The 72089-nt window shown below is 34.5% G+C and overlaps 3 protein-coding genes and 1 pseudogene across 3 annotated transcripts; 1 reads left to right on the forward strand and 3 right to left on the reverse strand.

Moving 5' to 3' along the window:
- Positions 1–6580: 6580 nt before the first annotated feature.
- On the reverse strand, positions 6581–7608 carry LOC124829621 (uncharacterized). The gene has a single exon (XM_047303167.2). It carries the CDS (start codon positions 7497–7499, stop codon positions 6912–6914), a length of 588 nt encoding a protein of 195 aa, XP_047159123.1. The 5' UTR covers positions 7500–7608; the 3' UTR covers positions 6581–6911.
- Positions 7609–32180: 24572 nt separating this feature from the next.
- On the forward strand, positions 32181–39461 carry LOC124843932 (DEAD-box ATP-dependent RNA helicase 36-like). The gene is made up of 8 exons (XM_088092906.1): positions 32181–32361; positions 32444–32936; positions 33394–33716; positions 37027–37230; positions 37317–37398; positions 38380–38478; positions 38648–38815; positions 38912–39461. Exons 1-8 carry the CDS (start codon positions 32231–32233, stop codon positions 39095–39097), a joined length of 1686 nt encoding a protein of 561 aa, XP_087949032.1. The 5' UTR covers positions 32181–32230; the 3' UTR covers positions 39098–39461.
- Positions 39462–50165: 10704 nt separating this feature from the next.
- On the reverse strand, positions 50166–50909 carry LOC124843930 (uncharacterized; annotated as a pseudogene).
- An 18388-nt stretch (positions 50910–69297) lies between these two features.
- On the reverse strand, positions 69298–70630 carry LOC148196596 (uncharacterized). Its single transcript, XM_088092911.1, has 2 exons — positions 69550–70630; positions 69298–69449 (listed from the first exon to the last, which is right to left on the reverse strand). Exons 1-2 carry the CDS (start codon positions 70409–70411, stop codon positions 69298–69300), a joined length of 1014 nt encoding a protein of 337 aa, XP_087949037.1. The 5' UTR covers positions 70412–70630.
- Positions 70631–72089: the final 1459 nt, after the last annotated feature.

Consider the following 72089-nt stretch of genomic DNA (forward strand, 5'->3'; position numbering starts at 1 on the left):
GGAGTTATTTGGGTAAGTTAGCAAAAAGTCATGTCTCTATCCTTCATGCTTCTTGGGATGACGTCCTAGAGGTCGACAAGAACCTCTTATGGCAAGATATTCAGGTATGTTTACTTAAAAGAATTTTGATATACTTATTTCTTTCATCTTTTCTTATCCATAACATGTTTTTTGTTTTAAACAGCAACATTATGATATTCCAAACACAATACAAATTAGAAAGAAAGTGTTTTCAAGACAAGGCTGACACGACTATATGTCTTTGGAGACAGACAACATGAAAATCCATGTCAGCAATATACCTTCACAGAGGAGGAGTGGATACAGTTTCGTGCATCTAGAGAGTCTGAGGAATGGAAGGTATGTTTCTTAACATCTACAAAGTCTTTCATTGAGTTCTTATGATTTTACACTTATTTATATACATGGTTTCACAGGGTAAAAGGTTAGCCGCCCAAGAAAGACAAAGGCTAAACGATGCACCACACTTGTTATCACGAGGTGGTTATGCAAAACTAGAAAAGAAAATTAGAAAGTCTAGAGTGGATGCCTTGGGACTTGAGCCGCCGGACCTAGCACCTGCACCTGCTAGGTACGAGCTGTGGAAGGCTGCTCAGACTAAATCTGATGGGAACATGACATCTTCCTCAGCTGCCTTGATCTCACAAAGAATTGTAAGTTCAAATTTTAAACATTGTTTGATTGTGTATCTATCATTGCATGTCTTCTAAGTAACTTGGTCTTTTTATGTGCAGGATGAGTTGGTTGAGTAGCAGACTCAGGGAACATTTGTTGGCCAAGGTAGGGACGACATTCTAACAACGACCATTGGAAAGCCCGAGCACTCAGGACGTGTACATGGAGTTCCTGGGGTGATTGGTCTTCGTGACTACTTTGGCCCTACATAGAAAACCACTCAATCAATGAGTCAGGAGGCACTGAGGCAGATGGATCTTCAGTGGGAGGAAAGACTCAACCAAAGCATGAGATCAATGGAGCAATGATTCATGGAGCAGCTAGAAGAACAAAAAGAAATACAAAGAGCGCTTGAAGAGAAGCTGCATTCCATGATGTAGGCAACATGGGGCCCGCTGAAACTCCCACACCACCTCGTGTCAGAACTAGATGATCATGCTCTACTGTAGAACCTACTCTGTATAGCGATCAATATGAGCTGTTGGTTGATGGGGATCCCCCACCCATTGTGGCTGTCGGACGACTGCTTGAGGGAGGGCAGACTATTCATGGTGTTCCCATATTACCCCACCACGTGCTGTGACGATTGACGAGATTCGGGATCCCCAGGCTTAGGTGCCTGTACCCACTCTAGAAATTAATTTTCTGGGGGAGGCCATAGGATCATTTATAGCCTGGCCTAAAGCATTGATCATGTCACACATCGCTACTCCATAGGTATAATGTCTTTGTTATTAGTATTTTTATGTTAAGTTTAAAAATATTTGTTGATAACTCTTTCATGAAATTCTTATCTTCAGTTCACACATCCTCAGAAGCAGCTGATTCATGATACAGTCATACATGAAGATGATGACATGGCTGAAGCGGAGGATGATCCTCTATCAAAGCTAATGACAAGATTACCCAAGTTGAAGAGAACACCATTAGAACTATACTGGGATTTGAGAGTATTTGGTCTTCCCCCCCATGTTCCAGTATATATCACATTGCCTGATGCATTAGAGGTGATTGGGGGAGACAGGATGTTGAATATTTCCATCATTCAACTATGGTGCATGTAAGATAGTTAATTTTGTCTTCCATATTACTTTTATTTAGATTCCTAGTTTCTAACAACTTAACTTTGTTGTTTTAGGTACATGGACACAATCGTTGTAGACCAAGGTCGGTCTTCCATGTACGGATTTGTTGAATCCAGACCATTCAACCTTTTGGTAACACACTTGAAAATAGACAACATTATTTGCAAACATGGATGGATGAGTCAAAAAGAGACGTATACCTTGTGCCATACATTGATGGGTAGGTGTTGTTATATGTAAAAGTTCATTATTAAAGTTTCCTTAATTAGTTAAATAACTATTTGTCCTTCGTGATAGGTCGCACTGGCAGCTGATGGTCATCATTCCCAAACAATGTAAAATTATATGGTTTTGTTCGTTGCACAGGAAGATGAAAAATAACTTGAGAACCATGCTTCAAGGGTAAGTGTTTCTCCAAAAATGACTTTAAATTTGATGTTCACCTTAAACTTTTATGATAAATATAGTTATATTAATTTTACTTTGTGTTTTCAATCTATACAGAGTTTTTTGGTAAATCTCGAAGTCAACTAGTTCAAATTTTGTATCCAAAGGTTGTAAGTCATTTATAGTTCTAATTCATTTTCTATGTTATTGAATTATCTAAATTCTTGACTATTTAGTTTGTCATTTTAGTGTAACCAGCAGCTAGATTCATGGGAATGTGGCTTCTATGTCATGTGTTGGATTAAGACCATCATTCGAGCTGTCATTACAGATGATTGGAATGAGGTAATGATGCATACCTTGAATACATTACAAATCATATTCATCTTTAAACATATATGAAACCATAATGAATCTTTCTTCAATTTTGCAGCACTTCAAGAGTACGTCTCCTATACCAAAGGACACAATTAGGCAGATAAGGCAGGAGTGGACAGCTTATCTTCTGCAAAGATGGAGCTAGGAACACTTTTATTTGTTGTTGAACATTGCTTAGGTTTAGTTTAAGTTTATATCTTGATAGTTTTGGTATTGGATTGTTTTTTTATATTAAGTAGAACTTTCTTTATATGAAACGCATATATATATATATATATATATATATATATATATATTATACTATATTGTTCTGGATAATTTTCTGCTTTTCAGGTGTAGTTTTATTGTAAAAATAAATTAATTTTTAAAAAAACCACCAGTAGACGTCAGTTAGTGCACTGACGGACGTCTATAGACGTTTGGCAATGCACAAACCGACGTCCAACCCTAAACCCTAAACAAACTGTTTCAGGGCCTATGTACGTAGGTTATAGCCCCTTGGACGTCTATATAGACGTCTGAGGTATACCCCCGACGTTTGAATAACGTCACCCACAAAGACGTCGGGTACAGGTCGGACGTTAAAAGGCCAAAAGAACAAACGTCTAAAGCCCTTTCTACACTAGTGTATATTTCTTTAACTCATATTTTTGTGAGTAAAAATTTTCTGCATAGGAAGGTTCAATCCTACGTTCAACCTTGACAGGTTCCACTTTTCATTATAAATTATAAATTATAATATATTTGTTTAACTCATATTTTTGTGAGTAAAAATATTTTGCACAATTCAGTCCTACGTTCAACCTTGACAAGTTTCACTTTTCATTATAATTTATAAATTATAATATATTTGTTTAAACTCATATTTTTGTGATTAAAAATATCTTGCACAAAAAGGTTCACTCCTACGTTCAACCTTGACAAGTTCCATTTTCATTATAATTTATAAATTATAATATATTTGTTTAACTCATATTTTTGTGAGTAAAAATATTCTGCACAGGAAGGTTCAATCCTACGTTCAACCTTGACAGGTTCCACTTTTCATTATAATTTATAAATTATAATATATTTGTTCAACTCATATTTTTGTGAGTAAAAATATTCTGTAGAAAGTTCAGTCAATCGTTCAACCTTGACAGGTTCCACTTTTCATTATAATTTATAAATTATAATATATTTGTTCAACTCATACTTTTGTGTGTAAAAATATCTCGCACAGGTAGGGTCGAACCTACGACCTTCTGCTTAATCATGTTGTAGTAGACACAACTTTTTCAGTATACTATAATCAAGCACTTCTCAAAGCTCAGGTGAGCACTAGCGTTCAACCAAAGTCCGAATGATAACAGGACTCTATATACAAACCACTTGGCCAATTTTGAGCAACCGGTCGGCAAGGAACGTTTTTCAATTTCTGCTGAACCCTTCATAGGTAACCAAGTCCAAACCGAGGAGATATTAATGTTTTTACGATCACCTTCTTATCTATTTTGCAGGACAGTAAAGCACCTACAACTCGTTGCACATCCTAATATGGATTTCAAACAAAGCGACCTCACTTGTTTGGTCATTCGGTCTTATATTGTGTATATTTTTTCTGACCATTTCAAAATCGAGTTGTTATTTTTCTTTCAATAATACATATGATAGGATTCGACGAACAAACCACTCGGCCAAATACAACACGCTGCTCAGCAATCCCGGGCGGCCATGCAAAGACGTTCAACAACGGTCTTCTAGTGACCAGCTCATTAGCAATCCTGGGCGGCCAAGTGATCAGCTCACTTGTGTCTTCTAGTGGTCTACTCACTAGCGATCCCGAGCGGCCATGCGAAGACGTTCAACTATGGTTTTATAGTGACCAGTTCACTAGTAATCATGGGCGGCCAAGTGATCAGCTCACTTGTGTCTTCTAGTGATCTACTCACTAGCAATCCCGGGCGACCATGTGAAGACATTCATCTAGGGTCTTCTAGTGATCAGCTCATTAGAAACTCTGGATCGGCCAGATGACAAGCTCACCAACAATTCCCGAGCAGCCATGTGACAAGCTTACTAGCGTCCGAACGCCCATTGACGAACTCAAGACACCATGATTAGCCTTCTTTCACGCCTTTTCAGAGCCTAGGCATTTTCAAACCCTTCGCAACTCATTTCAGTCGCTTGGGCTTTAGGGGCTTATTGTACTATACATGATCTGCCGACAAGAGACTGAACAGAGACGATCGATCAAAGACGTGAGAACAGTAGATTGGCCATCTGGACAAAAGTACCAGTCAACCTGGGTATATTTATACTGCATTAATGGACATTCAATGGACTGGACAATTGCAAAGCCTATAAATGCATGTAAAGACATCTTAATCTATTATAATAAAATATAAACATTTTTATAAAACAAATACATATATAAATTCTGAGGTCAAAAACTATAGTTATTAATCATAATTCTGAATACATATCTTTCTACTTAAAAATGTATTTATTTAAGTATCACAATTCGCAACTTAACACGCTTGATTTCTATTATAAGATAATTAATAACATAAGTAACAATTTCTAATTCAACATTTGCTCTACTATAAATCTCATAATTCGATTTACATGCCACATGTAACTTACAACATATCCAGATAATAAATCTTTATGTCTTAATAAGCTCTTCATTTTAAGAACTTGATAACCTGAAATTACGGTTTGTCCAAGAATATAAATCTCAAATTTTGTGAAGTACAAAAAAAATAATATTATTTGTTTAAATATTGAGTTTAAAACCCATTTAGGACAGTAAATATTAATGACAGTACTACTATCTCCCTACTGTTTTTTATAAATAACTCATTTGCCCTATCACTAAAACGAGAGACATAAACATTAAGAAAAATTAAGAAAACGTTGTTTTTAATTTAGTAAATAATAACTAAATAAAATGAGAATAGAATAGTTAAAAGTATTATTGGTGAGGCAGGAAAACGAAGAAATTGATTGATTGTTAGTCACTGTAGTTAGTTAGTTGGCAGAAACTGGTTCTTTTGATTATTATGTATTTAATGTGAAGCAACGAGGAAAAAAGTTAAAAAAAATGTAAGAGAGAATTGGAAAGGACGAAGAAGAAAGAGTGGGAAAAGGTGGAGACACAGGAAAGATGGGGGCGCAGAAACATCACGTGAAGACAACATCAACTCCGACAGCCACATAGTCAACACGGAATGCCCACGTGGGACCCACAGCCAGACACGCCCACTTCTGATTCGCTCTTCCTTTTCACGCAGCGTTTCTGCCGTCGGTGCCGCCTGCGCTGCAATTAACATTTATTTAATCATTACGCAAATTTAATAACACCAATGTATTATCACTTCTCGCTACCAAAATAAGAAACAATCAACGACTCTCTTCAATCTCTAGTCTGTGGGACCACTCCACCAGCCGTTCGATTCCACACGCCATTGAGATCCGCGCCGCAACGGGATAGGATAAGCCGGTTTCCGAATCACGAGAACACCCTCTGATCCATTTAGATCAAGTACCCACGCTACTCATCATCACCCCTGAAAAAAACTCCTTTTCTTAATTTCCCTGCGGCTTATAAAATCCAATAGGATTTACCAGTTACACGGATTGTATTAGAATAAAATAATTTAGAATCCACCATATCTTTGAAATACTATCTGGATTAATCATAATTCAATTGCTATGTAATCACGTAAACCTAATAACTTAAGTCTTGCTAATCAGATTTCGTTAACACGATTGCAACTGAATGGGACCCTGCTGACACCACAGAGCAATACCAAGACTTTTAATTTAACATTATTTTAGGTAGAGTTAACCGAAACGCCTGCACAGGTAAATGTCCAAAAAAACCACAACGACAAAAGCCTAATCAATAGCGCAACAATGCCGGCGACATGTCTGTGATGTCAGATCTCAACCAACGAAATCCAACAACTAGGTTCAATCGGAGAATGCGAATAAATCACCACCCACAAATGGATAAGGTAACCATAATAATGCCGGTTCTGGATAGAAAATTCTCAACACAAATAAAATGAGAATATTATATATGTGAATTTGTGAGAAAATGCAGAAACAACCATGAGATACTATGGATAAGTTCTCAGTTGCAAAAAAGCAAAAGCGCGTTTGCTATGGGTCTTCGTCATAACATATTTACATAAACGTGCTGGTTATCTTCGCGCACAATAGTCAACAAATCCGAGCATGATGATGTCAGCTACTACTCACTTTGCTCATTCTGTCCATTCAAAATGGGTAATACTTCACACATGCCTTGAAAAAAAAAAAAAAGAAGGTGCGAAAAATTGCCAGAAAACCAGATCTGTTCGTCAGGAGATTCTTCAATCACGCAACCTCTGGGAGAGGAGCCACGTTGAGATCAAGATCCAGGAGCCCGCGTCGCTCGGAATTTGAGTCACTGCGGCGGAAATCGGTCGCCGGACGTCCGAAGCCACAGGTGTCCCTGCGCCCGACGGCGATAACTGTGTCCGCACGCGCGAAAGCATCGAAGAAAAGGACTGGGCGTGCGGCAGGGAGGACCGAGGCGGTGAGAGGTGTGAGCGTAAGGTCTAGCAGAGGAGGCGGTGGCGGCGGGGAGGAAGAGTCCAGGGTGCTGCTCTGGCTAGGGCTACGCGCGCTGTTGTTGTTGCTACTGCTATGGTTGTTTACGAGAAGTTCGGAAGGTGTGGGGAAATTGGTCTTTGCCTTGGCGCCTCGGAAATCGCGAGCGGCGGCGTCGTAGGCTCTTGCGGCTTCTTCGGCTGTGTCGAAGGTGCCGAGCCAGACGCGGGTTTTCTTGCCAGGGTCGCGGATCTCGGCGGCGTAACGGCCCCATGGGCGTTTCCTGACGCCCCTGTAGCGGATCTCTTTGTTGGCCTGCGCTGGGCTTGGGCCGGGTCCGGCGAGTGCGGTGGTTCTATCCCTTGGAGCCATTTGCTTGCAATTCAAATATACCAGGTTTTTTTTCCTCAACGGGGAACACAAACAGAGAGAAAAGTGAGAGGAGTAAGGATGCGATTGAGACAATGTCTGAGTGAAAGAAAGGGAGTTGGAGTGGTTTTATAGCCCGAGATGGAGAGAGAGAAAGCACACCGTGTGCGTGCGTCTTTAATGCTACGCTCCACTCACGCGCGTCCTCACCACTCCACTTCCCTTTCCCCACACCTCTTCACGCTTCTCGCCACTCCCTTCCTGCCACCTCACTGTACACTTTTTATTTTCTCTCTTTTTATTTCCCCATTCATTTATTTCATTTTAAATTTAACAAAATACACATCTTTTTTCCCGAAATGAAAAGAAAATCTGCCACAAATACTGCTTCTTGTCTTTTTGGATGACTATTTCTCAGGCACATAAATGGTTAAGATTATTTATAACAGGTATCAAACTAATAAATTCATATTTTTAAGAGAGAAATTAAAAGTATATAGTGAATAAAATAAAAAAGTTATTGATTTTATGGAAAGAAAGTACGATATATTGCGTGGTGGGTGGCCTTTCATATTTTACATTTCCATTCTATCTTTAGTGAATAATAAATTAATGATAGTATGATTTTAACGTATTCTCTAGCTTTGAAATGAAGTTTAACGGCACCAACAGGTATAATTCTCGTGGGTAGCCGATGGTAGATGTGGCAAAACGTAAATGATTATTTTTCTCCTCTTTTGCAAACTCTGCACTTAAACAAATATTACTTATTTTACGTCCTTGTAGTATTTATGGTAAATTAAAAAACCACACTCAATTAGTCAATTATACTTGTTTTATTTATTTCGATAAACATTATTTCAAATCAGTTATCACACACAAAATCCTAAATAAGCAAAAATAAAAAGTTAGGCACGTAGTTATCACAAAACTTAGGTAAAAGGAAACAAAATATACAGAATTTCCAATTTTCTGCTAATTTGTAAGAAAGGAACTCATGTGTCTTATCGTATCGTATGCTCAAAAGGAGAAAAAGGAGCAGAGATAAAAGCGCCTCCATTAAAACGCGACAGCGAGAGGAGATAAAGAAAAAAAAAATAGCGGTTACACGTGTAGGAAAAAATGATGCAGCAAGGAGCGCGTACCCGAACGCTCCCCACACGTGGGTGGTAAGCATCTCTAAAACATTTGGCGCGGTCAACGATGTACGTTGACTGCACTGTGTTCATTCATGCACTAGCGCATCATCATGGTATGCTCTATAAAGCGCCGCGCCGCCCCAGCCGCGATAGAGAGCGTGGTGGCGGGGCCCACCGTCAACATTAATAATTGCGAAGGGGGTCGAACGAGGCCACGTTGCTGCTTCTGAAGGACGACACGTGGACCTGACACCAGCAACTACCGAAGAGGCGGCGTTTTCCTTGACGCCGTTTGCATGTCTGCGTGCCGCGCTAACGGAGCGGTTGGCAGAGTTAACGGCGTTGGATGGAGAAGATGATTACGAAGAATTTGTCGGCACGCTCCGCCTCCTCGCCGCGTGAGATGGATGAGGATCTGAAGAATAAACTAGAAGGAGTGAATGTGTTGGAATCCGTCAGATGAATCAGACGGTGGAGATGGAGCACAGTGAAACGGTGACACGTGGTGCTTTGGATCCCTGGCGGGAGACACGCTTGTGCATACGGCACCATCCCAAAATATCATCATGTATGTACTGCCGTCCTTCTTTTCTCTTCCACCACAGATATTATTAAAAATATTATTATTATATTTATTATTAATTTAATATTATAAAACACAATTTGTGTGTATTATAATATTCAAATAGTTTTTTATTCTGTCCACAATTCTTTCCATCTTTTCTAGAGTGTCAATAAAAAATACATGAGTCTCGGAACCCACAATGCGTGATCCTCCAAATCTGATGAAAAGTAAAAATAAAAAAAAGTGGGGAAATTTTATTGATATCTTTCTTTTATTAAGCTACCATGATCTGTATGTTGCGGCAGTCCCTTACGTAATTTTAACAGATTTCTTTCATTAATGGTATTATCGTATTATTTAAGTTATGAGTAATATTTATTTTTAAAACAAAATAATCACATGTTAATTAATATAAATATTAAAAAAAGTTGGTATACTGATAATAAGAAATTAGAAAGTTAAATCTGATTAAAACGTATTTATAATTTTTTTTTCATCAATGTTTTTGTAATTTTATTATTTAATAGTTTCATAAAAATAATTATACAACCAGAAATATATGTTCTAAATTTTAGTCACGCGTTACTTTATATTAATTTTCTTTTTAAATTAAAAAGAGTTGTATACATATAAGTGATAAGTGTTTTTTTAAGATTGGTACTTTCAAATAATAGATTTAAGATTTAAGTAGAAAAATTGAAAAAGAATTTAGTAATGTTTAAACCGATTAGTATATTAAACTGAATGACATCAGTTTTTAAATTATTTTATATTATTTATGAAGTTAATTGACGTCTACAGATATTTTTTGTATACAACTACACGAGTTTATAAATAATATTTTTTTTAGAATTAGATGAGTTTGTGTGAGTCAAAACTTGAATAAATAAAATATTTTTCTCTTAGGTGACATAAGTTCATTAACAACCATTGTCAAAATATATAATATAAAAGAAAATAACATGATACGGTTAAGGAGCACAGCTATAATTATATATATATATATATATATATATATATATATATATATAAAAGGTTTGCTTTCTCTTTACTATATTATTTTAGTTAACAAAAAATACTTTTATATATTATAGATTTTAAAATAGATTTTAAATTTTAAGGTTAAAAATATTTAAATAATTTTTAATTTTTTTATTTTAAATTAAAATAAAAATTATTAAAATGCTGTGTTTGAAAGTACGTCTCTTTTTTATAAATAAATTTTTTTTATCAACTAAAATAAATAAATTTTTTTTTGTCAACTAAAATTTAATACAGAGATTATATAAATTAACAAACTCATATATATATATATATATATATATATATATATATATATATATATATATATATATATATATATATATATTTTGAGCATCTAGTTTTAAAAAAAAAGTAAAATTTTTAGCGCAAGCTCATCTAATATAAAACATGAAGACACATTCAATAGTTACTTTGAAAACGTTTAAAAATGCACATGCAAAAACTGTTAATCCAACAGAAAAAAATATTATCTTTCGTATAAATAAGTTAGACGTCTATTTAATAGAACATATTAGAATATATATCAAATTAGATTTTTTATATATATATTTTCAAATTTAATCTATTATAAAAAGTGTGATGGAACAATTAATTTTGAAAGAAGATTGAATAGAGTCTCTGTTCTCACAAAAGATTAAATAGTTTAATGAGTAAGCAAAACAAATATAGTACAGTAACTTTATATTTATTCATCCAAAATTATAAGCTATATTTAGTAATATTTTAAGATAATTGTTAAAAAAGTTTTACCACAAGAAACATGAAGAGTAATGTTGTGGCAAAGAAGTATGAGAATCACCTTAATTAGCTAAAGATGGTGTTGAGAACCATGCAACAACAAATGAAAGAGTTGTAGAGGAGTTACGGAGAGGATTTTATGATTCCCAGAAAGAAAAAATACAACTATGCACCAGGAGCAAAACGCTCGACAATCTATGCAAAGCCTAAACAAAACAGCAACAACAACAATTTCAGCCTACCCCAACAAGGTTTAGAAAAGACTCGTGCAAGACAACCTACGACAGCAGCACAAAAGTTAGTAGGGAGAACTCATCCATGTAGATGGTGAACATGGTCAACCTATTACCTTTCATAACGACCATCATGAAGACCTTTATGCCTCCAGTTCCGCCCTATCTTTAAGAAATATGATGGATCGACTGATCTGGATGAGTACTTGAAGATGTTCGTCAACCAGATGACCTTTTACATCGCCAATGATCCGATGTGATGCAGGGGATTCTCATTTTCCCTTAAGGGAAAGGCATTGGCATGGTTATGTATAGTCATGTACAAGTCTTACAACAATGTTTGTTTGTTTGTTGGCCACTACAAAATGAGCCCCCACCCTAGAGGACCTATTCCTGATCATCGCCCCACGCGTCAGTGACCTCTTTCTCTTCAGTCATCCAGTCTTCAACAACAACCCCACATCTAATTCCTCCTTGGCATCTTCGTAAGAAATATCTTGGATGTTTACAAGTTGGTCGTGGTAGATATCCTTGTAGACGTCAAAGTTGCCTTCATTAAGGAGAATGTTGTAGAAGAAGGCGGCTTGAGTAAGGGCCTTTTGGAAACCAGCCAGATGCTCATTAAAGACCTCATTGTTAGCCTCCTCCAATTGGGTGGCCAAGGCATCCTTCTCCTTAGCCAACTCACCCTTTCTTTGAATAAGCTTTGTGTTTTGGGTGGTTGGTTCTTCCATGATTGTCTTCAACTTTTGACAATCTAAGTTAAGATCGTGTTCTTCCTTTGAAGTAGACAATAATGGTATGCAACGCTTTTATCCGTCGTACTGTTTCTTGTAGCTGAAGAGTGCCCTGCTCTTGCTTTTTTGGCAATCCGCATGAGCGATGGTTGCCTCCTTCAATTATGCCCTAAGATCAACAATGACCTTATGTGCCTTGTTTAAATCCGCCTAAGCAGTAGCCAACTTCTTCCCCTACTCAACACTTCTCCCCGATACGGCGTTGGGCAGTGATCTTCTTAAAGATATCCTTCTTTAGATTACAGGAAGCCATGAGATCTGAAAGAAAACAAAGAATTTAGCCAAGTTAACAATGATCGACCAATAAGTGTAGGTAAATAAGACATCTTGCCAAATACCTCATTACAAAGGTTTTCAACCCAAAGCAATTGACATAGTTTGTCGATCATCTCCACTACTTCCACCTCGAGAAGTGTCATTATCGACTTATGCCATGAAGTTATTTTCCTCAAACTCGCAGTATAGTATAAGGGAATTTGGGCTGAACGACCTCATAAAAAATGTTGGACTAACTGGCCTTCGTTATTCCAACTTTGAAATATTTTTTCTTAAACCCCACCACCTCCCTTTCTGAGATATAAGAGATACCTACCCCCTCTTGACATTGGGGCATGTGTAGAAATAATATAGAAAAATGGGGAAGTGGGAGTAATATCGAGAGTCGTGCACAACATCTTGAACAATTCCATAAAAGCCCAATTGTTCAAATGCAACTGAGTTGTCGCTAGGTTAAGCTCCCCTAGCACATTCGTTTGAAAATTGTTGAAAGGAATACAAACGAGCAAGTCTTTAAACAAACAAACGTACATGAAGAAAAAGTATTTGGTGAAACCTTCCTTTCCATAGAACACTCGTTCGTTTCCCTTGCAAACGATATGGTTTAAAAATTCAGCGTCTTCAGGGGACTTGATGAATCAAGTCCGCTCGGCCCATCATTGTAGTCGACGCCCCATGTGGAAACAAGTGACATATTCCTCTACTTCGTGGGATGCCCAATAATTACTAGTGATGACAACGAGGGATTGAGCGGCCACATCCCCCTCATTGCATGCATCAATCTCCAACGCGACATCGGCCTTAGCATAATCGATAAATTCAACTTTATTAATATATACACTATCAACCAAGTTGTCACTCGCTTAGTTGATCCCAAAATTGAAGATGACACCAACAATGACACAACTTCAGTCACCTTTTCTTGCGGACTCCTCAAACGAAGACAAATCAATAATCGACATTATTACCTGAAAGAAAAAGAGAGTGATGGACATTTAGCTGACAGAAGAAAGTTGAAAGCAAAGGTGAAAATGATAGGTGAGACCTACCTGTATTTATAGCCAAAAAGGACCTCACAATCAACTACCCTTAGTCGTTGAATCAAGCTAAATCCAACAACTTACAGCATATGACTCTTCGAATTCTGACTAGCGTGAGATTCGAATTGCGACGCTACCTTCCCTTAATGGTTACATTTTCAAAATTTGAAAAATTGTTGATCGCTTAGTTGAACGGTCTAGAGGCTCTCAAAACATATGGCTAATGATCATGACCACCATGAACAAACCGAACAATAAGAGACATTGATCCCATTACATACCCCTTTTCCAGTCATTTCAGGCTTGGACTTGGGAGCCTGTGTACTGTATAACCGTCCGGTCAATCACAAACTCAACGGTCAATTGTTAATAAGACACTCGAACAAACTACCATCAAGATTGGACGGTTGCCGTGTCTAACTGATCGGTCAGTTGTTAAAGCGGTTAATTATAATGTTGAACAACTTAAAATAAAGTATGATTACCAATAATTGGGATGTAATTAGACCATTGTTGATAAAAAAAACCATTCCAATCATAGGCTACATTTACTTATTTTTTAAGACAAATGCTTAAGAAGTTCTATTAATCAATCACTAACAATAAGTACATAAACATCGGTTGGTTATCATAAGTATACAAGCTACTCTAGGTTATTATGTCTTAATCTTTATCTAAATTAAGATCTTAAACAAGAGGAAAAAGAAACTCTCAAAGAAAATGTTTAAGATCACTAGATAACCTCACAATACACTACTACAAAAAGTGCATAGATAGCGTTTCTTTTATCATAGATAGCACTTTTTAAGCGCTATCTATGTGTGCGCTATCTATTAATAGATAGTGCTTCTAAAAAAAGCGCTATCTATTGGTGTTTGACAATAGATAACGTTGTTTTTAAAAAGCGTTATCCATTATTAGCCACCAATAGATAGCGTTTTTTTAAAAAAACATTATCTATTGGTGTTGACAATAGATAACGCTTTTAAAAAAAATTAATTTTAAAATAAAATATTTCAAAAAATATAAAATATTTTTTAAAAACAAAATATAAAATATTAATTCTATTATGTACAAACAAACGCTATATATTAGTTCTATTATATACAAAAAAAAATATTAAGAAAAATATGACAAAGGTCTCAAAAAGAATTTTCATTAATATAAATAAAAACTATTGATATAATAATATTTCAAAATATAATCATTAAGTCGCCTAATACGTGTCATGACATTGTTTTATAAGATAATATATACAACCATATATATCCTATCAGTACTTATAAGAATATACATCACCATACCATAACCTATAAGCATGTACTAATTACATATAAACACCAATTTTCCCTAACTTCAATGATTTGACTGTCACGATATTGTTGTCACGATATTGTTGATATCTGCAACTAAAAAAATACTGCAAGAAAGAAAAATAATATATAATTAAAATATATTACAACCACATGAAACCCCTCCTCCCACTAAGGAAAAAAACAAGTAACACAATAAAACAAAATAAGATAGATACATTATTATTTTAGTGATTCATAACATTTAGAAGCTACATTATGAACTTTAGCCACTAGATGAACCACTACCTTTGCATGTAAATGGCCGGACATGTTTTGACTTCTTTAATTCTACACTATCAAAACTAGGAAACACAAAATTCCAATCTTAATTAAATTAACATCCTGAACTTGTTTCCATACTTCAATGAGATTCAGAATTCAAATCATAATTAAGTTATTGGTTGATCCAAGATAAGACATTGCTAATTCATTGTAAACTTTGACTTACCTGTGCCTCTGCTTCTTGTCTCATTCGACTATACCGTTGAGCAAGATGGCGTGCATCCTCCAAAGGTGCACCATTGATCATTTGCCTCAAATGATCTAATACCTGGGAATTGAAACCATTGCATTCATGTTTCTCAGCTTATAATATTTAAAGATAATGTGAATAATAAATTAAATTGACAATTGGTAAACAAAATTTAGTCATTTTGAGACTTCACCTTGTTTTATGTTCTAGTAGACACTTCAATATGATTATTGTACGATAAAAAAACAGCATGGCAGTGAGCACTAATGAAAAATGTCCAAGATTTAAAGACACGTTATTTTTTACCATTTTACTTTTCAAAACTGAGCAAAAAAATTATTTAATGGAGAAAAGGAACAAAGAGAGGATATGTAACACTTGTACACAGCTTTTCGAATACTTACAAATTCAAATGTGGGTAAACGATAAAACTAATAATTTAATAGATTCTCTCGTTCTGAATTTGCATTAAAACTTATACATGTGATCAACAAAAGAAAAGTCCACCTGAGTAGATAGAAGCCGATTTTACTCTTCATGCTCCTTTTCTACATGCTTCCGGGCATCACCATATACAGATGCAGCCTTAGCTAATATATTCTAGCTGTTATTCTCTACTCCATATTTACAGCAATCCTCAGATAGCTTTGTTCGTGTCTACCATGGGTATTGTTTATGAGGATTTAATCAAATCATAAATCAATAAACAAAGCTTCTAGGTGCTTCTAATTCCTGAAAATATTACTCCTCAAAGTATACTGATTTGCAGGAAAAAAGAAGCAAAAATCAATTTTCACCTGTTTCAATATGCTTGTAACTTATAGTGGTAAAAGTTTCGGCTGCTTTAACAATTTCTTTATGGAAGTCCTAGAACAAAAAGTATTTTTGAGCATATCAATATACAGAACCAACATGAAAATACAAATCTTTGAAGATAAATTTATTTTACCCAAAATGATACATGACAATTTCTGCTACAACTACGGTTCAAAGCCGTACAGTCATGCTTACCCCCACCCCAGTTAATTAATATGTTCCTCTTCTGAAGTAACAAAAGGTGAATCAAAAGTAACAAACCTCACAGATGCACTTTCACTGTTTTTCTCAAGTGTCTAAGGTCAATGTATCCAAGAAAGCAAGCAATAACAGACTTGACAAGCCTCTAATATCAATACTCAAAACATATGCATGTTCAGATCAAAAGGTCTTTTATGGGTGAAATGGGGCCAAGGACAAGGGAGGATAAATATAGATGAGAAGCTACAAACCAAAAGAAATAGAGGAGCAATGGGGAACAAGTGTAAACATAGTCAAATCACACCCAAACCTCTAATTCAATCCTCTTCTCGACTCCATTATTCACAATTTTTTTTTATTTTTTCTCATTTTTCTCTATCTTTGTTTTTCTTTTCTTTTCTCTCTTTTCAGAACAAAATTGTAAGAGACAAGATGCACACATATTTACAAAAACAAAACAAGAAGAGGAACCAACTAGCCAATTCATCAGAATCCCCAAGGAGACCACACTTGTTCCCAAGACACTTTCAAAGCTCCAAAATTCCCTAAGGTTAAGGTAATCATGGTGTTTCACTTAGGGCTAGTGTATGAGCTTCAAAAGAAAGAAATGAGGAAAGTATAGGCTCAAAAGGGGTTATCAAAGGATTAGAATAAGGTAGGCTTATTTGGCTAGAGAGGCTCAAGAACAAAACAACCTTTATCACTTTCAAACATGCATATCAATCAAGAATTATCAACAAGAGTCAAGCCAAGGCATATGTGCAAACAATCAAGAGACATATCTGTTAGCAAAAATCAAAGATGAAGTTTTGATGATGAACAGATTTGCACAAGTCAAGATCCATAAAGACAAATTGAAGATCTCTGTATTTTATAATAATCAAAGTTGATGTAATAGTGCTCAAATATGTATTAGGGTTGATTCTTGTAATTTATATTTGATTTAGTTAGTTAATCGATTATTCCTGAGAATAATCAATTAACACTAGCCGTTGGAGGTTTCAGATTTGAAAAACTAGCCGTTGGGGGTTTCAGATTTGAAAAACTAGTCGTTGTACTCATTATTAATCGATTAATATTTATGTTAATCGATTAAATGCGTTAGATGGCCCGTTTTCGAAGAATGGAAGGGTATTAGGCTGAGTCTATAAAATGGCTCACTCTTTATCTCAAAAATAACTCTTCCCTTGTGCAAAAGATCTCTGAACTCTTTGAGAACTCTGTGAGATTGTTGAAGCTAAGGAAACTCTTGTCTGCAAAGTCCTGAAGTGCTACTGCGGTGACAGAGGAATAGCTTGTTCATCCTTGGTGTGTCCGAGGAAGTGCGTGGAAGAGAATCATCCTTCGTGAAGCATTCGAAGGAGGTGGTCATCCTTTGTGAAGATTCAAAGGAAGTGTAAGTTCGTCTCTTGTGGTTTCAAGAGAGGTGGTATCATCCTTTGTGAAGATTCAAAGGAAGTGTAAGTTCATCTCTTGTGGTTTCAAGAGAGGTGGTATTTCTAAACTCTTACAAATTGTTTTTCTTTGTGACTAATATTTGTAAGTGTTTTGTGTTAGTGAAAAAGGTTTATCTTGTTTGAGATAAGCGACTGGACGTAGGATCCTAATGATCTGAACCAGGATAAAATCACCTGTGTAATTTTTCTCTTTCCCTTACCCTGTCATTTATATTTAATCATTCGCCCAGTAAGAAAAATTAAGAGAAAAATAATAAAAGGCACAATAAAAGTATATAACCAATTCACCCCCCCCCCCTCTTGGTTTGTTCCACGCTAATAATTCCGTTGCAGCAATTCTAACAATTGGCATCAGAGCTTGCTTTGATAGTCATTCAAATGGCAGGATCACATCAAACCTTTGCAGAGGGTGCATCAATCAATAGACCCCCACTATTCACAGGTGAGAACTATGCATTCTGGAAGGTAAGAATGCAAATATTTATTGAATCTATTGATTGTGAAATTTGGGATGTTATTGCATCTGGTTCTTCTGTTCCTACTAACAATATACAGGAAACAAAGCCCCGTGGTCAATGGACCATTGAAGAAAAGAAAAGATTTCAGAATGACGTAAAAGCCCGGAATATCATTGCATCAGCATTGACTGTTGATGAGTTCTACAGGGTCTCTGTCTGCAAAAATGCTCAAGAAATGTGGGACGTACTCAGAGTGACGCATGAAGGAACAGATGATGTAAAGAGGGCAAGGAAGAACTCCTTAATCCAAGAGTATGAAATGTTCCGGATGAAGCAAGGAGAAACAATTTCAGACGTTCAAAAACGCTTCACCAACATTGTCAATCATCTCATTGGACTGGGTAAGTCATTTGATACTGATGAATTAAACATTAAAATCTTGAAGTCTTTAGACAGGTCGTGGCAACCTAAGGTGACTGCAATCTCGGAGTCACAAAACCTCAACACCGTGACTATGGCGGCACTATTTGGAAAGTTGAGGGAACATGAATTAGATCTTGGAAGACTTGATGAAGAAGAAGCAAAAGCCAAAACCAACAAGAAGAGTTTGGCATTAAAATCAGAGGTTGAAAGAAGCAAAGCTAAATCGGAAGATGAAGATTCAGACGAAGAGGAAAACTTAAGCCTAGTGATCAAAAGATTAAACAAGTTCATGAAGTCTAAAGGTAAAGGAAGGTTTAGATACGAAAAGAAAGATAATCAAGCATCTTCCTCAAATTACCGATGCTATGGCTGTGGAGAGAAGGGGCATCTAAAGGCAGACTGCCCAAATCAAAAGAAAGGTGAAGACAAAAAGGAGAAAAGATTCTTCAAGAAAAAGAAAGCATACATTGCATGGGAAGACGATAATGAGTCCATTTCAGATTCAAGCGAGTCAGATGAAGAGGCAAACATCTGTTTAATGGCAGATGATGATAATGTCAGCCAAGTAAGTAGCTCACATTATTCTGATAATAATAGTCAAGTTGATGAAGATGAGTTGCATGAAACATATGCTACATTGTTAATTGAATCTGAAAAATTAAATATTTCTCATAAAAAGCTGAAAAAGGATTTTAAAAATTTAAAATCTGAATTTGACAACCTTCTTGAAGAAAATAAAAATTTGAAGTTTACTTCTGAAAATCTAACTAAAATAAATGATGTCTTGAAAACTGAATTTACAAATTCATCTGAAGAAAACAGAAGTTTGAAAAATAAATTTTTATATCAAGCAGAAGAAATCAGGAATTTAAAAAGTAAAGTTTTATATTATGAAAAAGAAAAATATATTGCTAATAATGAATGTGAGTCTTGCACACAATTCAAATATTTTTCTGAAAATACAACCTTAGGAGAATGTAGTAAAAATAACGAAAATAAGGTTGTTAAAAATGAGTATGTTCCTAAAATTAAAAACAAACAGGATAATAGAACCCGTAGAATATGGGTAGAAAAAGGAACAACTTATAGGAACACAAACGTTGTATCATGCTTTTATTGTATGAAAAAGGGTCATACTTCAAATAAATGTAAAATTAAGCATTATGGTGTTCCAAGTGGTAGATATGTTTGGGTTGCTAAATAATTTGAATCTAACCCAAAAGGACCCATACAAAGAAGTTGGGTACCTAAAATAGCTTGTTTGTTCCTTTCTTTTGCAGGTATTACAAAAATCAAGAAAAGTCATGTGGTGTCTCGATAGTGGTTGCTCAAAACACATGACAGGAGACAGGACGAAATTTACAAACTTTAAAGAAAAGGAACAAGGCTTCGTTACCTATGGTGACAACAACAAAGGAAGAATTCTTGGAAAAGGGGATATAGGAAGCAAAGACACCTTGATGATCAAAGACGTGCTATATGTAGAAGGACTAAGGCATAACTTAATTAGCATAAGTCAACTGTGCGACAAAGGATTCAAGGTAACCTTTGAGAAGAATTCTTGCACTATTTTTAAGAGTGATTCTTCTGAAATTGCTTTAAAAGGAGTTAGACATAATGATATTTATTTAATTGATTTAGAAAACGTATTAAATAAAAATATTTCATGTTTAGTTGTTAAAGAGGAAAACCCATGGTTATGGCACAGGCGTGCTGCTCATATACATATGCAACAACTTAACAAACTAGTATCTAGAGAACTAGTAATTGGTCTACCAAAATTAAAGTTTGTAAAAGATAAATTATGTGATGCATGTCAAAAGGGGAAACAAGTTAAAAATTCCTTTCATTCAAAAAATATTGTTTCTACTTTAAAACCTTTGGAACTTTTACATTTGGATTTATTTGGTCCTTCAAGGATAAAAAGTTTTGGTGGAAACTATTATGCTTTAGTTATTGTTGATGATTTTTCAAGATATACTTGGACCCTGTTTCTCACTCTTAAGAGTGAAGCTTTTAAAGAATTTAAGAAGTTTGCTATCTTAATTCAAAATGAAAAGGATCTAAGAATAAAAGCTATTAGAAGTGACCATGGTGGTGAATTTCAAAATGAATTATTTGAAAATTTTTGTGAAGAACATGGTATTTCTCATAACTTTTCTTCGCCTAGAACTCCCTAACAGAATGGAGTCGTAGAAAGAAAGAATAGATCATTAGAGAAACTTGCTCGTACTATGTTAAATGAAAATAATGTTCCTAAACAATTTTGGGCTGATGCTGTAAGTACTGCTTGCTATGTTTTAAACAGAATGTTAATTCGACCTATTTTAAAATGTACTCCTTATGAACTTTTCAAAAATAGAAAACCAAATGTTTCCCATTTAAAAATCTTTGGATGCAAATGCTATGTTTTAAACAATGGAAAACAGAATTTGGGAAAATTTGATTCAAAAGCTGATGAAGGAATTTTTCTTGGATATTCCTTAACAAGCAAAGCATATAGAGTCTTTAATAGAAAACTGCTCACAATAGAAGAATCCATACATGTTACTTTTGATGAAATTGTGGACCTTGAGGCAAAACCTCTTGAGTCAGAAGAATTTGATGCAGGAACAAGTGAAAATTCATCAAAGGAGACAAATGAAGAGAAGAATTATGACAATCCTCAAGATGAAGATTTAAATAGAATATGGCAACAACCTAGAGGATTATCTTTGGACAACATAATTGGAGATATCACACAAGGGGTAAACACAAGAAGTAATACTGCAAATTATTGTATGAATGTTGCTTTTGTGTCACAGATTGAACCAAAGAACATTAAAGAAGCCCTTCAAGATGAAAAATGGTGTATCGCAATGCAAGAAGAACTCAACCAGTTTGAAAGAAATCAAGTATGGGAATTAATTCCCAGAAAAGACACTCATCAAGTAATTGGAACTAAGTGGGTGTTCAGAAACAAACTGGATGAAGAAGGAAACATCACCAAGAATAAAGCTAGGCTTGTCGCAAAAGGATATAGTCAAGAAGAAGGTATAGATTATGATGAGACATACGCTCCAGTTGCCAGGTTAGAGGCAATACGCCTACTTCTTGCTTATGCATCTATGATGAAATTTAAATTATTTCAAATGGATGTTAAAAGTGCTTTTCTAAACGGTTATATCAAAGAAGATGTATTTGTTGAACAACCACCCGGTTTTGAAGATTTTAAAAACCCAAATCACATCTACAAATTAAAGAAAGCACTATATGGCTTAAAACAGGCACCTAGATCTTGGTATGAACGTCTGAGCAATTTTCTGGTAGAAAATGATTTCAACAGAGGAAAAATTGATTCAACTTTATTCATTAAAAAGAATGGAAAACATTTTCTACTTGTTCAAGTATACGTAGATGACATCATTTTTGGTTCATCTAATGCAACTCTCTGCGAGAATTTTGCTAAGTCCATGCAGGGAGAATTTGAGATGTCAATGATGGGAGAACTTACTTTCTTCCTCGGACTTCAAATCAAACAAATGGAGGAAGGAACCTTTATATCTCAAACCAAGTATTGTAGGGAAATTCTTAAAAAGTTTGAGATGGACAATGCCAAAGAAGCATCAACCCCCATGGGGACATCCTGCTACTTAGACAAAGATGAGACAGGTAAAGAGGTAAGTCAGACCAAATACAGAGGTATGATTGGCTCTCTATTATATCTTACTGCTAGTAGACCTGATATCATGCAAAGTGTATGTGTGTGTGCTAGGTATCAGTCAAGCCCTAGAGAGTCTCATCTTACTGCAGTAAAACGCATTTTTAAATACCTTAAGGGGACAACATCCTTTGGTTTATGGTATCCTTCTGGAGCTGAGCCTAGTCTTGTAGGATTTTCTGATGCTGATTATGGAGGTATTAAGATAGATAGGAAAAGCACTAGTGGAACCTGTCACTTTTTAGGTAGTTCCTTAGTCTCTTGGCACTCTAAGAAACAAGCCTGTGTAGCCTTGTCAACCACTGAAGCTGAATACATTGCTGCGGGTAGTTGTTGTGCACAAATCTTATGGATGAAACAGCAATTAGAAGACTATGATATTCATTTAGATCATATTCCGCTTAAGTGTGATAACACAAGTGCTATAAAACTTACCAAAAATCCTATCATGCATTCTAGAACCAAGCATATAGAAATTAGGCATCACTTCATTAGAGACCATGTCCAAAAAGGCGATTGTGAAATGGAATTCATAGATTCTAAGCATCAATTAGCGGACATTTTCACCAAAGCATTGCCTAAGGATAGATTTTTTGAGCTTAGAAGAGATCTAGGCATATTAGAACTAGTAAAATAGGCATTCTTGGATTTAATATTGCATTTTTCGTTGCTTACCGTGTTTAATCTGCGTGTAAATCGATTAAAATCCAATTTAATCGATTAAATGCTTATCTTTATCATTGTATGTATTTTTTTTTAAAATTCAATAAAAAGTTGTTGTTCATTTCTTTTTCTTCTATGCATAAATTCTTTTTATTAAGGGGGAGCACATGTTTTTTTTCTTATGATCAAAAAGGGGGAGAAGATAGTTTAAACTCTTTATTTTTCTATTAATCTCTCCTTTCGTAAGTTGTGGTTGTTTCAGATTATTAAAAAGCTTTAAACTCAGAAGAATTTTTGATCATCATCAAAAAGGGGGAGAATGTTAGCAAAAATCAAAGATGAAGTTTTGATGATGAACAGATTTGCACAAGTCAAGATCCATAAAGACAAATTGAAGATCTCTGTATTTTATAAAGCTTTTATAATAATCAAAGTTGATGTAATAGTGCTCAAATATGTATTAGGGTTGATTCTTGTAATTTATATTTGATTTAGTTAGTTAATCGATTATTCCTGAGAATAATCAATTAACACTAGCCGTTGGAGGTTTCAGATTTGAAAAACTAGCCGTTGGGGGTTTCAGATTTGAAAAACTAGTCGTTGTACTCATTATTAATCGATTAATATTTATGTTAATCGATTAAATGCGTTAGATGGCCCGTTTTCGAAGAATGGAAGGGTATTAGGCTGAGTCTATAAAATGGCTCACTCTTTATCTCAAAAATAACTCTTCCCTTGTGCAAAAGATCTCTGAACTCTTTGAGAACTCTGTGAGATTGTTGAAGCTAAGGAAACTCTTGTCTGCAAAGTCCTGAAGTGCTACTGCGGTGACAGAGGAATAGCTTGTTCATCCTTGGTGTGTCCGAGGAAGTGCGTGGAAGAGAATCATCCTTCGTGAAGCATTCGAAGGAGGTGGTCATCCTTTGTGAAGATTCAAAGGAAGTGTAAGTTCGTCTCTTGTGGTTTCAAGAGAGGTGGTATCATCCTTTGTGAAGATTCAAAGGAAGTGTAAGTTCATCTCTTGTGGTTTCAAGAGAGGTGGTATTTCTAAACTCTTACAAATTGTTTTTCTTTGTGACTAATATTTGTAAGTGTTTTGTGTTAGTGAAAAAGATTTATCTTGTTTGAGATAAGCGACTGGACGTAGGATCCTAGTGATCTGAACCAGGATAAAATCACCTGTGTAATTTTTCTCTTTCCCTTACCCTGTCATTTATATTTAATCATTCGCCCAGTAAGAAAAATTAAGAGAAAAATAATAAAAGGCACAATAAAAGTATATAACCAATTCACCCCCCCTCTTGGTTTGTTCCACGCTAATAATTCCGTTGCAGCAATTCTAACAATATCACACACAAGAAAGAACATCAAGTGGCTCAAATTCTCACACAGGGTATTTATCACAATCAAATCAACCTCTCAAACATCATAATCATCTTCCAAGCAGAGAAAAGTAAGGATTTCCAACCAATCAGAGTATCAATGAAGTGAAAGACACATCTACAACCTAAACAAAGTCCAGAAATCAAGAGAAACATGTAAAACTGTACACAAGACAAAACAAAAACTACCTAGAAATGAAGAAAAAAATTAACATAGAAAGCAAAAACTAACAAAGAAAAATCAGAATCTCCCTCAATAAACCACACTGAAACTACACAGTGTCCTTAATATGTCATAAGCATAAGATCAAAAATCAGAACAGTCAACAGATCATGGACAAGTGCAATAAAAGTAAGGAAAGGGGAGAAGGAAAAAGAAAACTCCCCTAGGTTAGGTTGGAAGTTGCCAATTTTGGACTATCAGGGAGATGTCTTCCACCACAGGATCCAACAAGGAAGTTTTGGGGAAGAACTGCTTCATCCTCTAGATTTGATCGAGTAAGGAAATGTCTTCCACAGCTGGATCTAAGAAGAAGTGATTGTTGATGAGCGGGTTCAGCCGGTGCCTATTAATCTTCAAAATGTTGTGTATGTAAGCACCTTTGTCTTCCATTGTGGGTGCATGTTGGTCAAATTCATGTGTACCTCCTACAATAGTGTTAGTGCAATGTGGTTCCAAAGAAATGACATGTAGGGGTATAACACCCAATTCCAGTTTAATAGGCTGAACCTCATATATACCCTCAGAACATGAATCAAGTTCAAATTTAGAAGCAATATCATCAACAGACTCAGATTCATGTTTAGTGCATGAAGAATAAACATTCGGATGTGATAGAAAAAAGTGGTTCTCATCATGCAGAGAGGGAGAATTAAGAATAGACTCATCAACAATATAATCATCAACATACATATCAACAACATAATCATGAATAACACAATCATCAACAGAATAATCAATTTCAGGTATGTTTACCTCCACTTGCCTAAAGATTGGAAAAGTGGTGGAAGATGAAAATGGTCTACCTGACTTAAAATTACTGCTTATACCTGCCTGGTCGCCAAAATCTTTATCAGTCTCCTCATGTGCAAGAGTGGGGACATAGGAGGGTGGGAAAGTAGGTGGCACAATGAGCACAAGACTCTGGTTCCCATCTCCTAGGTCAATGACACTAACATCATCTGGAATCTGAACAGTCTGAAATGGTAACTCTGAATCTTGAGACTATTCCTCAGTGAGTTGAGTGACCATCTACCCTATCTGATCAGTCAAACTCTGAATGGATGCTCTGGTCTCTTGCATGAACTCAATGTTCTGCATGGTCATCTGCCTCAGTAACTCCTCCAATGTAGGCTCAGAAGTATAAGGCTGAGGAGCTATTTGGGCAGAAGCATCAGACCATCCCAAGCTAGGGTCATTCCATCCAGGATTGTTGTTGTAACCATACTGAGCATGTTAGAATTCATCCAAGAACATATGCTTAAGATCTTCCCAAGAAGTGATGGATCCTGGAGGAAGACAATACATCCAATCCCTTGCTGCTTCTTGTAATGAATGTGGGAATGCCCTTAAGAACATGTGATCAACCGGGACATGTGGAGGCTTCATTGAAGAGCAAATGATGTGGAATTCCTCCAAATGTCTATGTGAGCATTCACCTGCAAAACCATAAAACTTAGGCAGCAAATGTATCAGTCTAGAGGTGAGAACGCAATGAACATCATCCTCATTAAGTGAAATTGGCTCCCAAAGAGCACTCTCAAGAATGGGAGGATGTTTCATATTGTTCTCAACATAGGATTCAGCATGAGAACCATAATCAGAGTAATATGCAGAAGGAGAGTCATAGTCATAGGCACAGGCAGAAGAAGCAGTATTCAGAAAATCAAAATAGGTAGACATGGAAAAAGAAGGGGGAAGGTAGAAAGGAAATGCTAAAAATTACGAAACAAACAAAACACAACACAATTACACATGCGACACGTACACACAATGACGCACACACAAAACAAAACATCACACTCACAACACAAGACAAAACACAACACACACTAACACAACAAAAGACCTAAGACCGAACCGTTGGTCCCCGGCAACGGCGCCAAAATTTGATGAGGCTATCGCGGCCCATCAAATTTGATGTGCATTAAAAATGCAGTATAGTGCTAGGAAGTGACTCCTAGGTCGTTTCTCCAGGACCAAATGTGGTTCGAGTCTTAGGTCAAACACGTAGTGGGGGGTTTTGAAAGTGTTTTTGTGCTTAGAAATGAACTAAATTAAAACTGGAAATTAAATACAACCAAACATAATTGAAAACATTGAAATAAATGAACAAAACATGAAGATCGAATGGTCCTAAAACAAGATGTGTGAACTAATTAACATACAACAAATAATAAAGAAACACTTAGCTAAAAATGAAAAACACATTGCGTGAATCACTTGAAGAACAATTAATAATTAAGAAAATGCATCTTGCGACTGGAATAAAAGAAGCTACACTTTGAGCTTGCGTTGACCAAATTAAATACACCTAAATCTAATTAATCTACCACTCCATCACCGAAACATCACTAAGAAAAATGCTTGAACAATAAAAAAAATTATAAGGTGGAAAACGTAATTCATTGCAGCTGGAAAAAAAAAATGCATCCTTAGCTACTAAATGAAATGCAATAATGCATAACAGTAAAACTAAGTTAAACGAGTAGCTACCTCAAGCTGAATGTATTCTAATATATAGAATATAAAATCATTCCCGGTCTATGCGTGAAGTAGAAAAACAATTACAGAAAACCTCTTAAATAAATCATCCAAGAAAAATTAAAGTTCTTTTCTCCAATTGAAAACGTACAACGCTTCCCTTTTTTTTAAAGCAAAATGAAAGTTTATCAATCATCATGCATTGCCATGCTCCCATCAATTCTCCGCATGTGCTCTCGTCCTAGGGTGGCTTTTTCCAAAATAGCCAAGTCATTCTTCCTCCTCCGTCTCGGCTGCTGTGTGCCCTCTATTCAATAACCATCCTATTCTCTTCAAAAATGAACACATTCGTGCTACTAGAATAAAAATCGAGAGCTTTCAAGCCTTGTTGGACTGAATCCCATCCAAACCCGCTGGACATGTGTGCCTTGTTGGATGTGCAGGCCGTGACCATTTTCTACTAGACGGGCTGCTCCGCTTCTTGCTGGACATTGCTTCAAGTTGCTGGACACAACCCTAGCTGATGTGCTCTTGTGTGGGTCTCTCATGGGCTGCACCTCTCCAAGTTGGACCTCCTTCACGTGCTGTTGCTTCTGCTGGACTTGCTTGCTGGACCACTTCCTTCTTCTGGACCAGCTGCTACCAGGCCGTGACCGTGTGAAGAATTGATTGGTGCAGGTCGTGATGTGTTGCTGATGTCCGTGTGAAGGCTAGACTTTTCTCTCCAAGCACCTTGATGGATGTGTCTCCTAGCTATTGTTGGGTCGTGACATGCTGCTGGACCAAGCCGTGACACCTCCTGGACATGCTGCTAGACCAAGGTGTTGGACGTCACTCCCCTTCAAAGACGTGGCAGCCCTCCTTTCTTTTGGGTCGTGCGTACATCTTCTCCTCTCGGTACCTTTCTTTTAAATCCAAAGCTGATTTTTTTCACACTCATTCCGTGTTGTTGGACCGCTTCTTCGTGTGCTGCTGCTTCTGCTTTGGGCCGTGATGTTCTGTGTGCTATTTTTCTTCCAGCAGCGTCCACTTCTTTCTCTAGCTGGACAACACATTTTTTTTCTCTAAACACACCACTTGAAATCCACTTCTCCAAGCCCAAAACGAAATCAGCTACTGCAGCGTGTGTAGCTTCCTTTCATTCCCATCCAACACCACTTCTTCATTTTAAAAGAAAAGAAAAGAAACTTCTCCAATCAAGCCCACCTCCGTGTGCACTCCCATAATTGAAATTCACACCTCCTCTTTCATTTTAGCTTAAAATATAATTGATGTGGCATTTCTCTTTAAGTCCCAAAATATTATCCAACAATTTCCCTATAATTAATAATGCAAATAATTAGCCTCAAGTAATTTAAATTAATTAAAATAAGAATTTATGGTCAAATTAAGCACAATTAGCAAAAATGGGGAAATACTGGACATTTAAGCATAATTCCCTAATTAAATCCGGTACAATAAACTACGTGAAGTCAAGAAAATATTGACTCATCAGCAGATAACACCAGGATTTACTAGGTACAACAAGTAGACTTTATCCTCCACTCTCATGCTCATCAATCACATACTCCAATACATCCAAACACTCATTCATGCTCCAATTCACAATCACAAGTCAAAATTGACCCTAAACATGCTCATTACTCTCATTCCTTAAGTACCAACACACTTCACTGCTTCCTAGGAATTCGCTAATATTCACCAAAATACACTGTGATAATCGATTATCACTGTTGATAATCGATTATCTTAGTGAAAATCACCTAGAAACGTCACGCAAGAGGTGATAATTGATTATCATAAGTGATAATCGAGTATTCGCGCAACCAGACTCAAAATCGGCCCACAATAATCGATTATCACTAGTGATAATCAATTATCTGCGAAACGAAACACATCCTGGATATAATTCAAGTCTGCATACACACATGCAATAACCCTAAATCACGAGGAAACTCCCCCAAAACATCATTCATGCATTCAAGCATCACATACTTACAACACTTGTATCATCCAAATTCAATCATTATACATATTATAATCCAAACAACACAATTATAATGCATATAATTATTACCACACCCTTACATATACATTTGCATGGAAAACCCCCAAGCCTCATAACTTTATTCTCCCAGCATCAAACCCTCCATTGGGATAACCCAACAACCATACATACATTCATAGGGAAAACCCAACACAAATATTACATAAACCCTATGCCCATGCATACATAAACCCTTGCCCAACAAGAGCAACATACAACCATAATCATATAAACATATATCAAAAAGGATCATTAATCAAATAACCAAGAACAGATATATCATACAACAATTAACAAACAAAGGTAAACTTCCCATACCTTGGCCAATCATAGGGTTTTATCTAACTTCAAAAATACAACAAGTTTTTCCTTGCACTAGGGTTTTCTGTAGCTCTTCCTCTTCTCTCCTAGAAACGTCTCTTCTCTCCCTTAACTCTCAAATTTTCGTTTTTGGATTTTAGGGTAGCAATATGTAGCCCCCTTTTACTCTTCTCCTTTTTATCTTTTTCTATTCTATCTCTATCTTTTTAATTAAAATAATATCTCTCATTTAATCTATAAAACCACCAAGATTTTCTTTCTTATTTTATTTTATGTAATATTTAAAATATTAACAACCACCAAATATCTCATAGATTCACATAATCTTTCTATTTCGTTTCAGATTTTTATTTTTTATTCCTTTTCTTTCTACATCCCCTTAACTTAATGTCCACACCACTTAATGAGGGTATAAGACTCTTTTGCCCTTGGGTCCCAAAATACAAATTAAACCCAAAAGTTTACTTTAACTCTCTTTCTTTCAAAAATTTGGCCCACACCTATTAAATCTCAAATCACTCTTCTACCATCAATCCAACACATCATATTGGTAACAACACACCACACAAATCATCATGATAACAACAGACCAATGTGTTCTACTTAATCAATAATAACATTAAATAATAACATAATAATTATAATTGTAGAAAAACATGAAATAATCCAACAACAATTACCAATAATAATGTCCAAGTCTCATAACCACATTATTCCCTAATTACCACATTTTCCTAGGGTCTTATACTCCACCAATTCTCAACCTTTAACTTCAACTCTTACGAATCTTTCTTTCACATAACCAACCATTTTGTGTCTACCACACTACCAACCCCTCATCTGACTTTCACTGATCCCTTTTAAGAAGCACCATACAACTGACTTGATCACTACAACTTCTGATTTACTGTCAAATGTTAATCACTCTTGATCACCTTTAAACACACCTGAGGACTTCACATTACTTTACTCTTCTCCACTCTTGAGTAACATAGTTTCCAACTATGTTATCCCATTACCAAACTAGAACTCTTATCCGTTGTAATGCCAAAACCAACTTGAGCACTTCATTTACACTTCTTCAACTTGCCAACCTGACCCATACTTAGATCTATATCCTTTTCAACTTGAAATCACTAGCTTGATCAATACTTATCCACCTTACGATACCTCTTAAACTAGGATTTATCCAACCACCCTAGCTCAACTACTTTGAGAAACTCACCAGTTATAGTATTTTAACTATACTAATGAGTTCTCTTCACCGCATTCCCTTTAGACAATTAGTCTTCACACTTTTTCAGCTAACTCTTAGTCTCTGCCCTCATTAAACTAACAACATGAACTTTCTTTTTGTTCCAACAATTGTTAATGCTTCTTCACCTCAAGATTGACACTACAACTTGAAACCAAAACTCAACTTCTCTTCTTCATCTCATTGACCCACTTTCCTTGTTCAACGTCCTATATCACTTTATAATTTCCAAGTTGACACTACAGCCTGAAACCGTAGGCTCACTTGTCTTCTCTGCCTTATACCTATTTCTTCCATACCTAAACTCACTTTTGACTCTTGAAGATCACCAAACACTCCCAACTCATTCTCATATAACAACACCAATATTGTTTTAAAGAAACTCATCCCTCACAAACCACCAACCCATGATTAAGAAAGTTCTTCATACACACCACTTTTCTGATAAGAACATGTCCACCATCATCTGCTACACTACTGTGATTCCATACTTCCTTACTAATTTGTTTACTTAAAATGACACTATCTTCATAACAACTGTAACGCAAAAACGATCACTCTCAAAGAACTCTCTTCAAAATTACTATGATCTTGATAAAACCTTGAGAATTCTTCTCTTTTGCGAAAATCTTACCATTTTTGTTTCCTTGACACTATTCCTATTCCCTAAAAAACGTATATTCCAAAAGTCACTCCTTGTTGCCTAGACTTACTCTAAATGATTCCAATTGGTCATCTACTTTTCCTCAGAGATCTGTATAAAAAAACTTATCATATTTACAATATTGTCATCGCGCCACTTTCAACATATATAAAATGTCCATATAAAAAACCTTTTCTACATTAATGTATAAAATATTGTATTGATATACTTATCTTATACTTTCCAAATTCCTAATATTTATATATTCGTCATAAGTTCTATTATTTTTAAGTATAATATCATTATTGTAAATTTTTAAATATAAAGATATAAAATAATTCATTTTCAATAATGTTTTGTTATTTATTTTATATTTTATATGTGATGCATCTATTTCAAATTTTTTAATAAATAAAATGATTTATTGCCTTGATGGACTTTTTACAATCATTATTCATTTAATCAAATTATGTGATATTTTATTTCATAATTGATTAAATTGATGATTTTTAGAAACACTAAACTTATCTTATCTTTTCTTGATATTTAATGGGTTATTTCTAGACCCAATAAAATTGGATTCCCCAATTTTATCAATAAAAGTTATTCTCCTATTCTCCCTTAATATATATATATATATATATATATATATATATATATATATATATATTTATTTATTTATTTATTTATTTATTGATGATTGAACACTTATAATAAACGATAAATAATTTTTTAATATTAAAAATACATAATGATAATAATAAATTGTGAATGAAAAGACAAAACATAATTATTTTTGAATTACAAAAATTACAATAATAAAGTGATTTTAATTTAAAAATCATATGTAAGCATTGAAATTATTCTTGTGTGAAGTCCTTGTATGTGAAGAGAAATCGATACCTTTGAAATCAAATACAATTTGTAAAGTTTTTAAATTGTATCGTATTTCGCCTACTTTTAACAAAAACCCCTTCTGAAATTGGGGCTTTGGGTATAGACAGAATGAAGCGTTCGCCCAGAGACAATAGCGACGGCGTCGGCGACGCCGTGGGAGGTGGGAAAAATAAAGTAAAACCCCACCACTCTCATGGTCACACGCTCCCATTTACTCAAACTCAAGAATCTCATCAACGGTACTCTTTAATCACTTCAGTTCACATACAACTCTAAATTCAATTTTTCATCCCTAATTAACTAACCCTACATGAACCCTAGCTCCACCGCGGACGGCCGCGAAGACCTCGACGAAGCCGCAACAGACGGCAAGACGTTCGATGACCTTGGCCTGGCGGAGTGGGTCGTTAGTACGTGCCGGGAGCTCGGAATGCGGATGCCACGACACGTGCAGCAGCGTTGCATACTGCCTGTGCTAGAGGGCCGGCACGTGCTTGGCATCGACGAGACTGGGAGCGGGAAAACGGCGGCCTTCGCTCTTCCGATCCTGCATCGACTCGCTGAGCACCCCTTCGGCGTTTTCGCACTCGTAGTGACGCCCACGCGCGAACTCGCGTTCCAGCTCGCGGAGCAGTTCCGCGCTCTGGGCTCTGCCGTGCACCTCCGCATCACGGTTGTGGTAGGCGGCATGGATATGCTCAAGCAGGCGAAGGATTTGGTTGCGAGGCCGCACCTCGTCATTGCCACACCTGGGAGAATCCACGTCTTGCTCCGTGATAACCCTGATATTTCTCCTGTTTTCTCCAGAACCAAGGTAGTGAGCTTGTAATTCGATTTGGAGTTGTAATTCGATTTGGAGCTGCTTTTGGATAAGCAGTTCGGTGTTGGTCTGGATTTCAATTTATAGGTCCAAAAGTAGCTTTAAAACCAAAACTTCAAATAAAATTAATCTCGATTGGCCACATTTAAACTTAGTTTTAATATATGCATTTTTTCTTTAGGGTTGCACATTGAGCGTTCAAATATATGAACCGTTTAATGAAAGATTTGTTTCTACTGTTATTTTTAATCCAAACATGCACAACTTTGTGTTGGAACTCATTAAATGGATTTAGGGTTCATAAACCTAATTATTCCTCCCGTTTTCTCCTGAAACAAGGTAATGAATGACCTGATTTAAAGCAGGTTTAGATAAGCATTTTAATTATACTCTTTTACCTATGGTATTGTTCATAATTATATGAATTAATATTTGACTTGTGCTTCTGCAGTTTCTTGTCTTGGATGAAGCAGATCGAGTTCTGGATGCTTGTTTTCAGGAGGAATTGAAATTTATCTTTCAGTGCTTACCTGAAAATCGACAAAATCTGTTCTTTTCTGCGACAAGTACAAGTAATCTGCAAAAGTTGCGAGAACGTTACCAAGATAAGATGTATGTCTACGAGGCATATGAAGGTTTTAAAACAGTTGAATCACTTAAGCAACAAGTGATATTCATCCCTAAAAAGGTGAAGGATGTATATTTGATGCATATCTTGTCAAAAATGGAGGATATGGGAATTCGGTCTGCCATCGTGTTTATCTCAACATGCAGGTATATTTCTACATTGTATGTTTAGATTCTTTGTTAACAATTTTGTTTTCTATATTATGGTTTGTTATTCATTTTTATGCTACCTCCATATCTATATATTTTTGTGGTGCTATAGGAAAATGTGGCCTCTTTCAGCTTCTATTTTATCAAACAATCACACCTGCTAATTTATTTGTTTGATGCTCTTGTTTTCGTTAGTTGGTTCCTGACTTGACTATTAATATCTAAATATCCAATATCAGAATTTTACCTTTGACTGCTTTTCTTAAATAAATTATTAGGCTGTTATTTTTTGTTTAGCTTCCCTGTGCCCACCTGCAATGAAGTAAAAAGGGTAAACATTCTCATTCCAATATTATTATGATGAAATTTGACTGTCTGTTATTGCATTTCTTTTTCTTTTGTTGACAGTTTATGATGGACTCAATTGAAGCTTATTGTTGTGGACCGTTGTCTAATTGAATCTGTTTGTGGTCTGGTGATATAGTTCCGTGTAATGGCCTTTGTGTATGACATTCAGTAAGTAATTAAAATTTGTGATGTTACAAGAAAAAAAAGTTGTTGTTGTTTGACAATGAAAATTTGGAATTATATATTTTTATTTGGCAAACTGGTTTGACTTGAAATTGGTTTTGGTGTCTTTACTTAGAAAATAGATATTGGACAAAAGCAGGATTTCTACTTTCTCTGGTATGCATTCCATGCAGCTGAAAATGGAGGCAATCATTTTAACGTTATGAATTTTTCAATATATGTTTTTTAGTTGATGGGTGAACCAGAGTTTTATTGAATGCATATCTTTGAGGTTTTCGTACTTACTCGGTTTCTTCTATAAAGTGTAAATCAATGATAGTGAAAAAAATGGGTAGAATTAGTATTTGGTTCTATTTTTATGTGTTGATATGTTGTTTATCTCTTCTGTATAAGTTGCGATTTATTAAATATTGTTAGAATGATTTCATCTATGTATCATCATTAAGCCTAAGTAGGGTGTGGTGTGTTAGACAATCTGTTAGGTGTACCTTTAGCCTTACCTAGTTCTGCACCTAGGTGTCTAGTTTAGTCTCTTAATCTTTCATGTACTCTTGAATCAGTTTTTTCATTATAAATAAAAGATTATGAGAGGGATCTATTAAGCCTTTCAAAATGGGTTGATCCTGCTTTGCTTGTCTCTGTCATCTTTGGCATAGTTTTCGCCGCCATTCACTGTCTGCCGTTGCTGTGCGTCACTGGCCACCATTGTCGGCCATTACAGTTTTCGTCAGCAACCACTGAATTTGGAGTTCCTCTTTGAGCAACAGCCAACCACGCAGGTGCGGAACCTAATTCTTGCTGTCTCTGTTTTGGCCTTCAAAGCTTTGTTCCATCGTGGTTCGAAGTCATCCAAGGGCTTTAGTTTTTCATTATTGTTTTCAAACCTTCTCGCTGGTTCCTTGTTGTTTTTGTCTTCTTGGTCAACAATGACCAATGGAAGTGCTATTTCATTCTCTAGAAGCCCCTGCATTACTTCCTTGAAGCTAAATTATCTGTCGTGGGCTGCATTTGTTGAAATGTGGTTCCTTAGCCTAGGACATCATGACCACCTTGAGCAAGATGGAGGAAGCCATGTGCCAGCTAGAAAAGCTAAACAATGGAAACAAGCGGATTTCCAGCTGTATGCCTTGTTGTAGCATTCTGTGGAACCAAGACTTCTGATGTCTCTTAGAGCTTTCAAAACATGCCACTCCTTTTGGAAGAAAGCTCAAAACATTTATGCCAATGATACCCAACGTTTGTATGATTCTGCAAACAAGCTTGCATCTCTCAAAATGATTGACCATGATACAGTATCCTTCATGACTGAAGTCCAATCAACTGTGGAAGAACTCAAAATGTTCTTGGAAGTCTAATCTTTGGAGGAAATCAAAGATGTATGTATGTGCTGTGTCTGTATCCTATAATTTTTTAATTTAGCCGTATCTTTGTGTCTGTCATCTCCGTGTCTGGGCTTCATAGCATGGATGGCCTCAATCATATACCCAGCTCTAGTTGTGCCTCATCATGTTGTGGTTGCTCCTCCATTTTTTTTTCAAGTTTTGTTTGATAGTGATGTGCTCAATTTCTGATTAAGAAAGCTCTAAAACTCTGCCCCAAATGACAGCCACAATTCTCTGGTTTACTGCTCTGAATACCATTTGATAAGTTCTCAAGCACTGGAGGAACCCACCCACCCTTAAAGGCTTGCTTTTAGGCACTATAGAACGAAGCACATATGTACTCCATTTGAACATCCCATAGTACTTGATGTGGGACTTAGATATCCCATAATACTCAAGTTACTAATACTGCATGGAGGTCAAGGATGGAAATTGATGTTGGAAGAAATTTTTGTTTGGCTCTAAAGAAGCCCGAGAGCTGTCATGTTATAACTGTTATTCATACAAGTAATGAAAAATGGCTCCTATAATTTGTATATATAAATAATTGCTTGCTTTGCTTTCATTTTTGGTGTGTAACTCCCCACACCAACCGATGTTTAGCATGGCTTTGTCGACAATCCAAGCTGTTTTTGTTCTACTAAGCTAAATTTAGGCCTTTATGTGTGCAAAATATAATTTGATTGTTATTAAATTTTGAAAGCGGTTATTATTTCAACTAGGTAAATAATTATTAGGCATTTGTTGCTATCCTCTTTTTCCTCCAACAATAGCTTATATAGACATCTTTAGTTGAATAATGAGGCATACCTGATTCACATGCATTTCATTATTTCATTTATTTGGAACTGTTTAACTGTGACCAAATCTTAGTGCTCAGGTGTTTGCAATGTAAATGAACAATGGTTCTGCTATCATGAATTTGACAGGACTCTGAAAATTAGGTCATTGACTCTGTTGGCTATTTTTGTTTTCTTTATAGAAAGGCTATTTTGTTTCTAAATTCTGATTCAGATATCCCAAGTTAAAAAATGGCAGCAGTTACGTTCATCTTTTATTCCTGTTGAAATATGATATTAGATAATGAAGGAGGTAAATAGGTTCTTGAATTTATATAGTGTATTCTGATGTGATGTCATAAAACAATGCTCACGCACTTATGCCTTTTATACTTCAAGTTAGATTGCATACTGAAATGCTAACCCTAATCAAAGGGTCAATTAACTTGCCGTAATTGACTAAAGAAAATCCCTTTGAATAAGGATCCTAAATGATAGAATTTCTGATAGTTAGGTAGCACAATGATATATAAAATAATAAAAGTGATCCTACCCTACTATTGTCATTCTCTTGTAAATATTTTTTAGATGTTCCTAAATGTTTCCAAATTTCAGAGATTGTCATCGTTTAAGTTTAATGCTGGAAGTGCTTGATCAAGAAGCAGCAGCTCTTTATTCATTCAAATCACAAACTCAGAGGCTTGAAGCTCTTCATCAATTTAAATCAGGAAAGGTTTCTGTACTGCTAGCAACTGATGTTGCCAGTCGTGGATTGGATATTCCTACAGTTGACCTTGTTATCAACTATGATGTTCCAAGGTTACCTTTTGTTGTGCCAATTTTTTTACCTTCTTAATAGACATTTGAAGCATTTCAATTAGCATATTGCAACTATTTATCTCCAGGTTTCCACGGGATTATATTCATCGAGTTGGTCGAACGGCAAGAGCCGGTAGAGGTGGACTGGCTTTGAGCCTTGTCACCCAGGTTAGCACATGTTATATTTAATATGAAAGCTTGTATATTTGTTTGTTATTTGAATTGAAGTTTGCAAGTATTGAATTTGTACCTAATACCTAAGAATTTTTGTGTGTAATAAATTGTTAAATTTGAGAGGCCTGTTGCTTATGCAACATCACACTTGAGTGTTGATGTGGCGACTAAACTCATTTAATACTATAGTCGAGAGATACAACTTGTTATTCTGAGATAACCTAGGATTAGCACGTCATTCATTTTGAGTGAGCCATGGAAATGGGCATGACACAACCCTCCTCATTTGCCCAAGCTTGAAATCAACAATGTTACCATAGACAGTTATATAATTCAACAATTAAATTGATAAACTTTTGCATCTCTGAAAGTTGTTAAAGGTGTCATTTCACTAAATTTGACACTTAATGACCATTACCATCTAAATTTAGCTTAAAGGGATATTATGAACCTAACCAACTAACTATAATACTGCTATGGTTGTCGTGAATTGGTTTCTGAGATTTATAGGGGGACCATAGATACTTTTAAACTGCATGGATCCTGGGGTAATGCCCTAGGTTCTTCCTTTTTGAATTATGTTAGTATCTAAATCGGTACAATCTGTATCCCAGACATACCGATGTAAGTCAGTACTTTTAAACTTGATTGTGGGTGTTGTGCAAACCTTAGAAAAATGAGTTCATACTCTAGATAATTGCCTGCTTGTCTTGTGGATGGCAGTGTCTAGGATATCTTGATGTATAACCATTTTTTAAGTGTGATGACATAGGTTGTGTGGCCTCTGAATATAAATAATTCCATTCTATTGGGTGGGAGTTATTACTCAAACATATTCAGAAAATATTTGTTGATCTGTGGTTTTGCTGTGTTTTTTCAATTGTTACTCATGTTCGTATAAATGAAATCATTTTAGGATTCTGATATTTTTATTGCAAAGGTTTCCTTATTTGTTTGACATTTTGACATTTTCAGAATGATGTTGAACTTATTCATGAAATAGAAGCACTTATTGAGAAACAACTTGAAATGATTGAATACAAAGAAAGTGAGGCGCTTGCTCTCATGAAAAAGGTATGTTTTTGCTAGGCGGTTTTTTGTTCTAGCTATTGAATTATATATTTAATTTGTTTCCTTTTCTGTGTCTAAATAATTTTTGCATTTTCAATTATGAGCTATGTAAAGGTTTGTTTTTTTTGTTCTAAATTTCTATTTGACTTGTTAATTCTGTGATGTATTGTAGGTTTTCAGTGCTAAGAATGTAGCAGAAATGAGAATGATAGATGATGGCTTTGAGGAGAAAGCTAAAGAGCGGAAAAACCAGAAACTGAAAATGCTTGCAGAGAAAGGACTGTTGAAGAAAAATAAAAGGAGAAAAAAAAGTAAAAAATTTTCAGAGCAAGGGAAAGAGGTATAAAACACTGAATGTCTTCTTTCTCTTCCTGTTATTGACTTGCATAATTGGCCATTTTTCCAATCGACTTGTTTACTTTGATGTATTGTGTAGGTTTTCGGTGCTAAGAATGTCGAGGAAATGAAGATGGGTAAGGATAGCAGTGAGAGGGAAACAAAAACTAAAAGTGCTAAAAGAAAAAGGTTTGTTAATGAAAAAAAGTTAAATCAAAGAAGTAAAGAATTTGCACAGGGGAAGGAAAAAAACAGAAAAAAAGAGAGTAGAGGAGGCATCAGCTGATATAGCAAACTCCAAAAGAAGTACATTAGTATATTTAAGAAAACGATGATTTCTAATTATGGAAAGAATATTTAAAGAGAAAAAGAGTTAAAATCAAAAGCCGAAAGAAAAGAGGTATCTTCCTTTGATAAATGGTTTGTTATTGTATTCGTGTCTTCCTGATTGTTTGTAGAGTTGAGATTAAACACATCTAGGCAATATTCTTCCTTTTATTTTGAGCTCTGATTTTGTAGCCATTGAGAGGCAGGGTGTCATCAATCAATTTTGTAGCCAGTTATATACGCTGCTGATTTAGCTTCAGAAAATTGTACAGTTGGAACAAAATTGTCATATTTTGTGAATTCAATTGTTTTATTAATGTGTTGATCCTTTGGATTTGGCTTTTTTAAGCAAGTTCGTAAGTTCAAGTTTGTGAATGGGAAAACGTGAGATGGTGGACATTTTATCAAAGGTTTTTCTCAACATTATATCATTTATTGCAGATTTTGGGAGGATGAGGTGAAAACAATGAATAAGATGGCTAATAGTAAAAGTGACTAAAATAATCTATCCATTGAAATGCGGGAGGCCAAGGGAAGAAAGACATTAAATGACTTGTGAAGTGATTTTATGATAATTAATGTTTTAGAAAAATGGTAAATGATGATTATGTTCCAAGGGAAGTTTTTGTATTTGGAATCAAGAAAAATCGTTTATGAATTAATACATATTTAGTATTTCGAATTTATAATTCAAAATGTATTATTTATTTTGTGAAAGGAGAATAGAGGGGGAGAAAAAATAAAGAGATTCTGGTGGAGGTCAGGTGGAAGAAGAGACTTGATAGAGAAGGGACACCAGTGGAGAGAGAAGGAAAAGAGAGGTGTGACGATAGAAGAGGAAAAAATTGAAAAACAAAAATAGAATATGATTTTAATTTTTGAATTTTGACACAAAATTTTCAAGTTTTGATATATATTAATTTTAAATTTTATAAATAAATGAATATAGTTTTTTTTAATTTAGTTATATAAAAAATTTTTGACATGTTAAATATGTATTATGTTAAATTTAACTTTTAATTTGTTTATGACATATTAAATTAAAAAGATTATATTAATTTGTTTTTAAATTTTGGAGAAAATGTATTAAAGTTTTGAATATACATAAATTTTAATTTTATACGAAAATTTAGAAATAAAAATATATTTAACTAAATAAAAATAAAAATAATGAATTATTTCACAATTCTTATAAAAGTTGAATTGTATAACTGTGTGAGGAATCTCAAAAAAATAAGATTCTTAGTTTTATAATGGCTGAATACCCTATTTTGTCCCCAGTTTCGCTCGAAAATGTCAAATTAGTCCATCCTTTAAAAAACGCGTCAATTACGTACTCACTTAATAAAATTTGCATCAATGAAATTCCTTCCGTTAAATCCGTACAAACGGCGTTAATTATTTTTCTCTCTTATTAAGTAACTCCGTTTGTACGGATTTAACGGAAGGGATTTCATTGATGCAAATTTTATTAAGTGAGGACGTAATTGACGCATTTTTCAAAGGATGAACTAATTTGACATTTTCGAGCGAAACTGGGAACAAAATAGGGTATTAAGCCTTTTATAATTATAGTAGCCTATGCTCCGAAATGTGAACATTCCAACCAAATCCTTGGAATTTGGTAATCATTAATGGTTAGAAACTTTACTTAAATAATAATGCTTATGAATTATAGCAGGAGTAAGAGAATTTGTTATAATTATTACGCGATTGTATTTTCAATAAATTATTTTAGAAAAATATTTCAAATAGAAAAGATAATAACACATGTTTTTATATTGGTTTACTAGATTCTGAAATATGTTTAGTCTTTTTCAAAACTTTTGAGAAGTTTCATTAATCTTATTTAAAATTATAATAAAATAAAAACTATACATTGAGTATTCTAACCATTCACGGTTTCCCTAATCAATTAAGACTAGTTTGAGTTTAACTACTCCTAATATCAATACTAATCAATTTTGATTATAATGATTTTATCTAGTCATAGTTTTCAAGTACTATAACCACTCTTTGTATACATTGAGTATTGTCAACCACTTCTGGTTCCCTAGTTAATCTTGACTAGTACATATAGCTCAATAGAAGTGTTTAAATATAAACACAATCTGTGTTTGATTATAAATACAGATTTGAATAACTCACAAGGAGAGGATCAATACAATACAATCTGTGAACATATGAGATTCTTCCTCTTATGTTGAAGAACATCAAATGATATATGCTTTGAGGTAGAGTAGAGATATTGTCTTATGATATTTTTTGAACATGTTCTCTTTCTCTCTTCTATTTTCACCTTCTTCAACTTCAATGAATCTTCTTCATATAATCCTCTTGAGAAATGATTGTTGAACACATAATTGATTTCTGAATAGACTCCATAGGCTTTTTAGGCAACTAGTTAAATTCAGGTCTACATTATATTAAAACAATGATTTCATTCAAATGTAGCTTGTACGACCTTTTAGTGCAAAGCTTGAGGAAACATTTTAAGAATGTCTTTTTATTATTCAACGTTATTTTGTCCTTTGTGTGACGCTCCTGAATAAAGCTTTAGTATTGACATTACCTGTACAAATAACAAGAACAAAGCATGCAAGCAAAAAGGTATTTTTTTCATACAACATTAAATGTTTTAAACGTTGATGATCATTAAGCATGTTGCGTGTTCAAAATATTTTCTCACATCTTAGCATGTTTTAATAAATGCATTGTTCGAAGGCAAAATGTTTGGTATGTTATGATATGATCTTTTAAGCCTAGTACATCGTTTAGACATGTTTAAAAGAGCTTATTTTCAGATGCTATAACTTTTGTTAAAGTGTTAGATATTTTGTTGAAAGTTTTATAACGTTTGACACCACATGTACCTTCTGCCTTGGATATGTTTGAGATATCAGATAATTATGCATCTTTTGATAACATTTAGTGTGTTATCCCGATATCCTAGATAGCTTGTCTTGACAAACACTTGATGACTTTCCATGTTTGTATGTTGAACTTTTAAGCATCAACGATTACATAGATTGTGTTTTTATTGTATTTCATTTAAACAAAGTTTACTTCAAACATTGTATTATTTATGTTTATTTTGTTCGATATATTAGATATATTTCAACCAGTATTATCCTTTAGTACATGTCATCACTAAACATTATATCTTATGATCAATATTTCGTTGAATGTTGTTTATTAAACTTCAAAACATAGGTTGCTAGACAATCTAGTTTTTCTAAACAATCTTGTCTCAACACATCTCTCTTTTCTTCAAAGAAACCTAGGTTATCTTCTCTTCCACCTAGAAACCTAGTCATCGTCACGACAATCATAGCTGGTGACTTTGTAACCGTTGGTGGTGCACCTTCTTCCTCACCATCCACGTAGTGTAGCATTTTTATTTCGTCTATTTATGGCCATCTTCTTTATCAAAGCAAAGCAACTTAGCGCTACCACCTTTGACCAAATTCGTTGCCTCACGATGAGCCTAGTAACGTCGCTTGCGCTGTCGACAACAATCACCTTTCCCATCTTTTTTGCATACACTATCTTTGTCTTCCCCAACTTGAGATCTGGAGCAACGTCTCTTTTTCATGGCACCACATCAGTATTGATGGCATACCCCTAGCAATGGCCAAACAAATTGAAGATTAGTTGAGGTCATTTGTGGAAGATGGGCCTATATTGTCTCTCTTCGACCATCTCTAGCCATCATGAAACTTATAGTAGAGTAAGAATAATTTTGGGTCTTGTAATTTGGACCAAGTAGTCTAGAATTTATTAGGGCTTTGTATTATAGGCCTAGTAGTGTAGGATTTATTTTGGGCTAAGTAGAATAAGGTTTTGACCACTTAACTCACCAAAGGGCCAAGGCCCAATGTTGACCAAAGTTGGATGTGATTTTGGGCTGGTCAAAGTTTCATCTAACTTGATGGACAAGGAGGGATGGGTTGTCCATGCCATGTGTCACCCTCCGTTTGGAGAATTTTTCTTCTTAATTAGTGGCCACATGTCACTCTAGGAATGAAGACGATTCTCCATAAGTAGTGGCCACATTTCCCCCTCTCATTAGAGAGGATTTATACCATTTGTCCTTCTCCTAATGGAGAGAATTTCTCCTTGCTCTCCAAGCTAGCCAAGGTGGCTCTTTTAGGTCTAAGTTTCTGCCCATTTGGAGACACCTTAGCCTATAAATAGAGATGTATTACTTTCATGTAATTACGTTTGAAATAGAGTAAAGTTGTGCTACCATTTTTGTGCCATAATACTCTTGTAGGGTCACACTAGGTTAGAGCAATCCAAGTAGCCTCCTCTAGCCACCTTCCTGAAAGAGTTGGCCTATCCTATCTTAGAGCATCATAAATCAGAGCTTAGTTGATCAAATTTAAAACAATATAATTAGATATATAACAGATCAAAATTATAATAGTTTCTTGCACAACAAATGGCAAAACAATTGCTTGATCAGATATGTTTTTGTGCTTGAACTGATTGATATATGCATTAATTGTATGAAAATGAATCATAGGTTGAAACATATTGCACTTTGTATATTTGATAGAAATAATCAATTATATTTTGAATCCATATCTAAGCTTATTGTTTGGATGCAATTTGTATGATTGATTGGATATTTGATTGAAATTATTGGAATTATTCTATAAATGATTTGATGAGATTAAATGAATAAAAATGTTATGAATGCAATCTGTTATCACTGTCATATGATCTTTGCTCATTCATACTCTTTCATGGATCTTATATTACTGCACAACTTGTGCTCTTATACCGTTTATCATTATGCTAACACTTAACATGGTTGAGAAAGTTGTGTTTGCAAGTTATATCATGATCATCACAGGTTTAAATGATCAAAATCATGATAACGATCAACTCTGCGCATCTTAACAAATTAAATAGATTTATAATCTGTTAAAGAATTCGCTCAACAATTATTTTAATTTGTTACATTATTAATGTAATCGATTACGTTATTAATGTAATTGGTTAAGCAATTAATATGTTGTAACAAAATTATATTTAACGCATTTAACAGATTAAGCATAACATGTAATCGATTAAGCAATAAATGCAGGTCATAACATTTAAAAATATGACCGTTAAGGTAGTTATGACTTATCAAAAAACAAGTTTTCAATACACACGTGTTTTAACCGATTAAGAAAAGAGTGTAATCGGTTAAGTATCACACTTAAACAAATTTGAAAACTTTTTCATCCAAAAACTCATGAATACACTTAGTAATCAAGTATATGCAAAGACATGAGTTTTAATCGATTATCCACATAATGTAATCGGTTAAAACTAGCAGTTTGCCGCAATTAATCGTGTACTGATATCAAATGAGTTGAAAAAAAATTTATAAATTGTGTAAACAATTTATTCATCCACATATACAGGGTGCAAAGAGTTTTATCAATCTTTAACCAATGACGAATATGCATATCATAAATATAATCACATATCATAGATATAAACATGATTAATATGCATAACATATAGTTCAAACACAATCAAATATAGAAACAACAACTTTGCTTAATGTGTGCAAGAAACTCTTAAAACATTTCTGTTGTTGTCATCATCAAAAATACATATATGGGATATATGTGGGTTTAACTTTCACAGAGCTCTCCCTATCAACAATCTCCCCCTTTCTTGATGATGCACAACCAAAAACTGGTTTTCCAGTTACTTCTCCCTCTTTGGGCATTAACAAAAAAGATATTCAATCAAGTAACAGGAAATGAAGTGCTTAAAGAGATACATCATAAAAAATTCTTACAGACCATTTGCAGAATGTGATGCTCCCCTTATCATAATGCAGTAACACTTTTAAACAATGGGTTAAATATGTTTTTCGTCCCTTAAGTATCACACGATTTTGGTTTTAGTCCCTACTCGAAACTTTGATGGTTTTTAGTCCTCGTAGTTTTGAAACTATTAGTATTAGTCCTTAAAAACGGACGGCGTTAAGTTTTAGTAGATGTGGCAAACGGCGATGCCAGGTTTGATGCCAGCTGCGCTCTACACTCTCTGCCACGTTTCTAGCCAATAAGAATCTGACACTCATGTGGCCATTCTCGTTCTTCCTTTCTCACCCTCACTACAACTGGAATTTCAACCGTCAAAAGGACTCAGAATGTTGCTGCCAAAGCCGCTGCTCAGCGCATCGCTCAGGTCATGGCTTCTCAGACTGTAGATGACGACGAAGATCTAGGTTTTCGCTACACTGCTCCCCCGCCTCTATCTCTCTCCAAGAACTCTGCTAAGTCCAGTGCAACTCTCATATCGCCATCTCCTGCCACGGTCCGATTCTTCCCATTCCACTCCACATTTATCCCATCCATCATTAACTGACTTTCATTCCTTATTCACCTCCTAACTTAATCAGGTACCTCGAAACCTCCCGGAAGAATCAATGTATCTTCACGCACAATAGAAACATGATGGAAGCAAGCAATCTAAAATTTAAAAACATATACATATACTTTAATTAATGAAAGAGATTTTTTTTCCTAATAGTTGTTTAGTTTAACAGGTTTTACTTTTATGTGTACATGAGTTTATTATATAAATAAAAAAAAAATGCTTTTAGTAATAATTATACTTAAAAAGAGAACATGTATTTATTTATATATAAAATAGTTCACAAAATAGTAACTTATAATAACATGCATTATTACAAAATCTTGTCTTATTAATTGATGATGTCTTTTAAATTACCTCGTAAATACTTTTTCTCTTTTTTTTTCCCTTGAGACCTTTTGATGAATTTTGTATTTTTGAGCATGACTTGCTACTTGAGATGGAGACTTTGAACGTATAATTCAGAAATGCCTTTCCAATCTCCTTCACCACAAGCTTTAAGTCCAAAAAGAAATAGTCTGGTAGAAAAATTAAGTTAATTCATAAAAATATAGCTACTAAATTTTTTATCCACTTTTATACACACACGCATGCATATATATATATATATATATATATATATATATATATATATATATATATATATATATTAATTTGTATGTAATATTACCAGGTTCACAACCAAAAAGGTCTTCACAAGAATTTTGAATAATTTTTGTAACTGATGTCAATGATCTGGTGAAAGATCTAATGCATGCTTCATACTTGCAGAAGCCTTCATTCAAAAGAATTAAATTAAAAAGTTAAAATTATTGAAATAAAATTAGAAGATGATAACCATATATAGTGGAAGAAAAAAAATTTAATAAAAAAATATTCTTGAAACCTAAAATCTAAAAAGGGAGAAATGATAATATAAAATACCTCATTAGCTAAAAGTTTGGATAATTCATCATTGACTTCCGCTAAAATCTCATCCACACAGGAATTTTATAATCTTAGTCCACTCCTCTGAGTTTAAGTTATAGATCTTATTGTTCTCTTCATTAACCACAATGTCACACATTATATTTTTTTCTCTTCTTTTCAATCACTTAATTTTTCAATTATGATCCCTCTCAAGTAACTCTGGTTCTATTTATACACATACAACCATTCCTTGCAAAAAGATAAATCTAATTATCTTTCTAAATTAATTATTTTTATATAATTATCTACTATACTTTTATATAAAATATTAACAACAAATATATTATTTCGCAATAAAAAATATTGTTAAAGAAAATAATTTTTTCGTAACACATAACCAAATCTTTTATGATGCATAAGGAATATATTTTTAATCTATTTATATTGAAAAAGTAAATTACAAAACATCTGTATAGATATATTAAAAAAAAACTAATAACTAAGTCAAACCCTTTATACTTAGTTGTCACAAATCTTACGAAAATTTAATAGAACAATACTTATTATTTTAGAATATAATGATAATGATTACAATTAAATAATTAAAAAATATAGTAATTGTGATTATTGTTTTGGATCATAAGAATCAGCAATATAATTTATATTATTGTCAGTGCCACAAGAAAATCTATTTCTTCTATTTTTCTTTGATATTTGATGGAAATTGAATGGACATTAATATTTAAAATATTTTTTTTTATTTTCTACATTATTTAATAATAATATTTGAGTCTTTAATACAACTAAGCTACTTCCGTTATTAAAAAAATTAAAACGAAGGTTTTAATAATGGATGAATACATATTATCATATAAAAATATTATTCTGTTTTAAAAATATTGGTTAAGAAAATAATCACAAATATAATTTATTTACATCTTATAAAGAAATTGAAAGGTATAAATATGATTAAAATAAAAAAAAATAAAGAGTCATAAATCTTATTAAACTAAAATAAAACAGAATGTAAGAAACTTAGAAACTGCTCACCCATTAATAACATTTATCCGTAAAAATAATAGTTTATAAAAGTATGGGATATAGTGAAAAGTAAAAAATTAAGATCATTAAAGTCTTCAATCTTGTAAAAATCTTAATTAAAAATATCGTAATATTAAATATTCAAAAATTATAAAACTAATATAATTTTGTAATTAAAGATTTTTTTTTCAAAATTAGTAACCTGAAAATGTTTTAAATCTTTTAGAATTGAAAAAGATTATAATATGTTCATTCTATTATGTATATTATTATTTTATTTCAAAGTTTTGTTTATTATATTTTATAATTTAAATTTAATATTCTATTATTAAAAGGTTAATGTTTAAAAAAAATGTGTTAAGAAATTATTTTCAATTTAAATTAATGTTAATTGTTCTTCTTAAGTTAATGTTTAAAAAAAATATATTTTCGGTTAAGTGTCCGTTTATATTATATTACTTTTTAAATGTAATAAAAAAATTATATTACATTATTAAATCATTTAAGTTGAGAAATAATAAAAAAATATGTTATTCTTTATATATATATATATATATATATATATATATATATGTATATATATATATATATATATATATATATATGTATACACACACACACACGAGTGTGTGTGTTAACAAATTTTAATCTTTCATGATAAAAGTAATAGTTTTAGTATTGAAATGTAAGACTTACTAAATTTTCTTTTTATTATTACAATAATGTTTTAATTCTTTTTCTATTTTTGTATGGAAATGTTTTTAATTTTTTTAAATTTCTAGGTTCATCATTACGTAAACAGTAGCAAAGTATACTTATTACACACAAATATAAGTTTATTTTAAAAAAAATACTTTATGTAAAATTATTTAGTCTAATGAAGAATATTTTGTTAAAAGAATTTCTGATTTCGTTTTCAAATTATTATAAAATGGTAGAAAAATGTAGTGTTGATTTTGTAAAGACCTTAAAAGGTTAAAAAAAACACAGAAACACATTAGGCAATGTAGCACTTAACCAGAATAAACAGAATAAGATTTATCACAAAAGAGCTCAATTAATCACATTGAAAACAGTGTATCATGAGATATCATGTGCAATTTGCAAATCTTCAACATGATTTATGCAAATAAGATGAAGCACAAAGTATGATTTTAGAATTAATACATGATACCAGCTAATACAACAGAAGAAAATATATAAAAGTTTAAGTAAAATGTGCAACAATGGTGCCTTTTTCATAATGAAGCATATGTATTTATTTTCAAAACATTTTTGATTAATATGCAACATGTGACATCTAAGATATGCTTAACATGTAGATGAGAATATTTAAAACATGTTTAGCAATGAAGATCAATAATTATAAACATGAAAACCAATGTAGTACCATTTAATCGATTACATTAATAATTTAACTTATTAAAATAACTGCAGAGCGAATTCTTTAACTGATTATTGATGCATTTAATCTGTTAAAATGTGCAGAATTGATCATTATCCTGATTTTGATCATTTAAACATGTGATGATCATGATATAACCTGTAAACACAACTTTCTCAACCATGTTAAGTGTTAGCAAAATGATAAACAGTATAAGAGCAATAGTTGTGAAGTAATTCATGATCTATGAATGGATATGTGCAATGATCAATGATCATATGACAGAGTAATAACAAATTGCATACATAACAATTTGATTCATTCAATCTCATCCAATCATTCATAGAATGATTTCAATAATTCTAATCAGATATCTAATCAATCCACTACAAGAAAAAAATGAATTACATACAGCCAAAATCCATATATAAGACTCAAAATCTGTATATAATACTTGGTTATATACGGATTACATACGGGTAAAAATCCGTATATAATACTATCGTAGCTAATTTTATATACGGATAAATCCGTATATAACTTATATACGAAAATAATATACATATTTGACCGTATATAATTTATATACAGATAAATCCGTATATAAGTTATATACGGATAAATCCGTATATAACTTATATACGGTCAAATCCATATATAGCGTATATACGGTCAAATCCGTATATAGCTTATATACGGTCAAATCCGTATATAACTTATATACGGATACATCCGTATATAACCTATATATGGATAAATTCGTATATATTGGTTTAAGAAGAGATAAATAAATACCCTGTATATAGCAGTTTCCCATGCACAATATACAAGCAGACCTGGACATTATAGTGAACATTCACAATTGATATAAGCAAACCTGGACATTATACATTGCACATTGACATATAAATCCAATAAGCTTTTCAGATAAACTTAATCCACAAAGGAAACATTGTATATGAATACATAAATATTGTTTATAGAATAAACATTAAGTAAGTTCATAAACGAATTGTGGTTGTGGTTCTAAATAAGTTCAACAGTAATGGAAATAAGTTCTATAAAATGCCTAATAATGCATATAATCATTTCCATCTTGTGGTTGTTCATCTGGTGGTTGCTAGTGTGGTGGTTGTTGCTCTGGAGGTTGCTGTTGTGGTTGGACATCATTGGGTACTTCATTTTGAACTTGAGGATTTTGAAGGTTTAAAAAGTCTTGTGCAGCTGCGGCTGCTGAAGGCGGAAGGAATGGCAGGAGGACGCCAATAAAGCCTTCAAACTTTTCAAGTTGCTGATCATATTGTTATAACTGTGATTTCAGGTTAACAATTTCTTTTGAATTTTGTTGTTGAGCAGTAGAAGATGCTTGTGTCTGTTGGATGTAACTATCAACACAGTCATCTTGGGAAGTGACATTTCCAATGCCGTATACGCGTCCCTTGTATTTTCCACCAGCAGCCTCTAACCAACATCGGTTTCTCAATCTTTCCTCCTCCGCAAGGTCTAGAGGAGAAGATGCTGAGACACCAACAGATGCAGTCTCAGATCTTATTTGAGAAAATTTTGCAACAAATTGTTCCTATTAAATGAATAAATATTATCATTAAACATGAGGTTTGAAAACCAAAAATTTATAATGTGATAGAGTTAGTACAAACTTACATGGGTCCGCCTAGACCTTTCGCCCACAAATTCCCCTGTTGATTGGCGAATATGTGTCTGCTGAAATATTTCATCAACATGCACAAACCGACCAAGCTCCTATGACTGCAAACAAAATGAGTTATTAATAAATATTTGTAAAGTTTATGATTACAAATATAAGAAAAAAAATGTACAAGTTACATACCAAACGAATAGCATGCTCATGCACGCTTATAGATCCTCCAGTGTGCAAACAACCACCCTTTTCAGATGTCCGATTCTTCTTTGCCGTTTCACACTTTTGTTTATAAAGTGGCATGTTCCACTTTTCCAAAAGAGCATTCCAAGTATCGTCCCCCAGCCAATTAGGTCTTTTTCCTAGAGTTCTAGCTTTTTTATACATCTCTGAGAGTCTATGAGATGCCTTGGTGTGATAATTTTTTTTACCTTTTCCTCATCTTCAGGTTTCCATGAAACCTTTCTCTGTTATATTAGAAATAGTAGGTTTGAATAATTAAACAAGTTCAAATTATAAAAGTGTATCACTAACATTTTCTAATTTAGGAAATTAATCTTATTGGTTGTTAGAAATGAATGTTCTGGTTGTGAAGGAAACAAAACAAATTATTTTTCTGTAGCTACACCAAAGTAATCCCTTCCTTGGGATGGCAGCAATGGTTATATCAGGAATGCACGAGAGTTGAATCATGCAACAAACAAGGGGCTGGAAACAAAGGATGTGAAAACTTAAAACATTCATTAATTAATCTCTGTTATATTTATTGATATTTATACACATGAACAATAGGTTTGATTTACACATACAGAGAATAATTGCTCAGTGTAACAAGATTGGGATTGAAAAGTGTGTACCTTAAAACGGTCGAAGAAGACATCTCTGGTTGACTTAGGGATTGAGCCCCATGTTAGCCATGGCTCATCAAACTGTTGCTTGATGGTGGCTGTGATTGCCTTCGATGCAGTTTTTGTAGGATAAAACCTAAAACAAAATTAAACTCAAACATTAGAATAATACAACAATGAATTGTCTATATATATGTATATATATATATATATATATATATATATATATATATATATATATATATATATATATATTAATTGAGTTAATTTTTTTCTTGCCCTCCTCCAATGGGTGTAATCATTGGATGACTATTGGAACATTCTTCCACGTAATTGGCGGCTGAACAAGAATGTGGACCTGCATCCTCTATATCAGGTGATGGTGCAATATTTCTGGGAGTTGAACCAATTTCATTATTGAAACGTGTCATCAACTTCACCACATTAGATTTCTTCCCCTTCCCCTTATCAGAATTTCCTGAAGGTGGAAGAGGAGGGCCAGAAGCACTTGATGCCATATTCTTGAACATAATATATATCTTTATACAATAGAAGAAAAGAAAACTTAGAAATAGTACAATCATAGATAAAAATGTGTAACAAGTAAACCAAAAACAATATTATACTCCAGAAACAAACCAAAAACACAAGTAAAAACCAAACACATCAACAACAGATGAAGTCACATTCTTTCTGGTTTTCCAATAAAACTCTATTAGTAAATGTTTAATCTTAAGACTTACATTGATAAGTCTTAAGATTGTGGACAACATTATAAATGCAACAAAAATAAGGAGGAACACACCCTAACTCTATTCAGTGCCAGAACTATGAAATTCATCTTCATTGTCATCTTTACCTTGTCCCTCTGCATTGTATTCTTCTGATTCAGTTGTATCTTCATCTATTTTCCCTTGAAATGATGAAATATTGTTAAGGTCCACTTCTTCAAGACCAGCTTCTACATCTTGTAATCGGACTACTTCTTCAACTTCAATGACGTCATTAACATGTGACATTTCCTCCACTTGGTATGCCACATCGACTTCTACATCATTAGAATCAATGTGACCTCTAGGCTTCGTTTTTATCGCAACACATCAACCTTGTTTGTCTGTGCGTTATGTAGGATATGGTACATAATACACTTGTTGTACATTATGTGCAATTATCAAAGGATCAAACAACACATATCTTTTATCCATTCGAATATCCATAATGCCATACTTTGAATCCACCTTTGTACCTACTCTCGATGGATCAAACCAATCACAATAAAATAATACAATTTTCTTTTCAGTGGTTGTTGAATTGTATTCCAACTCATAGATGTGTTTAATGACACCATAGAAATCATCTTGACCTCCTTCTGTTAGCCCTTTAACATGAACCCCACTATTAATTGTCCTCTTGCCCTGACTCCATGCATGGGTATGAAATTTGTATCCATTAGCAAAGAAGGTGTGTCATTCCTTTACACACCTTAAAGGAGCAAGTGATAAATCTCTAAGATGTTGGTTCCTCACACTTAAAGGATCGTTATGAACCTACAACCATTCAGGATATGAACCTATTCAACAATGTAATGATTAAAGAATTAAGGAAGAAATGAATGTGTAAGAATGATAGGAAGTCGTACTTTTTGCCTAAACCACAATGGGAAATTAGCATGTATGTATGTCGAACTGTTTGACTCAGATAGTTGATAGGTATGTAAGAATGAGTTGTCAACATGTATGACGAGATTAGATCAAAGACAATTAATTATATCAAATGAAAGAATTTGGAAATATAATTGATTTTGGAGGCTTACTCAAGGTAAGGTTGAACTTCATTGCAATTGATCAATACATGAACATGAGCTGATCTCAATTCTTCATCACTTAACCAATGTGTTGATTCCCTCCTAGAATAATGACCAGGTTGGTCAAACACTGATAATGTTGTCGTAAAGCTTTCTATTTCAATGTCTACTTCATTTCTACTGCTTTGTGGTGTTAACATGAAGTTTTTGAAATAGTGGGAACAAAAATGAGTTGTTTCTCTATGCAAGTATGATGCGCAAATAGATCCTTCAACCCTAGCTTTATTCTTTACTGAATGTTTAGCATATCCCATGAACCTACAAATTTGAAACTGATATGTTAGGATTTTTGAATTATGCCTAGTAAATTGAACAATAAGATGTCATATTGTCACCTTTCAAATGTGTACATCCACCTATAGTGGACTGGTCCACCAAGTCGTGACTCATATGGAAGATGGATAGGGAGATGTTCCATAGAATCAAAGAATGAGGGAGAAAATATTCTCTCCATCTTGCACAGAATGATTGGAATGTTTTCTTCCATCTTCACTAGGTCATCCTTGTTCAATATAGTAGAACACAAATTCTTGGTGCACCATTTTCAGTTATTTTAGGATAACCATTGATTCTATTCCAAACTTCTGGTCCCGTAAGATATGGTTGTGCGTCATCCATCTCCACTTCCCCCTTCTTGAAAGCATTCCTATTCCTCCTACAAGGCATGGTCATTCGGAAAAAACCTCCGATGGGAGTTAAACCACGAATTTTTTGCCCCATGATATAATCTAAAAGCCTTTGTATGCTCCATACAATGTGCGTATGCCAGTTTACCATGAGTGCTCCCGCCGGACAACATACCATAAGCAGGAAAATCATTAATTGTCCACATCAGCATGACCCTCAAAATAAAGTTTTGTTTCCTTGAAATATCATATGTTATCACACCCGTCCACAGCTTCTTCAATTCGTCTATCAAGGGCTCTAAGTAAACATCTACGCCAACCTTTGGATTGAATGGCACAGGAATGAGAATGTCAAGAACATGTAAGGTTTAGACATGCAGATTTCTGGAGGAAGATTATAAGGGGTGACAATAACTGGCCAACATGAATATGGTATATTTGATGCTTGTACATATGGGTTAAAACCGTCAGAGCATAAACCGAGTCGTACATTGCATGGCTCGATACCAAAGTCAGGATATACTCTATCAAAGTGCTTCCAAGCCTCTCCATCGCATGGATGACGCAAAACACCATTCGTCGACATGTTCTGATAGTGCCATGTCATTTGTCCTGCAGTTTGTGTTGAGGCATACATTCTTTGTAGTCTGGGAATTAATGGCAAATAGAACATTGATTTCATAGGAACTTGTTTTGTAGTAGTTGCTCCCGTGTTACGTGGTTGATATCTTGGCTTTCCACAAAATTTGCATTCAACCAACGCGCCATCATTCTTACCATATTCATTATCGTAGAAGAGCATGCAACCATCCACGCAACAATCAATCCTCTGCTATTGTAATCCCAACTTTGATACACACTTTTTTGCATCGTAGTATGTTTTAGGCAAACCTGATTTAATGGGTGTTGCATCCATAACCATTTTTGCAATAAAATCTATGCATTGGTTAAGAATATTCCAATTTGACTTGCAAGCTAATAGTCTGCCACACATTGATAATTTTGAGTATGATGCTCCTTCATACAACGGCTGGTTTGCATCCAACAAAAAATTAAAAAACGTTTGTGTTTCTTCATTCGGAGCCCCTTCAATGTTATTAGAAGTAAATGCTTGGCACGACTCATTTTGCCTAAGAGCATCATGCACCATGTCTTCCATTGTTTGAAATTGGTTAATTTAACCACCTTCCGTCTCTACAGCCATCCAACTTTCATGATTTTGTACATCATCTTTTGGCATTATTTCCCATGATCCTCCCAAATGAAATAATTAGGCTTGAAACCGTTCTTGTAAAGGTGAACCTTCACAACTCTTTCGTGCAGAATCTTTGTACAATCTCACTTTAAACATGGACATCGAAGACCCCCATCTCTACGATAACGTTCTTGTTCACAAGCTTTACTTATAAACTCTTCAACACCCAATACAAAAGACTCTTTCAAAGCACCTCTTCCTCTATGACACCTATCGTACATCCATGAACGATTTGGTTGAGCATGATCCATGTTCTGTACATAAATCGACTACAAAACAATTAGCCAATGGTTAATACACGTCTCCATATTAGGATACGTGCCCTATCAAATGGCTTCCTAAAGAATAACCTAAATTAATTTACGTCCTTTTGTCTCTATCATACAACGTTTTTCTACATGTCTCTATCTTACTATTTTTTTTGTACATGTAAATCACTATGTACAATATTGTTTTAAGCTTTCAATATAGAAGGATATTGGCCAACCTACAACATTGAGCTAAGACTTTAACTACAACCAAACATAGTTAAAGAAAAAACAAATTATGGTAGACAGGAGTTGATGTGTTTAATTGTTTTGCTAAATAATTTAAATACAAAAAATAAATATTTTAAGAACTAAATAACCTCATAATATTTTAGGTACAGTTGCATAAGGATACATTGCAAAAGTATAATTATTTATTGGTTCAGGTTTTACTAGGAGCTTTGGTTGATTGTGAAAAGAAGCTTGTTGTATACTGGATTGCAGGTACCAAGTGCAACTACAAAAGAAACATGACATATCAATTTATAACAAAGTATTGGAGGGAAGGCGAATTTCAACTACTTTTCTATCAATGGGAAACATATTAACAACATTGGCCCGTGAAATTAATTAAAATGTAACAGGTTTTACAGACATCCCTTCCCTGCTTTTTATTTTCTAATATATTTTTTAATTCAAATGTGTCCAAAATGAGAGTTAAATTCCCCATTACTCCAATAAACCAATGAAGTTGCTTCCTAGCTACCTTGCTGCACCATCACTACAGGAGAGAATTAATGCACAGTCCAATCAATGCATTAAAAAAATCATCTTACTTTCTTTTCAATGCCAAAACAACTCCCTTAATTATTCACCTCTCTATGCTCCTCCTCAATCATACCCTACACTGTATGTATATATATATATATATATATATATATATATATATATATATATATATATATATACTATAATACAACTTATCCCTAATACATATTCACCAACACTATTAATCAACATATATATGACTTTTGAAATAAATTATTAGTCAAGGATAAATAAAATAGAACAAAACACTTCCTATCAAATTTAGTATGAATTGAAAAGTGCCTCTCTGCACCAGTACAACATTCTGTCATTGCATGTGAAAGATTACAATATTCCTGATATTGTATTTTAGTAAATATGGTTGTTGATTAAAAGAAACTCCCAATAGATGTGACTTTGTGATGAAATTGATTTACCTAAAAGGGGTCTGAAATTTTGGATTAAGCTGTGACAATTAATATATGCATAAATTTTAATGTCTGATGTTGAAAAAGTGTAAAAATATATTTCAGGAGAGAGGGTACTCGACTTTCACACACAACCATCCACACTAATACAAACAAATATATTATTCCTAACATCTTTTTCTTCTTCATAAGACCACTAACAACACATACTACTACTTTATTATGCTATCTTAAATTCAATTAATTATTTTTTTCTTAATTACAGTGACAGTAGTTTAATTTTCTAAGGACTGCAACATAATTAATTATAATTGCCGAGATGCTCTCACAAAAAACATTAGGATGTATTATCGTTGTTGGAATCATAAACACAGTTCAATCTTAATATGTTAAATGCTTACACATTTCTAAAATCTGTGACGTGACTTAGTCAATGGATATCATCTGGTTTATCTATCTTCAACCATCACCACTCTCAATTAAGAAAACTTAAAAAAAATACCCTTCATGTTCAAGACTCCAACCATCACTGCTCACAACGTTATTGACTCTTTTTTTTGTTGTCTATATATATTTATGCCTTAACAAATGTATGACATGTGAGTGATTTCTAGTGGAGTGAACCTCCTAATGATTGTGTAGTGTTAAATATGAAGTGACTTTGATGTGTTTGTCATTCGCTAAACATGTCTGGAAAAAAGAGGGCTCCTCTAAAGGCTGAAAAACTTGTGGACTTTCACTCAAACATTGTCAAGGAAACTGCAATCAAGTACCCTGGTCATCCCGTGGTACTTGCAGCCAAATCAATGGGTTCAACTCACTAACATACTCAAAGACGTGGGAGAAGACTAAGTTTCTTTGAACACTTCAATGCCATCAAATTAAACAAAACACAAACAAGAAATGAAATTTAACCTCTTTTTCACTTATGGGTATCTCACCTTCACTTGCCAAGAAATGAAAAACAATTAGCAACATAACTAAACAACAATATAAACTAGGCCTATGACAGACAATGTTTAAATAATATATGCACCAATAGTGAAGAAGTTTGTTGCATGATCTTGCGGAAATCTGATGGTTAACAATGCAAAAGCTTTTACACTATTTATGTTAGACTCTAGTTTTAGTTGTCCAAAGGATTGAAACTATGTTCTCTGTAATTTGGTGTAGTTTTTTATGATTGCAGTGCCATAAGAGGAAGAGTATATCTGCCACAAGATGAATTGGCAAAAGCTAGGCTTTCAGATGATGACATTTTCCGGGGTAAAGTTACAAATAAATGGAGGAAATTCATGAAGGGACAGATAAAGAGGGCAAGGATGTTTTTTGATGAGGCAGAGAAAGGAGTTGCAGAGCTAAACCCTGCTAACAGGTGGCCAGTGTGGGCATCAAGTAATTCCTAAAGAAAAAAATTGAATAATTTGCCATTTTAGAGTTTAACGGAATATTATCTTTCCAGCTTGTGAATCAAGTAATTCCTTGATAGTACAAATTAACAAAGATGAGGAAGAGCTTGAGCTTCCTTCCTTTGATCAAGCTACAATCACCCAAAGAACTTATGGCTTCTCAATTAACAATGTATATGATAATCACATCAAAACCATTAAACTAAATACAATAGCTATTTACTCATTAAACAAACATAATAACTACTTACCCTTTTGTGGTGCTTTCCTTTTTGAATCCCAAAAGCTTCCTCCACTTATCTTACCCTTCGAATACTTTGCAATCCTATATCACACAAATTCAACCAGAGAAAACCATATAAAACATATATATAATTAATAATATAAATTATATGTTATAGTCCTTAAAGATTGCGTAAACATACATTAACACGCCTCTGAATGTTCACTCAATGTCCTAACAATGCACCAAAGTATTCCACAACACACCAACCAAACCAAACCCTATTTTGTGCCCGAAATACCAAAGAACAAAAGGGTTTAGGATTTTCTCATTTTACAAATGAAATCACTTAGGAATGAACAAAATTTACTTACCACTACACACCAAACAAATAAAGATATATATTAAAGGAACAACATTCTGGACTCACCACAGACTCATTGAGACTAAATGACGGCGACCCAAAATCAGAGTGCGAGAACAATAGTCCTAGGGTTCCTCTGCAACTGGAAGATTACGACGGCGTTGACGGAGAACACGATTACCCCACAACGGCACCACGACTGGAACACCACGATTGGAGGCAGGGACTCCTATGGTTCCAGTGACGAAGATGATGGTTCGAGATTAAGCCTATGATTGATGACAAGAATGGCCAGAGAAGAACCAAATTTACTAAGCATTAGGGTTTGATTTACTTACCCGATTAAGCTACTCAACGCCCAACTACGGCACTGCACCCAACAATGAGCCCCAACCATAGTGTTTGATGAAGGATTGATGAAGGTCACAATAATAGAGAGAGAGAGAGACGAGGAAGAAACAAAGCACGATCTACACCCACACCGAAGAGGGCTCCAGAGACCAACACCCACACCGAAGATGGCTCCACAGAAGGACACCGAACTGAGACTGAAGATGGTTCGAAAGAGAAAGGAAAGCGTGATGGTTTGACAGAGAAGAAATCTCGAGGGTTTGAGAAAGAGAGGAAAGCTCGAGGTTGAGAAATGACACCCAACTTCCACTTAATCAGAAATATATTTTTTTAAAATAATTATTTCCCTGATCCGTATATAATACTACAGATAACACTTGGTTCTAACTACATACTGATAATACAACTTATATACGGATCCCATCCTTGGATAATTTTCCCGCTACCACGCGCCAACCTTGTATACAAAATTTATATACGGAACATCCGTATATAAATAACCGTATATAATATTCGTATATAACATTTTTTTAAAATTCTGTATATAAATTCCGTACATAATATCTGTCTTATATACGAATTTAAATCCGTATATAAAGTTCTGTATATAAATCCATTATTTCTTGTAGTGATCATACAAATTGCATCCAAACAATAAGCACAAGACATGGATTCAAAATATAATATCATTAAACCAAATATCATCTAAACATGACAAAATATTAAATTGTTTAGAGCAGAAAGGCCTTATGGCCAGATTACAACTTTAAAACCAAAACAAAAGCTACTTAAAAAGAATTCTATCATATCCCTAAGTAAAATCTCATCATCACTTTCATCTGATACACTTTCCTCTTCATCCTCATTTTCATCATCCTCTTCCATATCTTCACTAGTACAAAAACAACGTATTACGTCAGTTATTTTTGGCTTTTAACGACGAATTCGAGACCGACGTCATATCGGGTGACGCAAATTTTACGTCGAATATCACTGGACGACGTTACTAGAACAATTTGACTTCGTGTGGATCGAGAATTGACGTAACTCTAACGTCGATTTTGTGCAACGACGTGAGGTTACGTCCACTAGTAAAGAGAATGACGTCCAATATCTGAATAAATATTTATATTTAGAGTAAGATTTGTCGTCTAATGTATGAGGGAACTGACGTAAAGTTGACGTCGCTATGGAAGATAATGGACGTAATGTTCACGTCGAAGTTCAAAGAGGACGTCAATTTTTGAGTAATATTTGAATAAATATTTATATTTAAAGGAATATTTGACATCACGTATAAGGGGAAAGACGTAAGGTTAACGTCAAACTTGTCGATATGTGACGTTACTGTCGCTGTATGAACGTCGAACAATGTATACTTCGACGTTATCTTCAGTGTTTTTTTTAAATTTTGATTCGATTTAGCTCATTTAACCAAACCTGAAATACAGAAACCAGTTTTCCAATTCATATATATTCACAGAATTAATTAATTTAAACCATGCTATCATCAATTCATCAATTCCAATTAAATAGTAAAACTAACAGCACTAATGCTATCATCAAAACTTAAACGAACCCAGTTTTCCATTCATCTATTCATAGTATTCACAGTATTCATCTATTCACAATAATCTATTAACAGTTTAAAAGCTGCACAAGTAAGCAAATGCTACTATCATGAAAGGAAAAACCTAAAGCTATAGCTATTTAAAATGTTTATTCAAATATCCTGCCCAATCCTTTCTTATCGTCTTTATTACTGAAGTGGACAATTAAGAGGTAGTGTTGAACCGCTGCAAAATCAAGGAAACTTTACTATTATATTCATTTTAATGTCAAAAGTTTATTGATATTTATAAGATTTTCAAATGTAAATATCTACCTCAGTCCATTCCCCTCTGATTTCTGCTCGGATGATTGCCTTTATCCATGACATGATGTAGTAGCCACATGCCCAAGAATCATTCTGCTTATTACACTAAACATGTGAAAGAACTTAGTAAAATGTAATGGTTTATATTTGACTACGAAAATTAAAGGTTAAAGATCAACGAATTTCAACCTTAGGATATATAATTTCAAGGTGTTGTCCTCTGGTCCTAGTCACAACTCTAAACAAATTTGAAACATTAGAAACATAAGTTAATATATTAATATCATAATGAATTGATAAGAATGAATGTAATACTTTCGTTTGTATCAAGGACTTCAACTCCGCTTTCGTCTTCCTATGAAGAGAACAAAACCATACAACTTGTGCTTTTTTTGGAATGATCACCATGAGTTGCCAATGGCCCCTATCATGTACCAAAGACTAGTGAGTTTATTGATTAAAATTTAATAAAAGTTGACAATATTGGGAAACACATATGCATCAATGTATGGCGCGATATATATCTCTCTGTAAGACTCAGTCATCCATGTTTGAATATATGATTTTCTGGAATCTAATGTGTTTCCAGATTGTTGAATTGTCTGGGGTTCAACAAAGCCATAAACTGACGCCCGACCTGATTCCACTACGATGGTGTCCATGTACCTATAAGAATAAAGTTAAGTATATTTACTAAAAAGTAATAATACTAATATACAAATTGGAAAATAACAAATAAAAAACTTACATGCACTATAGTTGTATGCATGCAATGTTCAACATTTTTTCTCCACCAATGATCTCGTATGCATCATCGAAATTAATATACAATGGAACATGACACTCAAGGCCAAATGTTCTTAACTCCCACAGTAGCTCTACCGGTCCTTTTCACAACTTATTTAATCTCGAGGTCAATATAGATATAGGATCATGGCCTTCTACTTCCTCACGACCCTCATTCACAGGTTGAGCCATTGGTTGTTTCTCAGGACGGTAACCTGCAACTCACATTTACAAAAGTTAGTAAACATTTAATTATAACTTGAAGATTTAAGATAATAAAAAGAAGAATATAATACCGCTGGTGGGCCAAAATATGGCATCATCATATGTTACCAATGAGGAGCATTGATAAATTTGAAGATAAATGATTTTGATGATGCTGAAAGACGATAGATTGTTATAGTTGTTTTAAAAGCACTTTGTAGATTATAAATGTATTAGGAAAAGCCTTAAACATGTAATACTTAGAAAAATTCGTATTTCTAGAACTGCTACGCATTTAATCGATTATTAGAAGCTATAATCGATTATCTTGAGCCCTTCTGAAAAACCTCGTTGCTCTGAAATAATCGATTATTACTCCAAATAATCGATTATCACTAGTTCTGATGAGAACTGCCAAAGCCTCTGGAATAATCGATTATTCCTCAGGATAATCGATTATCACTTTTGAAAAATCATGTAACGGACTCAAATAATCGATTATCACTAACAATAATCGATTAGCTGTGACAATTATAATTTATCTCTGCGAACTTAGACCAGTTGGCTATATAGGTTAGTTCCAAAACTCTTAGAACATAACTCTGAGCTTTTGAGAATATAGTGTGATCTGAGGAAGTTCCATAAGCTAGTTCATTGCACTGCCTAGTCTCGTGAAAAGGAGAAGCTCGCACTTTGTGGGTCAAAGGTCGGAGCGATTCTCTTCGAGTTGGCAACGCTACTGTTCTTCCAGTTCGTTGGTCAAAGGAAGAACTGTTCTGCACTGTTCCAGTTCGTCAGTCGAAGGAAAGTGTAGATTGCTTGCTTCCAGTTCGTTGGTCGAAGGAAGGTTTTATCTTTCTGTTTTTATTCACTTTTATTGTAATTTGTTGAAACTGATTTTAGTGAAATCGTTAATCACTTTTTATAGTGATTAACAACTGGACGTAAATTCTTTTGAATCGAACCAGGATAAAAATCCAGTGTGTCAATTTTTTTACTCCCTATACTCTTTTCTGTTTTATGCACATCAACTGTTTGATAAATTTTCTCTAAGAAAATTGTTTTTCTAAAACGGACCATCAAAACTTGATTTGTGACCGTAACACGCTTTCCAAATATTTTATTCCGCTGCACGACTCTATAACGGTACCGATTGTTCCGACAATTGGTATCAGAGCTGGCTTTGATATTTTTTCAAACTTTTGCGAAAATGGCCGGTCATCAAAATCAAGTATATGCTGAGGGTGCATCCATCAACAGACCACCTCTTTTTATTGGTGATAACTATGCTTTCTGGAAAGTCAGAATGGAAATTTTTATGGGGTCTGTTGACAGAGGCATCTGGGAAGCTGTGCTAAATGGTCCCTATATTCCTAAAAGAACGGTTGATGGTGTAGAAGTAGAAAAACCATACTTTAACTGGACTCCTGAGGAAAATAGAAGAGCCCAATTTGATATTAAGGCTCGTAATATTATTTCATCTACTGTAGTACTTGATGAATTTTATAGAATTTCAGTGTGTAAGACAGCACAGGAAATGTGGGAGGTCCTCAGAGTCACACATGAGGGTACAGACGACGTAAAACGTGCAAGGAAGAATACACTCATCCAAGAGTATGAGATGTTCAGAATGCAACCTGGAGAAACAATTTCTGATGTCCAGATTCGTGAGCATGAGCTTGAGCTGAGAAGATTAACTGCAGAAGAGGATCAAGGCAAAAGAAAGACGCTTGCCTTCAAGTCTGAAATTTCAAAAGGAAAAAGTTCTAAGAGAATTAAGAAAGATGATTCCGATGACGATGAGGAAAACATGAGTCTTATGATGAAGAAGTTTGCTAAATTTATGAAAGCAAAGGGAAAAGACAAATACCATGGAGAAAGGAAAGAAAATCAAGGATCTTCATCAAGCATTAAATGTTATGGATGTGGAGAAAGAGGTCATGTGAAGACTGACTGTCCTAAAAATAGGAAAAGTGAAGAAAAGAAAGAAAGAAAGTTTCCAAAGAAGAAGAAAGCTTACATAGCTTGGGAAGGGAATGCTTCTAGTTCTTCAAGCTCAAGCGATTCAGATGAAGAAGCAAATTTGTGCTTAATGACAGACTTAGAAGATGCAGGAAGCCAAGTAAGTGATTCTAGCTTAGAGTCAAGTGATGAGTTTGATTTACAAAAGGCATTTCTTGATTTGTTAAATGAATCTGAAAAACTTGATCTTGCTCATAAAAAGCTAAAGAAAGAGCATAATGAATTGAAATTGAGGTATGAAAAAGTACCAGATGACGAAGTTGTTTTGAGAAACAAAGTTAGTAATCTGGAAACTAAATTATCTGAATCTGATGTTATTGTACAACCTGTTGAATGTCTATCGTGTAAGAGTCATATGTTTGATATTGACATTCTTGAGAATTTACTTGCAAAGGCAACCAAGTCTAATTCACATGTCAAAACAAACTTTACAGGAAGCAATGTTGGAAATAGAAACATGCATCAACACAAAAAGTCTAAAGTAAAAAGAACTCATAGAGTTTGGGTAGAAAAAGAAACTTTTGTGAAAAATAAAGTGTGTGAGGCTTGTTGTTTTTACTGCATGAAATATGGTCACACCTCAAACAAGTGCAACATTAAACATTTTGGTGTTCCAAATGGTAAATATGTATGGGTTAAAATTGTGAAAGGATGTGTGTCTGCATAAACTAACCCCAAGGACCCATAATAAGATTGGGGACCTAAATTCTTGCTCAATTTTGTTTTGTAGGAACCTACTAAGTCAAAGAAGTCATTGTGGTATCTTGGCAGTGGTTGTTCAAGACACATGACCAGTGACAGGAAAAAGTTTATATCTTTTGAGAAGAAGAAGCAAGGATTTGTGACCTATGGGGATAACAACAAAGGTAGAATCATTTGAACTGGAGACATTGGAGGAGGAAACACATTGATAATAAAGGACGTGTTATGTGTTGAAGGTCTCAAACACAATCTCCTAAGCATAAGCCAACTATGCGACAAGGATCTCAAGGTAACCTTTGAAAGTCATAAATGAACTGTATATTTTAAAAATTCTACTGAGATTGCTTTGCAAGGTGTTAGGCATAATAACGTTGACTTGATTGATATTGAAAGTGCATCTAGTAATAATATAACATGTTTAGTTGCTAAAGAAGAAAATCTTTGGCTATGGCATAAAAGAGCTGCACATATTCATATGCAACATTTGAATAAATTGATTTCAAAAGATCTTGTGATTGGTTTGCCTAATTTAAAATTTGAGAAAGACAAAATCTGCTTTGCATGTCAAAAGGGAAAGCAAACCAAATCCTAATTTTCGTCTAAAACCATAATTTCAACATCAAAACCTTTAGAACTTTTGCATATGGACTTGTTTGGTCCATCTAGAATTAAAAGTTTTGGTGGAAACTACTATGCTCTTATGATTGTTAATGATTACACTAGATTTACTTGGACATTTTTCTTAACCTTGAAAAGTGAAGCTTTTAAAGCATTCAAATCGTTTGCAAAATGTGTTCAAAAGGAAAAGGAATTGAAAATCAAAACTTTGAGAAGTGATCACGGTGGTGAATTTGAAAATGAATCTTTTGAAAAGTTTTGTGAAGAACATGGAATTGCTCATAATTTTTCTGCTCCAAGAACTCCCCAACAAAATGGTGTTGTTGAAAGCAAAAATCGGTCATTAGAAGAACTACCTAGGACTCTTTTAAATGAATCTAATGTCCCAAAATACTTTTGGGCTGATGCAGTTAGTACTGCTTGTTACGTGTTGAACAGAATGCTAATTAGGCCTATTCTTAAGCTAACTCCCTATGAACTGTTTAACGATAGAAAACCAAATGTATCTCATTTGAAATCTTTGGATGCAAATGTTTTGTTTTGAATAATGGTAAAGATAATCTAGGCAAGTTTGATGCTAAATCTAATGAGGCAATCTTCTTAGGATATTCTTTAACTAGCAAAGCATATAGGGTGTTTAATAGAAGAACCTTGAAAATTGAAGAATCAATGCATGTTGTCTTTGATGAAATTGTGGACCTTGAGGTGAACCCTCTTGAGTCAAATAAACCAATTGCAGGTGATGAGGATTATTTGAAGGAAGCTCTTGAAGAGATGTATCTAAATGAAAACTATCCTCCATAAACTCAAAATGAACATCAAGTAATTGATCCTAAAAGCTATCAATAACCAAGAGGACTTTCTCTGGACAACATCATCGGAGATATATTAAAAGGGGTAACTACTAGACACAATCTTAATAATTTCCGCTTAACAGTAGCTTTTGTGTCTCAGGTAGAACCTAAGAACATAAAGGAAGCTCTTCAAGATGATAAATGGTGTGTTGCTATGCAAGAAGAACTGAATCAATTTGAAAGGAATGATGTTTGGGAACTCATTCCTAGACAATATGATTATCAAATCATTGGAACAAAGTGGGTGTTTAGAAACAAGCTTGATGAAGATAGAAACATCACAAAGAACAAAGCCAGGTTAGTTGCAAAGGGCTACTGTCAAGAGGAAGGTATCGACTATGATGAAATTTACGCCCCAGTAGCCAGGTCAGAAGCAATTAGATTGTTACTTGCTTATGCATCTTTGATGAAGTTTAAATTGTACCAAATGGATGTGAAAAGTGCATTTTTGAATGGTTTTATTAAAGAAGAGGTATACGTTAGTCAACCTCCGGGTTTTGAGGATTTTAAATATCCTGATCATGTTTATAAGTTGAAAAAGGCCTTGTATGGTCTTAAACAGGCACCTAGGTCTTGGTATGAAAGACTTAGTACTTTCTTGATTGAAAATGACTTCTCTCGAGGAAAGGTTGATTCAACTTTGTTTATTAAGAAAGTAGGAAAACATATCTTGATTGTTCAAGTATACGTAGATGATATCATTTTTAGGTCTACAAATGATTCATTGTGTGAGGGATTTGTACAAATAATGCAAGGTGAATTTGAGATGTCTATGATGGGTGAGCTTAACTTCTTCTTAGGACTGCAAATAAAGCAAATAGATGGGGGAACTTTTGTCTCCAAAACTAAATATTGTAGAGAAGTGCTTAAGAAGTTTGGTATGGATACTTGTAAAGAGGCCAACACACCTATGGCAACGTCTTGCTATTTAGATAAGGATGAATATGGTGAAGGAGTAAATGAAACCATGTTTAGAGGAATGATAGGATCCTTATTGTATCTAACTGCTAGTAGACCACACATTATCCAAAGTGTGTGTGCTAGGTACCAAGCTAATCCTAAAGAATCTCATCTAGTTGTTGTCAAACGGATTTTGAAATACCTTAAAGGAACCACATCTTTTGGACTTGTGTATCCTTCTGATGCTTTACCTAGTTTGATAGGTTATTCTGATGTAGATTATGGTGGCTGTAAAATTGATAGGAAAAGTACTAGTGGAACGTGTCATTTTTTGGGTTGTTCTTTAGTATCTTGGCATTCAAAGAAACAAGCTTGTGTAGCCTTGTCTACCACTAAAGCTGAATACATTGCTGCTGGAAATTGTTGTGCCTAAATCTTATGGATGAAACAACAACTGGAGGATGTAGGCACTGGCACTCGAGCCTGGGGGTCTCTTGGATCATCAATCATTACCTGCGTGTGTGTGGGCAATAAAGGAGCACCATGAATGGTCTGGCTTCCTGCAATCTGTCGTCCCACGGTCACTACGCGCGGAGGATCCTCATCAACCATAAACTCATACTGAATATTGTAATCAGTATGATCTGCAGTAGAGCATGAGCCTTTGGTGCTCACACGAGGTGCAGTAGGATCATCTATAGGGGCATCCTCCTATTGTGACTGTTGTTGTTGCTCTTGTTGTTGTTGTTGTTGTTGTTGCTGTTGCTATTGTTGGGTGATCATCGCAAGTTTTTCTTCGAGCATTCTTAAGCGTTCACCCATGCTTTCCTCTAATTTGACTAGATCCTGTTGCCTGATGCTACTAACCATTTCCTGAGTCACGACTTCTGTGCTTCTTGGTTTAGGGCTAAAGTAGTCCCTCAATCCAATAGCTCCTCCAACAGCATGCACACGACCTGGACGGTCTAGCCGACTTGTGGCTGCTACTAAGATGTCCTCCCTACCTTGTGCCACAAATGTGCCTTGACTCTGTTGGTCAACCAAGTCATCCTGCATATCATAATGAAGTTAAACACATTAAAAAGTTTGTTACATAATTTTTTTATGAACTACGGTAATTAGTTAAAAGTTTCCACTTACAATTCTCTGGGATATGTCCTGAGCAGATTGGGATGTAAACTGACCATTGGACTTTGTCTGTGTAGCCTTCCACAATTCATATCTAGCTGGTGGAGGTGCTAGATCAGGTGACTCAAGACCTAACTCCTCAGCACGACGTTTTCTCATATTTTTCCCTAATAACGCATAACCACCACGTGACAATACGTGTGGTGTATCATTAAGCTTCTGTCTCTGCTGGGCTGCTATCCTTTTCACCTATGAAAAAATGAAAATCATTAAGCATAAATCACAAATTAACATCTTGTGTGACTAGAGCAAAATATTAAAAAAGGTTTAATCCTTTACTACATCCCTATTTATGTACGAATGTCTCAATTGGGTCTTCGTTTTTTAAAGTGTATCAAAATGGTCCTTAATTTTGAAAATTGATATCAATTGAGTCCTTTCCGTTAAGTTGGCTGGACGGCGTTAAAAAAATTGATGAGTGGATGCTGAGATGACGAACAAACGCTCGTCCACCAGCGAACGAACGCTCGTCCATCAGCGAACGAACGCTCGTCGACCACCGAACGAACGGTCGTCCAGTGTGGAACGAACGGTCGTCCAGCAGTAAGAGGTCACGAGCGTCCGTTCTCTGGTGGACGAGCGTTCATTCGCTGGTGGACGAGCGTTCGTTCCCTGGTGTACGAGCGTTCGTTCGTCATCTCAGCATCCACTCATCAATTTTTTTAACGCCGTCCAGCCAACTTAACGGAAAGGACTCAATTGATATCAATTTTCAAAATTAAGGACCATTTTGATACACTTTAAAAAACGAGGACCCAATTGAGACATTCGTACATAAATAGGGATGTAGTAAAGGATTAAACCTATTAAAAAACATACCTGCCACTCAGGAGTAAGTCTAGATTCTTTAAAACGCACGCACTCCTCCTCAATTATTTTATATTTTGTACAAGGAGAGTCGTTCTGTTTAGAGCCAAGACGTATTGACGTGTCTTTCTCGTCTTGAAGCCCTCCACCGGACTACAATATGGAATAAAATCTTCTTCCTTATCGTCTCATCATTACAGATATCCCAATTTTCCTGTTAAAAACAAAATTAATGTTAAAGCATGATCAACAAAAATAAGTCAATGATGGAAGTAAAACATCTTAAACATACCAAAATATCCTGTCATAGTAGACTTTTGTCAACCTGTGGGACATCATCCCAATAGGTAGGGACAATAGGGACATGATATTTTGCCATCACGCCCAAGTAACTCCTAAACGATGCTGCATGTAATAGGCACAAATGTTCGGGGATCAAACTCCACCGTCAATGGTTTATCATTAACCCGACGGGATGTGGCATCAGGCATCCAAGTCACAAATCTACCACCTCCTCCCGTCGGACCTGATCTAGATCTCGTCATACCTGTTTACAAAGTGTTAGTAAATTATAGTTAGAACAAACACAATAAATAAATTGTACAAGTAATTAAAATAATGTTAAGACACCTATTTATCCCGTATGCCTTCGTTGTGATCACATCGAGTTGCATGAATTTCATCGGGTACATCATCAACCTTATTTTCAATGGTTCTTGATGAGAAGGAGCTTGTCTCAAGTATATCTAGAGAGTCTTCATCATCAGTTGTGTGCATGGCTCTGCCTTCCAATACCACTGACCATTTATTATTCACTGGGTCAGTAACATAGAATGTTTGTCTTTCTTGACTAGTGATAATAAATGGTTCATCCGTGTAACTCATTTTGTTAAGATCCACCAAAGTGAATCCGAGGTCTTCTGTCACCACACCAGAATTACTGTCAACCCATTTACACTTGAAAACTGGAACTCTAAAAGTGACATAATCAATTTCCCAAATTTCTTGTATTATTCCAAAATAAATGATTGATGCTATAATTGCATTCTTATCCTTGGAACTGGAAAAGTGTACAGCCTCAGCTTGTAGGGTAACTCCACTATTTTGAACTCTACTTTTATCGTCTTCCTCTTTATAATAGAACAAGTAATTGTTTATGTAATAGCCACCGAAAGTGATCACATCAGTGTTAGGTCCTCGAGCTAGTCTCAATAGATTTTCACAAACATTTGGAGTCGCGTAAATCTTTTTGTTAAACCAAGCCAAAAAGGATTTGTTATGTTCATTAAGTATCCACTTTTCACTCATACGTGGATGTGCTGACTTAATTTTATCAATGTGTTGTGAAGTGTAAGGAATAATATCCTCTGTGTTGTTTAAAATGTACAAATGAGCTTGATTAACTTCTTTTCCACTAACACTTTCAATCCTTACTCCTCGAACTCCCTTTCCTTCATGTCTGTTTTCATGTCTTTTCTTTGGAAGTCCTATTGGGTCACAACTTGGCATATAACTTGAGCAGAATTCAATGGCTTCCTATACAATGTAGCGCTCTATAATTGAAGCTTCCGGTGTCAATTGATTATTAACATATGCCTTTAAGATCTTCATGTATCTTTCAACCGGGTACATCCACCTCAAGAAAACCGGCCCACATATTCGAATTTCTCTCACTAGATGGACAATAAAATGAACCATGATATCAAAAAATGAGGGAGGGAAATACATTTCCAATTGGCACAATAGTCTGATGGCCTCATTTTGCAAATCATCTAACTGTCGAGGATCAACAACTTTCCTGCAAATGGCACTGAAAAACAAACTCAAACGTGTGAGAATACCTCTAACAAAGGCATGTAATATGGCTCGAATAGTTACTGGTAAAAGTAGTGCGCCGTCTAAAATAAATTAACGTCAAACAAGAAGCATATCGACGTAATCTAAAATGTATTAACGTCAAATAAGGCCAAGATCGACGTAAAACAATGACCTTAGAATCACATAACGTCAACTTAAGAAACATCTGACATTCAATTTAAAATAAAAAAATAACGAAATTGTGGTTTGCTTCTAGTAGTATTACTCCTACCCACATTTGACGTCAACCATGACAAATATGCGACGTTTTATATGCCAGCATGAAGCCAAAGAGTAAATCCCATAATTATTCTTTATTTCTTTTCTCTTATAAACCAAACAGAATGTCCCACACTTTATGGGGTCAACGTTTAAAACAATACAGAACGTCGAACAAGTTGGGGTTGGACGTGCTGGTCGTAATCACATAACGTCCATAAGAGAGCAATCGACGTCCAATACAAAATAAATAAATACTAAATATTGATTGAATTAATATGACGTCAACCGTAACAAAAGAAGGAAGTTGTATATTACAACTAGCAGTTATTTGTTTATTTTTCATTTAAATTAACCCATAAAATGTCAGTTTTAAACTAGCTTAAATGGTTTGTTATTTAGTTCCTTTTTTATTATTTTTTCTTTTTCTTTCAAACCAACCACAGAACATCGAATTCTTCTTCGCGTTGGACGTTGTATTTTCCATAAATTATGTTTTTAATTTTTTCTTCTAAACCAAACGAAAAAAATGTCTTTGTACTCGTGGCTTCGACGTTTTATTAAGCGAAGTCAAATTATATGGGTATTTGGCTTTGACGTGCCGTACTCGCATATAACGTTAAAGTTCAACGTACCATAACAGAACAGAGAATCACTCCAATGCCTTTCACGTCGAAATCCCCTAAAGTTAGACGTTCTATGGGAATTTAAAAAGGAAAAAGAAAAAAAAGAGCGACCTTTGCCTTGGATAACGAATAATACGTCAGATACCCAAGGAATCCGACGTTTAGTGTTGGATTAAAATAAAAAATAATTAAACCAAAACGACACTTTGGAAGTCTGAAGAAATTGACGTCAACCTCTTCGTTTCTAGCAGCAAACTGCATGTTCCAATATATCATTTAAGTAGTCTGTCTTTTATTATTGAAGCCCATATCAGGCCCATATGTAGACATCCATTTATAAAATTTCTTGTAACAACTCCAAGGTTTCTTTGTGTTAACTTGTAACAACTCCAAGGCCTTTCAAAACGCTACAACTTCCACTCATAAAATTCATAAACTCCTTCAAGGAATTTAAAAAATGACTTGTTATTGGAGGTTAAAAAGAA

Source organism: Vigna umbellata, chromosome 6 (assembly GCF_029865625.1).
Source record: "Vigna umbellata cultivar VRB3 chromosome 6, Vumbellata_1.0, whole genome shotgun sequence".
Taxonomy (NCBI): Eukaryota; Viridiplantae; Streptophyta; class Magnoliopsida; order Fabales; family Fabaceae; genus Vigna; species Vigna umbellata.

What these genes read in the sequence shown, in the direction of transcription:
- LOC148196596 (XM_088092911.1), bottom strand. Translation starts at nt 70,411, where the DNA reads ATGCCAAGTTGTGACCCAATAGGACTTCCAAAGAAAAGACATGAAAAC. An exon ending in TCGATGTGATCACAACGAAG is followed by an intron (nt 69,450 to 69,549) that starts GCATACGGGATA and finishes CTTTGTAAACAG; the next exon opens with GTATGACGAGATCTAGATCA.
- LOC124829621 (XM_047303167.2), bottom strand. Translation starts at nt 7,499, where the DNA reads ATGGCTCCAAGGGATAGAACCACCGCACTCGCCGGACCCGGCCCAAGC.
- LOC124843932 (XM_088092906.1), top strand. Translation starts at nt 32,231, where the DNA reads ATGAAGCGTTCGCCCAGAGACAATAGCGACGGCGTCGGCGACGCCGTG. An exon ending in ATCAACTATGATGTTCCAAG is followed by an intron (nt 37,231 to 37,316) that starts GTTACCTTTTGT and finishes ATTTATCTCCAG; the next exon opens with GTTTCCACGGGATTATATTC. An exon ending in CTTTGAGCCTTGTCACCCAG is followed by an intron (nt 37,399 to 38,379) that starts GTTAGCACATGT and finishes TGACATTTTCAG; the next exon opens with AATGATGTTGAACTTATTCA.